The 60,948-nt window shown below is 38.5% G+C and overlaps 4 protein-coding genes and 1 pseudogene across 4 annotated transcripts; 1 reads left to right on the top strand and 4 right to left on the bottom strand.

The window, feature by feature from the left end:
• The first annotated feature begins 9,920 nt into the window (after window positions 1-9,920).
• On the top strand, window positions 9,921-10,564 carry LOC112192736 (auxin-induced protein 15A). Its single transcript, XM_024332596.2, has one exon. It carries the CDS (start codon window positions 9,969-9,971, stop codon window positions 10,326-10,328), a length of 360 nt encoding a protein of 119 aa, XP_024188364.1. The 5' UTR covers window positions 9,921-9,968; the 3' UTR covers window positions 10,329-10,564.
• Window positions 10,565-13,045: 2,481 nt separating this feature from the next.
• On the bottom strand, window positions 13,046-14,937 carry LOC112192735. The gene is given in 2 exon segments (XM_024332595.2): window positions 13,046-14,516; window positions 14,519-14,937. Coding segments are annotated over 2 exon segments (1,383 nt in total). The 5' UTR covers window positions 14,804-14,937; the 3' UTR covers window positions 13,046-13,418.
• A 1,488-nt stretch (window positions 14,938-16,425) lies between these two features.
• On the bottom strand, window positions 16,426-19,667 carry LOC112191820 (annotated as a pseudogene).
• A 375-nt stretch (window positions 19,668-20,042) lies between these two features.
• Window positions 20,043-23,073, bottom strand: LOC112191819 (adenosine kinase 2). Its single transcript, XM_024331243.2, has 12 exons — window positions 22,901-23,073; window positions 22,665-22,718; window positions 22,134-22,180; window positions 21,998-22,029; window positions 21,796-21,897; window positions 21,559-21,626; window positions 21,334-21,410; window positions 21,138-21,235; window positions 20,974-21,044; window positions 20,821-20,887; window positions 20,551-20,731; window positions 20,043-20,463 (listed from the first exon to the last, which is right to left on the bottom strand). Exons 1-12 carry the CDS (start codon window positions 22,981-22,983, stop codon window positions 20,321-20,323), a joined length of 1,023 nt encoding a protein of 340 aa, XP_024187011.1. The 5' UTR covers window positions 22,984-23,073; the 3' UTR covers window positions 20,043-20,320.
• A 472-nt stretch (window positions 23,074-23,545) lies between these two features.
• On the bottom strand, window positions 23,546-26,815 carry LOC112191818 (isocitrate dehydrogenase [NAD] catalytic subunit 5, mitochondrial). Its single transcript, XM_024331242.2, has 7 exons — window positions 26,576-26,815; window positions 25,730-26,050; window positions 25,488-25,649; window positions 25,320-25,394; window positions 24,927-25,036; window positions 24,737-24,809; window positions 23,546-24,108 (listed from the first exon to the last, which is right to left on the bottom strand). The coding sequence occupies exons 1-7, from the start codon at window positions 26,771-26,773 to the stop codon at window positions 23,917-23,919; spliced, it is 1,131 nt and encodes a 376-aa protein (XP_024187010.1). The 5' UTR covers window positions 26,774-26,815; the 3' UTR covers window positions 23,546-23,916.
• Between the last annotated feature and the right edge of the window lie 34,133 nt (window positions 26,816-60,948).

Genomic DNA, 60,948 nt, shown 5'->3' with positions numbered 1-60,948 from the left:
GAGACCTGTACATCATTTGAAGTGGGAGCTGTTCAGCACTCTCGTTCCTGTGCAGATCAGCCTGTTTGTACACCCTGAAACATCTTGTTCAGAACCTCTGATCAAAATACTTTCTGCATAAAAGTTGTTTATAAATGTTTCTTCTATTTGACCTCCAAATGTCAGCCTTATTGGAGTCGTTTTGAGACCTGTACACCATCCGAAGTGGGAGCTATCCAGCACGCTCATTCCTGTGCAGATCAGCCTGTTTGCACACCCTGAAACATCTTGTTCAGAACCTCTGATCAAAATACTTTCTGCATAAAAGTTGTTTATAAATGTTTCTTCTATTTGACCTCCAAATTTCAGCCTTATTGGAGTCGTTTTGAGACCTGTACACCATCCGAAGTGGGAGCTATCCAGCACGCTCATTCCTGCGCAGATCAGCCTGCTTGCACGCCAAGAAACGTCCTTTTCGGAACATATAATCAAAATCCTTTCTTCATAAAAGTTGTTCATCTATGTCTCATATATCTGATCTCCAAATTTCAGCCATGTTGGAGTCATTGTGAGACCTGTACACCATTTGAAGTGGGATCTGTTCAGAAGAGAATTTGCTCCGAATTTCAACAAGTAAGTTTTAAAGATTAAAGTTCCTGTTTTTGAGTTTGTATTCCTTTTCTCTTCTTTTCAGATACTTGTAATAAAAAAGAGGAATTATAGAAATTCACGCTAAACGAACTAAGAGCGTTAGTAATCTATGAACTAAGAGTGTTCATAATATTCGGACTAAGAGCGTCCGCAAGCATCAATTTATGGACTAAAAGTGGAATCGTGGGGATTCACGCTAAACGAACTAAGAGCGTTCGTAATCAATGAACTAAGAGTGTTCATAATAATCGGACTAAGAGCGTCCGCAGACATCATTGTTTTCATCTAATCCAAATATTCTTGGAAATTGATTTCTTGGTAGCATAGCTCAGAAATCTTATTATTTTAGTTTTCGTGGAAGTTTAAACTCCGAAACCAATATATCTTATCTTCCTATTTTTCAGGATGTCGAATGAACCTAGACTCGACTTTCCAACACTTGACTCAACAGGCTCGGAATACCATGACTGGGTAACCGACGTTGAGAACCATCTCACTACGAGAGGGATATTGCCCATAATACAGGCACCTGACCAGGGCCTTGTGTTCCAACGAACACCCACAAAGCATGTTGCTCAAGTAATTATCTTGATGTGACGCCATATGGATAAATCTCTCAGATTAGAGTACATGCCGATCAAGGATTCAAGAAACCTATGGGTAGCGCTAGAAGAGCGCTTTGGCAATATCCACAATGTGGACAACCTGCACCTCAAATGAAAGGAGGTAACCACAAATGACATGTGTCATCGATATGGATCAATTGAAGCATTGGTTCAAGCAATGCCATGCAAGTACCCAACTAGCTGCAAGCTACAAAGAGTATAGGCAATTGAGAGAGCAAGAAATCAATCTTGCTGAAGATAAAGATATCAATCTTGCTAAAGATGAAGATGGTGAAGATATCACTCTCACCACTGAGGACTTCAAAGCTGCAAATAAAGAGCACAAGGATGCCGCAGACTTTGATTAGAATAGTCCTTTTCTATTTTCCAATAAAACGACAAATGTGCCTTAGTCAACAAATGACAATTGTATTGACTCTTTCTCATGTGGCGTACCTAATGAAGTATGATGTCTAGGAAAGTAATTGAGATCGGGGTATTTAAGCGAGCCTCGCTCCACCAACATCTCTCTACTTCCCTGGTCATATTTCATTGGAATTACCAAACGGATTGGCAATTACAATTTGTATAAGTTTGATTTTATTTTGGAATAGATTTTGGAAACTTTGATGTAATCATTGGCTATTAATAAAGTGTTGCATTATTATTCAATGTCATGGACATGTGTTAAATTTCGAACTTTAAAGATATAAGAGCCAATGGTTTTCATGTGAAAACACATTGTAAGAATGGACAAGAGTTCCTTTGCATCGCCTCTAATAACTACGGACATAAATGAGTATTAGAGAAACTTATGTGTCACTTTAGTGGGTTGCATGCAACCACTATTCGAGTCATTGAATCAAACCATGTCATAAGAGATGATTTATGGGATTCTGACACATATAAGCTTTAGCAAGACCGTTTGGGATATCCAGGTCATGATATGATGTTCCGTATATTAAAGACTTCACGGACATCCATTCCTCAAAACGAAAAGAAGTACGAACCAAAGATATATTGGTCCAAAGACTCACTTCGTTTTGCAAAGCTTGCTTTTTAGCAAAGATAGGATCGAGACCATCCTATGCAAAGGACACTAAAGAAAATATACCATTCTTACAAAGAATCCAAGGTGATATTTATGGACATATTCAACCAACTTGCGGACGTTTGAATATCTCATGATATTGGTTGACAAGCAAACACACTAATCACGTGTTGTGCCATTGTCCATATATAAAAGCTACTTATGATATACTCATAGCACATATAATATGACAACGGGCTCACTCCCCGGATCATCCTATTTAGTCAAATGTATTTTGACTATGCTAGTGAGTATACATCGAAGATTTTCGATGGTTATTGCAAAGGGAGTGATGTTGGATATCACATTCCCATATACACACCTAAATGGTCTCGCGGAAATAACTACGATGGTAGTTAAGACATTGGCAATGCGCACCAATCTCCTTATATCCGCTTGGGGTGATGCAATATCGCATACAACTATGTTAATCCCTCTATGACCTACTGCCACTCAATGTATCCCTGCGTTACAGCTAGTGACTGGATACAAATATTTTGTACTTACGCACATTTGAGTGAGTCATTTATGTGCCAATGTGAGCCATTTATGTGCCAAATGCGCTGCCACCACGCCTATGGTAGGTCCTTAAAAACAAGTGAGTAACTTGGTTGGATTTGAGACTCCAACAAACGTCAGCCACTTAATGCCCTTGCCAGGCGATCTCCTTACCATTTGATTTACGGATGTCACTTTGATGAGACAGTCTTCCCATCGTTAGGGGGAGATAAGAACTCGAATGTTCAATAGGAACGACAGGAATTGTCGTGGTCTATCCCCACTATGTCTCATCTCGATCCCTATTAAAAGTGATGAGATCACACATTTACTGCAAAAATGCCTGCAAGGAAGGACGTCCCTACAAAGAGGACGTAGCGCCACCCTACACAGAGGTAGGCAAGGCGCCAACGCCACAGAAAGTGGCACTCTGGCGTTATAGGCCATGGCCCCAGCTAGAATGCGTGGGAAGCTCGTGGATTCGAATGAGACTTTGGCATCCTTGGATCATCGACACTCAACATCCGTCTCATGAGTATCTTCCAGATTATGGTTATCATTGGGGGACGCCTCAACGTCAGAACCTATTCCTGAGAATATAGAGCTCTATGAAATTACACTAGTGTACATGAGACATGGAAAAGAAACTCCATCATAATTGATGATATAGTTGCGCATGAGTTTGTTGAGACCGATGATATCGAACCACACTCCGTTGAAGCATGAATACCAACGTAGAGAAATTTAGCCTAAATGGAAAGATGAGATCCAGATTAAATGAAGAGGAAGGTTTTTGAGCCAGTGATGCCAACACCTCCTTACATAAAACCTATTGATTAATGGGTCTTCGTTAGAAAGCGTGTTGAGAAAACGAGATGGCAATCTCGCCTTATGGCGCAAGGCTTCTCACAAAAGGCACTGGAATTAACTACGATGAGACATATTCTCTCGTAATGGATGACATTACATCCACTACCCTGTCAGTTTGGTAGTTTCCAAAATAACTGAACATGCAGCTTATAAATGTGGTCACTACGTATCTCTATGGGGATGTAGATACGAAATATACATGAAAGTTCATAGTGAAACTTTATTTACCCAAATCAAGTGGCTCTAGGCCACGGAGAGTGTTTACAATAGAGTTGAAACGCTCACTAAAGTGACTACTTGATTAGGAAGGGATATGCCCGCGCGTTTCCATAACAAGTTTCGGATTCTATCGCGGTTTTCATGTTGGACATGATATTCATTAGAAGCCCTTAAATAGTTAAGGGAAACCGCTGAACACTTGAAATCCGAGTTTGAGATGAAGGATTTTTGGGGGGACACGATTAAGCCTCGGTTTTTGAACTTGAGCACCGTGTTGATAGATGCTTAGGCATTTTGACAAGGTCAAGCCTTCAAGCACCCCATGATCATTCGTAGTCTTGATCCTGAAAAGGATCCTTTTCGTCTGAATGGATGATCAGACAAAGATGTGCTAGAGAGGCTGAAATGCCTTACTCAAGTACAATAAAGCGCATTATTGTACTTAACTCAATACACAAGACTAGACATCTCACTTTGCCATGAACTTGTTAGCTAAAGGTATAGCTCTGCGCCAACGCGATACCATTAGATTGGTGTAAAAGATATCTTTCTATAACTTGAGATGTACGATCGATATGGGCTTATAGAAAGATGATGGATTCGGACCCATCACACACTAGAAACGCCGCCAAACGCTGACCTGCGTTTTCTATCTCTACCCCAAAACAACATCAGCGTTTTGGAAGGTTTTGCTGATATTGGGTATCTCTTGACCCATACAAAGGTCTTCCACCAAACTGGTAAAGTGTTCACCATGGGTAAGATCGCGATATCTTGGAGGTCTACAGAATAGACCTTAGTCGCTATATCTTCGAACAATGTAGAGATTATTTCTCTTCACGAAGAAGATCATGAATGTATATGGATTGAATCCATAGTTACGCATGTTCGAACAGTTGTGGTTAATTTGAAGTCTACCACAGATGAGCCTACAAGCATTTAGGATAATGCTGCTTATTTTGAACAAATGAAGCAAGGCTACATCCAAAGCGACAACACCAAGCATAAAATCAGCAATAACTGACTCTCCTCAAAAGATCAATCAGAGGGAGAGATGTCTACATATATGGTCTCGAAACGTGAAGAGTGTGTTGTGCTCTTTTTCCCTTTCGACCGAGGTAATTTTTGTCCCACTGGGTTTTTGTTACTCGGCAAGGTTTTTAATGAGGCAACAAGAGAAGTACCACGTTTGGGAGACACAATAAGGAGTCTTATCAACGAGAGTTGAAATCAGGGGGAGTATCCAGAAGCATACTCACTTAACCATCGTGTACTCTTTTTTCTCCTTCGACCAAGGTTGTTTTTTCCCACAGGGTTTTATTACTTGGCAAGGTTTTTAACGAGGCAATTTCGAAGTGCACGGCTTAGACAAATACTATCAACATGAAATATCCAAGGGGGAGTGTTGTAGTATATATGAAACATGTTGTATTGTTCATTGTATAAAATGTCTATGTCATGTATAAGATAGGTATTTTAGGTATAGTGACTTGTGAGTCAAGCTTTATGCCAATGGGGAACAAGTGTGGCAATCATCATCATCACAACCACAATGTGGAGCTGCAAATGGAGATGCCACAAAATGAGGCTACAAATGGAGATGCCACAAAATGAGGCTACAAATGAAGATGCCATCAAGTTGTATCATTATTTATTCCAAATGTATCCCTATAAATACCTCCTTTGAATGAAATGAAATACACACATTGCTCTCCATTCTCAGAATCAAATCTCTCTCACTCTCAAGTTAATTTATGTTCATTCCAAAGTTATTTTATGTTTGTCCTTAAACAGTTGTCTAATTATTACCAGAAACGCTTATTGTATTAGTACGCTTATAAAGTAAGTTTTTATTTTTATTTTTTTATCTGGTAGAATTAACCTCAAGTGTTGGTGATCAATTGAACTCATGACGAAAAAGAGAAGAAATGCAGTTGAAAGAAGGTTGTTGCATTCTTCCATCTTATTAATTTTATCAATGAAGTATCGCATATGCAATTATGCATGGTGAAGTCAGTAAAAAGAATCGAAGTCTTAGTGATAAATCATAGACTATGGAGTATAGATCATTGCAGCGGTAGACCAGCCTGTTGTTTGGTAGATCAATTCTCCATATTGAACCACTTACTATAAGAAGTTAGTCTATCATTCTGCACTATTACATCTGTACACTGACGTACTGAAGGAGATAAAAAAAGAAATATATAGTAAAGAAGGGGAAACAAGAGGCATTGCTTCTTTAGAGGAAGCATGGGGAGGAATTAATTGTAAGTTATGGGAGGCACTTGTTGAAGGTGAAGTTGGAAAAGGAAGGGCCAGGAGCAACAGCTAAGAAGAGCTGACGAATACACGTGCAGAGATTGAGAGATTCCAAAGAAATCATTGCTATGCAGAAATGGCTTGTTGGCTGCAAATGACTTTCTCGAGGTGTCACCAACTAACTTAGCTGCTTGTTTATTTACTTGTTTGGTTCTTCTTCTTCTTCTTCTTTGCTCGATCTCTAATTCTCTATCAATCTATTATCTATGCTACCGTATATCTTTGCAGCTTCTCACCCACCCGTGAGCTTAATTGGCCCAACGTCATGTGCTTTTCTATCTTTACCCTCTCTATGACCCATGCACCCCACACAAGAACCCACCATTTTAATTCTTTTGTTTCTAGATGATATACATCTCCATGTCGATCATGCATGTTATTACAAAGCAAGATAGAGATATGATCTTTTATGAAAATAGATGTTTAGGCTTGCCTTGTGACACGCCTCACATTCGTTCAAATATGTTGATGTTCCGCCCAATTTTGCATATATTCATCAAACAATAAGTTTGGAGTTTTACCAAAAGGTTTTGACATTAACACTGACCCTTAAACAGTTCCAGCATTAAGGTTAATGACATAGCCGCCTCCGATTAGCTTCATCGTGTTTTGACATAACTTCCTAAAATATGGAAAAGTAGAAACACCCGTTTAGGTTTCACAAAGTTGCACGTAACCATAATAACCTTATAATTAGCTTAATAGATGTGATTTTAAACCTCAACTTTTGTAGTCCTTAATTCCTTATCATCTGTCATGAAGATGATGTTTATCACTAACTCATTAACTTATCGGTACGTGGTACTTTGCCCTAATTCAGAAACCAGTACGTTACGTACTCAGCTTGATTATCTGCCACGAACTAAAGCTTCTGCATGCTGTTGCAAAGTCTTTAAATTACAGCAGTTGAAGAGTGAAATTAAAGAAAGAAGAAGTTGCTTTGATTCTTTTCTTTGAGAAAAATCAAACAAAAGAAACTACAGTTGGATCTTAAGAAGTATGAAGATGTTGATTGACATTTGACAGGAGGACTAGTCAATAGTCATAGATATTAATTGGCTTCCAGTCCCTCTCCATGTCTGCAGAACTGTTGGCAGTTTTACTCAAAACGAGTGAACTCTGGCTTTCAAACAACCTAGCACAGCCAACTTTGTCTTCGGGGGGATGAATCAGTGTGCTTGGCTCTCTCAGTCATATCTGAGCTCCAAATAAGCTTCAAGTTCAAACATCTGAACCCACCCTGAAACTGCACCATTCACTATCTCGATCTACTACTCTCCAGCTAATTAGTTATAGAATTGCAAACAAGGTTTAATAATTTGTCTTGTTTGATTTGTTCCCCTGAGCTGTTTGTAATGTACTCCACAAGAACTAGGAAGAGGATAATATGAAATTCACAAATGTGGGTGGCCCTAGAAAGTGCATGAACAATCTCTTTAACTCCTTTATCCATGCAAAAAGTTTGGCAATTGAAATCCACACTCTCCACTCTTTTTTTTTTAACAACTTAAATGTTGCAACTAGTTTTTCATGAGTCGAACTTACAACCTCTCATTTATGAAGAGGATACTATGCCACTAGCCAAACGGTACTTAGCCACTCTCCACTTCTTAATTTGTTGGTTTTCAAGGTGCAACGCGTACTTAATTTTGTTTTTTTTTTTCATGCGTAAAATTAGATAGAAAATTTCACCGGTAAAAATCTCTATTCCTAATTATCCACTTATTTATTAGTTTGTAAGGTGCAATGTTACGTAAATGTTTCTTCAAAAATAAAATAAGATAGAAGATTTTGCATTCAAAATCTCCAAAGCTCATTCTCCACTTATGTGTTGGTTTGTAAGGATGTGTTATATCTAAATGTTTCTTCACGCACAAAATAAGGTAGAAGGTCTCGCTTTCGTAATTCTCCACTTCTACTTTGGTTTGCAATTAAGGTGCAACGCTACGATATTTCTTCACACATTAAATAAGGTTGCGCATGGGAGAAGGTCCTAGCTATATTTAGTTATTTACATTTTCGGATCATACGTACCTTCCTTATCTTAAGTTTTTAGAGTCTAAAAGTTGCCTAACAAGGATAGCTTAATTCTTGAGGATTTAGATTAGTTGGCACTTGGCAGATCAGATATGAACAAATGGAAATTTTCAACTAGTCACTATCTAATCTCAACCATTTTTTTGTTTCCAAACCACCACCATACCTAACCCTCATTGAGCGATACTAAACATATGCATACAGATTGATTATCCATCTGTGATCGATATATATGTTAGAGAAAAACCTTGAGAACATTCATCTGGTAGGTGAGGAAATGCAGAATGCCAGAATGTTTCAACGATCGATGGGGAATGGGAATTTAAATTTGTTTTGCGCAAGATTCAAAAATGTCATGACCTCCATCCCTTTTGCTATATGCTTAGCCCATCTCCTGCTTTATTTTCACAAAGTCAGACTGCAAAGATACGCAAAACTTATCCCAAATCTCCTACTGCACAGAAACACCAGTACTAAGTAGTGGCGTAGTGCGGTACGGATTGTACATGCATGCTACAGATTATTATGGATAAACTTTCATAAGTGGGAGGTTTAAAAGTACTGTACAAAGGATTTGGTCAAGCCAAATATAAAAATCACCAACTTCATGTACGCAAACCTAAATCTGTATCTGTAAGTTTTCTCTGAGAAACTTGGAAACGTAACATGAATGGTGCAGATGCGGTTCTGTGCAGATTGAGATATATTAAATTGAGCAAGAAAATCATCGAGTAGTGCAAATAAGTGGGATCATACACTTTGTCCAAGAAAGCTTATCCCATACCTCGTTTCATATCTTATCTTTTCCATACTCCCAACCTGTGGGGTCTAAACTTCTTGAACTTCGAAATAATCACTCACTCATTATCATCATCATCATCAACTATTGACATCAAGCACCATCCTTTCTTTTGAAAAAGTGAGAGGAAATAAAGGCTGCTGCTAGTGTGACATGTTTATGGAGATACATGTTCGTACAATATCGTATGCATAAGAGTTGAAGGGTACTGCACGGTAATGGCTACAGCGCATAACATAGTTGTTGGGACCCGAGTTTCTCTGGTTCTCGGCTCTCTAAAATTGCACCGATATTTTTCTCTGTCTAGACCGAATTCACGTGTGAATTTTTATCTCAAAACGTGTTACAGTATCAACGTAACTTAAAAGATAATCAACTTAAGGTCGCTTATTCGGCTCAAGAGAGTTGTATTTGATCTGCATAATTCCTAAAACTATCATCTTGTATGCATCAATCTTGAAAAGGAACCATCTCAACTTCTCTCCATCCCTACAGAGGGGTGAAGCGTACAAGGAGGTAAAGTAAAAGCAGGCCCATAATTTTCGGCTCGCCCTTGAACATTGATAGAGTTCTCAACTTTTTATCCCAAAAATATTCCCTGTGCAACTTCAGGAGATTACTCACTTCACTTACTCAGTAATATGCAGTAACTTGTTCGATATGAGACGTTTTTACAAATTCTAACACTAAGTATTGACATAGGTCCATCTTTGGAAAGGAAATATCATCTCTCTTTGGCTTCTCTCTTAGCTGCCCTATTATGTCGACCATTTAATGCTCCAAACACTGCCTTCTCTTCCACACTATATATAGTCCTTTCACCATTGTACTTTGTACCAGCATCTCCATCTATTAATTCAAATTCTTTCTCCCCCTCTCTCTCTCTCTATACACAAACACGATGAAGGGGAAGTTTGCAAGGGTGTGCGCCAATAAGTTGAGGAAGATAGGTAATAAAGGGAGCACACCTTCTTCTTCCTCGTGCTGCGAGCAATGCTGTCAATGGGCTCTGTGGCCAAACTCCATGCATGAAGAAAACTCGATCCCAAAAGATGTCCCAAAGGGTCACTTGGTAGTTTATGTAGGTGACAACCACAAGAGGTTTGTAATCAAACTCACCTTGCTCAATCACCCACTCTTCAGGGCACTTCTGGATCAAGCTCGAGAAGAATACGATTTCAATGCTCACTCAAAACTCTACATACCCTGCGATGAGAACCTCTTCCTCGAAGTTGTTCGATGCGCTAAGCTCTCCAGATGAACAAGGAATTTCTGCGTATGAGAATTCAGTACTAAAGGAGAACACTAATGTTTGTATTTAATTGATTCATCATGAGGTCTGTGCTACAATAACAATGCAAGCATATTGCCTTATTTTGTTGTAACTATGTAGAGATGTAAAACATTAATATATTAATCTAGGGAACCTATGTAATTCAGTTCAAGAACAGTAAATTCTGTTCTGCTAATTACTTGTTCAGGGATTCTGTGTTTTTATCAGCTGAAAAAGACTACGGAACATAACTGGTCCAAACTACATTCATCAAAGCAAAACTTTGGATGCTCACTCACATTGGACCACAGCAGATCAGAACCCATCAAGTGAGACCATTGCCAGTTATAATTGGCCAAAAATCTCAATTTCATCATGGCAAGAGCAGTCAGAACAGATAGATTGGAGTGAGAGTACAAATGTGGCCAATGCCTCGTGCTTGGCCAGTTGTATGTATTTCACCAAAAACTTTAAGAAAAGAAAAATACAGTAACAAATGAAGAACTTATTAATGATCTGGTAATTTTCATTGAAACCATGTAAACTCAAGTTGTATATATGCCACAGATCCATAATTTTAAAGCTCACAAAACAATATAGATGGCAGAAGCAATAGTAGCAAATTAAAGCAATAAGGACTCGAAGGTATGAGAATTATGCCTTCTGAAGATTATCGTATCTTTAAGTTCTTATATATCACCAGCTTCCTACATCTCTTACGCTAGTGTTTCAGACTTTCAGATCTCCAACTTTACCATTCATTAAACTTTTTATTTAGCAGTACTTGTATTTCAAAACCTTCATTTTCATCTAAGTAACTGTCAAATGCCAAAAAAAAAAACAAAATAATAAAATGAAAGAAAAAAAAAAAAAAAACCCGTCATCTATCTATCAAATCACAAACTTAGTTGGTGCCTATGTAAAGAGCGGTAGTTTTATTGGTTTGTGGATATAAGTATGGGCAGCTTAACGAACTTCCCTGCACACAGAGTATGTTATCATCGGCAGTCTGGGATCTGCAGACCCTATGACCAGATAAGGCATGGCTTTGAATATCTAGATTTCAACCAAAAATTTAGAGGAAAAAACAGGATGAAACTATATCAATGGGAGGAGGTACTGGCATCAGTTATTTATGTCAATGTAAGCAATGGAACTATATCAGTGATAATTGACAGGGATAAGCAGATAGACAGGGACGGCTTTGGAGACTACAGCTCAAAGCAACTCTACTCCATAGTCCATATTCATAACCAACATAACTCTCTGACTTTCAATTGAACAGGATGCTGGAAAACAATTCCACATGACCAAAGCTACCATGTCCACAATGAACCAAATTTACGTTGTGAGACCAGACATGACATGCTATGGACCAAGAATAGATAGGATTGTACTGAAAGCTGGCTAAATGTTAGTCTCGTTCAGCAGACTACCAACTTGGCTTCTTCCAAAGAAATTCAATACTACTCATCCTTTGATGAAAAAATGGCAAAGACCACAAAAGCATATAGATTCAGCACCAAACTTTTTCTACAAAAACTGTTCACCACCATTTAGCACTAGACTCTCAGCTGTTTAACTTGATCATTTGCGGTTTTTGAGCAACTCTAACCACATTTGCATAGCCTTGCGTTTGCAAGAACAAAATGCCACACGACCTCACTGTGAAAAAAGTTTGGGGGTGATACAATGAATTTGTCACCAACTTCAAGGGTCCTGAATCCACAGTACCCATCAGAACAAAAGACAAGAAAAATTCATTTCTCATTTCCAAATAATGAATGTGGCCTAGCAATGTAATCCACAAAACTATTGAAGTTTTCAGAATATCATTCCAGAACATCCACAAAATCACAAATCCTCACAGACAAATGAGCACCGTGGCAACTCAAATATCCACTCATGCGTGATAGTCTTCTTCAGAATATCATTCCAGAACATCCACAAAATCACAAATCCTCACAGACAAATGAGCACTGTGGGAACTCAAATATCCACTCATTCGTGATAGTCTTCTTCAGAATATCATTCCAGAACATCCACAAAGTCACAAATCCTCACAGACAAATGAGCACTGTGGGAACTCAAATATCCACTCATGCGTGATAGTCTTCTTCAGAATATCATTCCAGAACATCCACAAAGTCACAAACCCTAACAGACAGAAAAGCACCACTGGAACTCAAATATCCACTCATGTGTGACAGTCTTCTAATGTGGCCACTCAAGTTTATTGCAGGAGAAATTCTCACTCCAAACAAATTTCACAAATGAAACCATGCATGTTAAAATGCTAATTAAGGTCAGCTGAGCACTCAATAAACTAACAATTGGCTCCTCCAAGATAAAATTAATCCATATTGCAATCTCCTGATACAGAACTTGTACAAGTTGCCTCACCAGTCACCACATATGCTGGGAAAACCATATCAGGAGTATATGACAAAAGCCTTTGGTACATTACTATGGTTGTTATAGCATAATAACCCTGCATTCTTATATCTGGCCAACATTGTCTAAAGAATGCACAGCTATATACTCTCCGAGTGGTTATCAATTTTATCATCTCATTTATTTTACTGTCAGATAAACATTAGTACATAGTACATACCTACTTTCCCTCATAAGGTAAACTCAGGTGCATCGAGAAATCCTCTAAAACATGCATAAACAATATAAAAGAGAAACCAATTAAAAACAGGTTCCTGTAAAACACAAATGATTGAAAAAATGAAGGTTTGATTACTACAATGATCTAAATTCTTACAATGACCACTCGGGTATGTTACATCATGACCATCACATGTAATGCAGGGAATTGAAACAATGAATGCAACATCATTTACACATGAAGGATCCTTGTGCAAGAAATACACAAGTAGTATATTGCCTCGTGGTAAAGTAGATACAACAACACTGTCTAGCAACCACACCAAACAATGGCAGTGCTGAACATCAGGAAATCCTAAACAGGAACACACAGAGCACTGAATAATTACCAGTAATGTCGTGTTTACAATTGAAGCCTGCCGGAGCAAGTGTCGGCCAATTAATGCCAGGTATCATCAAAGGCCCTCAATGAAGTGCTCCAATTCTATCCCCCTGTGAGCTAGCATCCCTACACCTCGCCCTTGCTGCAAAGTAAAATATCAACCAAGCCACCAAAAAGTAGACTTCCATGGTCGACTGAAAGACCTTGGCAAAGGATCTTCCAAAAACACGAGTGAGGCCCCATTTTACAGACGTCCCACAAAATATAAGCTCCAAGCACTTTATTTGCAGAGCTTGGCTGAACATGGATCCCACCAACTGCAACCCCTCCTTAACAATCTCCTTCCCACTCTTCCTAGAATCGACTATCGCAATCCAAGCATCCACGGCAAAGACAAACGCCACAATCGTATCCACAAATATCCACATCAACAGAAACCCGGAAATCTCCTTCTCGAAACCTCGAATCCAGGGAGGCATAACAGAGAAAGGCATCAACTTTAACCTAATGAAGAGCTTAAAAAAAGAGTACTGGTCCTCAATCTCACCGAAATACCACAATCCTAGAAGCTGAGTGAGCGCGTCTCTCACGGCCCACCTCATCAAAATGAAGCCAGACAATCTCTTGACTCCCAATCTAGACCCATCCCAAACTAAACCAATAAACGAATTAAACCTCCCAATCAGATCATTAACAACCGTGGTGAACACAATGCCGAGAACCCAAGAATACGTAACAAGAAACCCTAGAATGACCCAGCCATATGCAGCAGATAAGAAACTCACAAGGAAGAACAGGGCCGCCACGTCGCGTTGACCCAGCTCCAATCCCTTGATGAAGAATTGCAAATCCACAATCCGATCCATTTCTGAAGTTTCCGAATTGCCTTTCTCTTCTTCCTCTTCTTCTTCCTCCTCATTATCGCCGCCGTCTCTGTGTGTCGCTTTCTCATTGGAGATGGTGAATTGGTCGGCCTTGAAGGAGAGGCCGGAGCGGGCCATGTCGGAAACCCTAGTCCCATTAAACCCTAATTTGGAGGTGAAGTGAGAGAAGATGAAGATTGGGGCTTTGCGGGTGGAGCCGAAGAGGGCGCGGGAGTCGTCGTCGTCTTCGCCGGAGAAGAAGTCCTCGTCGAGGGTTCCGACGCGGGTGAGCTGGAGGAAGGGGCGGTGGCGGCGGCGGAGGGTGACCGGAGAGGGCTGGGGGATCGGGAGGAGGTGGGGTTGGCGGCGAGGTCGAGGCGGGAGAGGAGGGACTTGAGGGAAGGGTCGCGGTCGATGAAGGCGGTGAGGAGGTGGGTCCCGTTCTCGACGACGGTGCGGAAGGAGAAGATGAGGAGGGAGAGGAAGAGGAAGGTGAGGAGGTTGGAGAAGAAGGAGGCCGAGGCTTGCCGGAGGAGCTGCGGCGTGCTCCTGAGGTGGTGGAGCCGCGGGTGGTGCTGGTGCTGGTGGTGGTGGTGATCGCTCATGTCGCGTTTCGTACCGTCAGAAACGTTTGTTTCTTTTTTCTTTTTGGGTTTTTCTGGTTCGGGTTTTTTTTGTTTTGGGACTTTCGATGTGCGTACTGCGTGAGAGAGAGAGAGGCGAGTGTGTGTTTTGCAGTAGCGTGGGATGGTTTCGCGGATGGTGCTCTGGCGCGTGAGTATCACCCCGGGTAGTCGGATCGGGTCACATCTTTAATTCTTTAAAGAATTAGGCCCCATTTTAAGATAATTTAAACTATTAAAAAGCTGTTTATTTCGCTGTTGAGGTGTCGTTTTTAAAAAAACTGGTAAAATGCTGTTTTAATCCACTATAACTCGTTCAATATTTTGGTCACTTAATTTTCAAATATATCACTTTGGTCACTCAACTATTACTCTTTCAATCATTTTAGTTGGTCACTAAAGGGGTATTTTATCTTACTTTAATCACTTCTCCCAATTATTTCAATTCAGAATTCTCAATTTTTCATAATTGGTAGGATAAAAATATCATTAATATTATGGCAAATAATTTTTTTTTAGTGAAAAAAATTAATGAAGTGACTAAAGTGAATAACAGAATTAAAATTGAGTGACCAAAGTGTCAAATAGATAAAAGTTCAGTGACCATTTGTGATATTTTCTCTTATTAAATTTAGGCCAAATTTGGCACGGCATAATCTGCTTAAATAATAAGTTACGTAGCAAAAGCTATTTGGTGAAATTTAAAATAAAATAAAAACAGTATATTTTAAAAATTTTACTATCAAATTAATTACTGCTTATAAAAGTTGGTAATAAACGGTGGCTTTCATAAGCTAAAAGCTATGACTTTTTAATTAATCTCAGCTGTCCCAAAACGAGGCCTTGCTGAAACTTGGAGGAGTTGCGGTTGGGAATTGCTACCCAATAGTTACAGGCTTGGAGTGCCACCGATTTTTTTCTTGTAGCTTTCCCTCTTCGATGACTTCAGATCTTTCCCAAATTTTTGTAGGTAATGGTAACCTTGGTTTTTCGTTGTCCAAGATGTTAGGCTTTCTTACATCGGTGTGGATCTCTTGGGACGTGGCAACGAACGCACAAGAATGACAAGATCAGTGTGCACTGTACAAGCTGGCCTTTATCTGAGATTAAAATAACTAATCTAAATGCAATTGTGCAATCACAGCAAGAAGAATACAATTCTCACTCCACCCATACCAGCAATTCGATCTGATCTTATGATGTAACATACAGTATATTCTCAAGAGATTGACATGATTATTTGGATGACGAAAGATCTGAGGACCATTATAATTTATATGTAGGTATGTGCCAATTATATGACATTATAATATGGTAAATTTCTTACCTATGTGATATTTCCGAAGATAACAAAGACTTGTGTCACTGGTTCAAGTAACCCAGGTTTTCTTACGTCCCGAGTATTACTTTTATAAATATTAGTAGAGATCTCAAATTTAAATCTCCCTTCCTCAATTAAGAATGTGTAAAATCGAATAAGAAACTGTTTAGGCTCCGATAGGCTCAAAGAGGGTAACAGATCAGCTGACAAATGCTGCAAGGTGCATTTCATTTTTGTATATTGAACAAACAGAACAGCCACTGCCTGTCACTTTTGTTTAGAATTTGAAGAAAAGGACTGTATGTCAGTTCTATTTTGAATCTGGAATGAAAGATCCAACCAAATATGAATGATTGGAACCAAAACTACATTTGGTTTGATACCATTACCTACATCTGAGACCGGTCAATGGTTCTGCTGGCCAGACTACATTTGGTTTGATACAAAAACTACTTGAAAAGAGAGACAGAAAAATAGCAGTAGAGTTCTCAGCAATCAAAACTTCAAATATAGCATAGGTAGGAAGAACAAAAGGAATCATGGCTCAGTTAAAATCGGGCTTCTCTGGGTAGGTGCAGCCAGACCTTTGGATGATCACACTTGCAGCATAACAACCGGCTCTCACGCACTCTTCAGTGGGTTTCTCTTGAACTAACTGTGATAGAAAGCCACCAACAAACGCATCCCCTAGACCCGAAAAATAACATCAAGAAAATGAACAAACAATTTTGCTGTATTAACTCATTGTGATACATACATATATATCAGATATGTATCACTATCACTGCATATAAGAGATACCTGCTCCAATGGTATCAACAATCTTTTCTTTGGGCAACAATATCACTGGGAACTTCTTCACTTTCCCATCCTCAGCGACGACTACAGGATCTGCACCTTGAGTTATGACAGTAATCCTCTTGTGTGCTCCTGATGCTTTTGGCCACTGGGAGATCTTTAGAGCTATTTCTTCAACATCATCAGTCTGGTGAATCGAAGCAATCGATCAACGTACGTTAAAATATGAATGATATCGATAATACATTAATTGGTAACTTCTATCTAGTACTAGAGCATCCATTTACCTCCCAGCCGTGAACTTTTGAGAATGTTCTTGCTTCTGTCTCATTTCCAAAAACATAGTCCACATACCTACATTTCAAAACAGGCATCAGCGTGTGCAGATTACTTGATTACTATGTCAAAGAGGAAGGAAATATGCTTACGGCAAAGCTTTCTCCTGAGCATCCTTGAAAAACTCACAGATAAATGTAGCAGAAAGGTTCATGCCGAAAATCTGCAATTAAATGGAAGTGTCGAGACTATTAGGAACTGATTGAAACAAACTTTTAATGAGATGATGTCATTTCAAATACCTTGTTATTATTGGCTGCATGTTCAGCAACAAGCTGTATGGATTCTGGCGATACAGTTACGAAAAAACCAGCAATATACAAGTATTTGGCCTTCTCAACTGCGTGCCCAAACACGATTCGATCACAGAGATATCACTTCAGAGGAATGAATCACTAGAAATTGAAATCAAAACCTGAAACAAAAGGCTGAAAGGGTACCCACCTAATGCCCAATTTTCTGGTCTTTTCAAATGCTCAAATTTGTAGCAGCTGACAAATTGGCAACAAGTGACCTACATGTACACACAGCAAATTGGCAGTATAATCTGAAACTTTGTATGGTGAAACACTTCTATGAACACGTGGAGTACAACTAGCTAGCAAATTGAAGGGAATAATCTGAAAATTTTTAAACAAGCTTGAACTTAAGCTCACCTTTCATCACCCACAATACAAATAGCACAAGTTCCTGTTGGTGCAGACTCATCCTCATAAAAGTGAACCTGTTTTAGAAAAGGAACCAGCAGTAAGGGGAATAATATACATATCTGTGTGTGTGTGTTGAAGGTGCAAATTTGGAGGAAAACTAAGATTACTTGCTGCAATTTATAAGAGGACAAGAGTTCCAAAAGTTAAAGTCTTTGTTCGTTTACATAACTACACATAAGGAATAAGAGACCTACATTAACACGAGCTAGTTTTGAGTTCCTCTTCATTTCATCCCCATACTTGTCCTTCCCTATGCTACCCATATAACTTGTTGCACCGGGTACTTGAAGCATCCACTGCAAAAAGTAAAAGGAAATTAGTTTACGGTGATCATCACAATTAAAGAATCATATAAATGATCAGATTACTTGAGTATCTCAAGAAAAAAAATCATTAAGTACCTGGGCAACTCGAATGGACTTGTTAGTAGCACCTGCAACAATGAAAAGTTTCATTCTTTGTAGTCATCATATTTAGTAACTTAAGCTATCCACATTTTAAAAAAATTAGGAAACCACAGTAACAACATTGAAACCCAAAACCAAGTGTAATCCATGTTTTACCTCCAGCAATGTACTCCACGTTAGGGTTGGAAGAAAGTTCCTCATATCTGAGATATCGATGTATATGTGGTTCACATTTTATCCAGTAAAAAGCATATAAAAAAAATAAATGAATAAACTGCTTAGCAATCAGTCAAGTTTGTAACAGAAGTTTAATTTTCCACGTGGCATACCCAAAGTGGATAGTTTTTTTTAGACTAAATTGCTTACATGGGTAGGTGCTTGTCCTCTGCAAGAATCGCATTGTTGAGTTGGAGATCATATCTATTACACAAAAACAAACACTATCATTATGCCTCTGTTCAGTTTCATGACACCAAATTTCTGAGAATACCTATACATTTCTCTGCAGCTAAACCAGAAAACAAAGCGTAAGCAATATATCATACAGTTTGTGGGTTAAGAATCAGCTTCAGAGAGTTTAGTTTGAGCTAAAGGGAGTAGGGAAAATATATACAACTTACTTTTTCAAGAAGTCTTCATCGACAATGGCGGAGATGTCAAGAAGGGGGTTGCCCATCCCCAACAGGATTCCTTCGGAGGCCATTTGCAGAAGCTGAGGAGCGAGTAGATAGGGATTCGTAGAGTGATCGATTGACAGAGAGAGAGGATGGGTTTAAGCAAGAAGACAGTAGCAAGATTCAGATAAGATCTGCTGAAGCTATATGTCTCTGCTTTTATAGGTAGAGAATGTGGTTGAAGTGAACCATTGAAGCGTTTCTGCAGTAAAATCTGCAAGTATTTTTCATCTCTGTGAAAGAAACCACCGACGGACACCCTGCTTCCCTAGTTCCCTAGATAATACTGCAGATGTGGTCACTCATACCTACACTAATAATGAAACTAAAGTTGCATTGATAAGTACACCCCTAACTGAATAAGTAGGCTCACCCACTTAGATTTAACGAATTCTGATAATGTACTCAATGATCCATACGGTATATTTTTTAGACTAACTTGAGGCACATTTATTTACTGGGAATGAGAGGGGGATCATAATTCGCAGTGAAATTCAATTAGCTACAGAGGGAAGGATCATTCTCATAAAGGTCTTGATTAACTGCATTAAGTTCAAATTGGACTGCAAATGATCTTTCATCGCACGTTTTCTGAGAATAAACAGTTTTTTTGCAGGTACAATTTTCTGTTTTGAATGTCTCGGGCTTTTGTTGCTGGACTTGCGAAAGGTGATATAAACTGAATTAGAAACCATTGTTTAGGTTTTCATAGGAAATATTGGCTCGATGCAGCAAGCAGCAACCAAACAGATGATAACGACACAACACGAATGTAAAATGCTAAAGGTATATTTCACATTTTTGGCATGTCATCTTTTCGTAAACTGAGCAAACAAGAACAGCTACCGTATTTCACATCTGTTATGATTTTGAACAGAAAAAGTGTATTACAATTCTATAACAAAATTCAAATGACAGATGAGTGTTATACGACCAGATATATTTATGATTGGAACCAATTGAGTCAGAAAGAGATTTGTTCAATGCTTCTCCTGGTAAGATATCAAGCAAAACTGCATTTAATTTTCTACCAATAGAATACAGTACATATAATTTTATCCCATCTTCGAAGAAAGGGATGGAGGGATCAAATCCCACATTCTAATAACCGGGTTTAGTGGGCTATTCGTGCATGCATCCACTAAACGACCAATACTTGATAAGCAAATACGTAGAGAAAAATAGCAATAGACTTCTCAATAATCAAAATTTCAAATAAAGCATAGGAAGTAGAGAACAAAAGGAGTCATGGCTCAGTTAAAGTCAGGCTTCTCTGGGTAGGTGCAGCCAGACCTCTGGATGATCACATTTGCAGCATAACAACCAGCTTTCACGCAATCTTCAATGGGTTTCTCTTGAACTAACTGAGATAGAAAACCTCCAACAAATGCATCCCCTACACAGAATAACAAAAAAAATTAACAAGAAGTTTATTTTTGGAAGTGTTCGCTGTTTTAACAAATTCCAATAGCAAAGGGCATACCTGCTCCATTGGTATCAACAAGCTTTTCTTTTGGCAACAGTATCACCGGGAACTTCTTCACTTTCCCATCCTCAGCAACAACCACAGGATCTGCCCCCTGAGTAATAACAGTAATCCTCTTGCGTGCTCCTACTTTCGGCCACTCAGAGATCTTAAGAGCTATTTGCTCAACATCATCAGTCTGGTAATTCAAACAAGGTAGGTCAACAATATGAATGAAAGCCATCAATCCGGTAATATCAGGTACTCTAGTAATAGAGTGATCATTACCTCCCAGCCGTGAACTTTTGAGAAGGTTCTTGCTTCTGTCTCATTTCCAAAAACATAATCCATATACCTAATTTACAAAAAGCATGCACTACATCAGCATATTCATAATACTTGATTTATTCCAAAAGAAAAGGAGAAATACAAAATGCTTACGGCAAAGCTTTCTCCTGGACATCCTTGAAAAACTCACAGATAAAGGGGGCAGAAAGGTTCATGCTGAAAACCTGCAGATAAATGCAATTGTCAAAACTGTTTCTTGCAGAGGAATTAACAGCAGCCAATAAGATGGAATTTTGAAGGTATGACATGTCAAATACCTTGTTATTTGCAGCTGCATGTTCAGCAACCAGCTGAATGGATTCTGGAGATACAGTTAAGAAAAAACCAGCAATATAGAAGTACTTGGCCTTCTCAACTGCTCAAACAGGATTGACAAAGAAAACAGTTCAGTAAAATGCATTATTAAAGAAATGAAATTAGAAAGCTAAAACACTTGGCTGAACGGGTACCCACCCAATGCCCAGTTTTCTGGTCTTTTCAAATGCTCAACTTTGTAGCAGTTAGCAGCTGCCAAATTGGCAATAAGTGACCTACATTTACATACCCACAACCGGTTGTCAGTTCACCGCGCTGAAAGTTCTGAGGTTATCTTTTATGGTTGTATGAAGAATAGAGTACAACTAGTAATTTGGCAGGAAAAATTTGAAATTTTTTAAACAAGCTTGAACTGAAGCTCACCTTTCACCACCCACTACGCAAACACCACAAGTACCTGTTGGTGCAGACTCATCCTCGTAATAGTGGACCTGTTTTAGAAAGGAATTAGTAGTGAGGGGAGATATAAGTTGGAGCAAATCTGGAGGAAAACTAAAATTACTTGTTGCTAGTTATAAAACCACATGAGTTCCAAAAGTTCCTGTCTTTGTTCGTATACATATTTACACATTATATAAAGGTAACGAAGAATAAACTCACATTAACACCAGCAAGCCTTGAATTCTTCTTCATCTCTTCCCCATACTTATCCTTTCCTATGCTGCCCATATAACTTGTTGCACTGGGTACTTGAAGCATCCACTGCAGAAAGTAAAGAGAAATTAGTTGAATCATAACAATTACAGAAGTTTATAAATGATCGGATTACTTAAGAATCACAAAAAAACAATCTATTAAGTACCTGGGCAACTCGAATGGAGTTTTGAGTAGCACCTGCAATAATGAAAAGGTTCATTCTTAGTCATGATAAATAGTAACTTAAGCTATCCAAAATAACTACATTGAAATACAAAAACCAATTGTAATCCATGCTTTACCTCCAGCAATGTACTCCACGTTCGGGTTAGAAGCAAGTTCCTCATACCTGAGATATACATCCATGTTTGGTTAAGATTTCATCCCATATCATCAACAAAAGAAAATGCTCCACGATCAGACAATTAAGGTTTCATACAAAAGAGTGGTGTATTAAAGCTTCTAACATATATAGTTGTAGATAATAGACTATATGTGTTTTCACTTTTAAGACCTGTTATATGAACTGAGACGGGCATGACCATATATATGCACCCTGTTTTGAGTTATATCTCTCCGATAAAGTAGGTACTGAAGCTATCTTTAACTCCTTAGTAGCATAGTTTATTTTCATATTTGTACCTCAAACTAGCAACAGTACACATTAAAATCCCAACGAGTCATGTCAATGTAGTGAAATCAAAACACAATCTGTCACACTCTCTCATTGAAATCGGCAAATTAAGCGAAACACAACGAACCACAATTTTCCAACTAGATTCATATCAATGCTACAAGATACCACATTACATACACAAAGCAAAGTTCCTTACATGGGAAGGTGCTTGTCCTCTGCGAGAATCGCATTGTTGAGCTGGAGATCATATCTGTTTACACAAAATCAAAAACACTCGTTAGGCCGCAAATCACAGTCCCATGACACTGAGCTACACAGCTAAATCAGAAAACGAAAGGCTGAGCAATAGAGCAAACAGGTGGGGTGGTGAGATTAAGCTTTGTAGATCTGAGTTTGAGATAAAGAAAGTAGGGGAGAATATAAATGAGTTACTTGTTCAAGAAGTCTTGGTCGACGACGGCGGAGATGTCGAGGAGTGGGTTGCCCATCCCCAGCAGAATTCCTTCAGACGCCATTTGCACAAGCTGAGAGCTGAGTAGAGAGGAAGATAGGGGTTTAAGAGGGAGGAAGACAATAGCGAGATTCAGATCAGATCTGCTGAAGCGAAATGGGGTGTGGTTTTATAGGTATAGTAGTGGCTCTCTCGCTATTTCACCAAACCCACTGGGGCACTTGGGAATTGGAAAAGCCTCTACCCACTTTTTGGGTTTTTTCAATTTTCTTGGGGTCATTTTGTTTTGTTTTTTTTTTTTTAAAAAAATTCTTATTGTTTTTCTTTGAAAGAATAAAAATAATATCTGCCAGATTTTTGAGTTTTCCACCGACATATTTGACCCAAAAAACAAAAAGCCTCTCCCTAGATAATGATATCGCAGACGATTATTACAGTCTCATTAATACAAGAACAATTCTCAAGTTCTTCTCAAAAAAAAAAAAAAAGAACAATTCTCAAGTGTTTTAACAGATCTAATTACAAGGGGCATAAGATATTGGTTATTTTAAATAATCAACTCCGACAACATAGAAATTACAAGTTTAACATTCAAAGCACTAACAGGGGGATCAAAGAATATGAACAGTTTTAAGCGTCATGTCCAAAATTATTTGGACTGCAGCATTGTCCATACAACTTTAACAGACTGAAGCCTTCAGGCAAAATAACACAGGAAACAACGACTCCCGTGAACACAATATCATATGCTTATTGTCAAATACAATGCATGGAAAGTCATGTATATTCAAGGTAGCAGTGTCAACACTTTTGTCCCTCAAAGAACCAAACACGTCCATGGCTAGATGAATCTCTTTATAGTCATCAATTTGATGTGAACTTATTCCCCATCAAAACAACAGAAATATGAGAAAATTTTGAAGCGTGGCTCCACAAGGAGTCACAACAAATAATAGGTTAACTACAATGCAAAAACCAAAATCCTAGCAATATCCTTTCAGAGATGATCACAAATCGCTTGTGTAAAGTCAGTAGTTGTTGATTTGCCACCAAGGTCAGCAGTACGGTACTTGCCCTCTGCAATTGTCTTCAGGATCGCATCCTGGATCCGATCAGCTTTATCATGGAGCTCCAAATGGCGAAGCATGGTAACAGCACTCAAAAGCAGAGCAGTTGGATTTGCCAAATTCTGTAAACATTCAACCACAATAAAGATGACTTGGGAGCAAACATATTATTACATACAAAAGCTATTTTGTAAACAAAGGAGAGCGTTAAAAAGCATTAACAAAATGAACAAATATATACCTAGTCTGATAAGGCTTTCATTATCTAGTTGCAAACATAATAATATGTACTCAATGTCTGATAAGGCTTTAATTATCTAGTTGCTAGCTACAGCACTACAAACAGGTTAACTCCAAAAGAACAGTACCATGAGGACCAAATTTCAGAGCTTACTTCCAAGCCACCCACAGGTTAGAAGGGTCAAACACCACTAGAGGACTCAAAAAGATCACAGGCTTTCAGAACGTTGTCAAGTAGAAAACAATTTTGCAACCAAGGATAGCCACATTTCTATAATAATCTCCACAAAAAAAAATCCTCCATTCATTAGCCACGTTAACTTTTAATTTAGCGTACTAGGCTGCTTCATTCTGGTTCACCAGAATGACCTTAAACATATGAATGTGATTAACATATGTTAGACCTCTTGAGGACAAAACATCAAACTTTACCAAATACTACTAACAATGGGATCCATGACTGTGCTCAGTAGTAGGAGATTGAACTTCACAAGGTTCAAGAATGTTCACCTTTCCAGCAATATCAGGTGCCGATCCATGTACAGCTTCAGCAAGGGCAATACCTCCCTCACCAATATTGCAGCTGCAAGGGAAAGGCAACAATGTAAGAGAATCCATATATTTAGATGGGAATGAATCCATATACTCACACACATTATATATGTGTGTGTGTGTGTGTGTGTGTGTGTGTGTGTCATACCTTGGTGTTAAGCCCAAACCCCCTATCAACCCAGCGCAAAGGTCACTAATAATATCACCATAGAGGTTAGGCATCACTAGCACATCAAAAAGTGCTGGATTCTTCACAAGCTGCATAAGGTAAAACAATTAATTAGTGCGGCCTCAGTTTTATCTAAACCCAAAAAAAAAATCCCATAATACACACATAAAGTAAAGTTGCTAACAAGGTGCAAGACATGACATAATTAGTCCCTAGATTCATAATTCTGTAGCTTTTATTTTAATTCAATTTACCCTCACCTGACTTCTTCTTTTTTTGTAGTGTTTGATTCTTTTGTTACCCTCAAATTTCACGTTCACATAAGCAGTTCTATTCATATTCCCAACAGGTTATAAAGAAATTTATTCATACCATCATACAGCAATTATCAATGACAACTTCCTCATACTTTATATCAGGGTACTTCTCTGCAACTTCGCGGCAACACTGAAAGCAAAGACCAAACCAGTTTTAACATGAGGATACTTGGGAAAACAATAAGTAAAAATAATTTTTCATATACATTAACAATTGGTGAACCTTGAGAAAAAGACCGTCGGTTTTCTGCATTATATTTGCTTTGTGTATTGCAGACACTCTTTCTCTTCCATGGGCCTTGGCATAATGAAAAGCATACTCGGCCACCCTCAAGCTAGCTTGACGGGTAATGATCTTGAGGCTTTCAACAACACCTCTCACCACCTACCATTAAAACAAGGAATTCAATCAAACAAATTTAAACAGAATATCAACAGTCATCTGCTTGTTCTTTAACAACTTACTTGATGTTCAAGTCCACTGTATTCCCCCTCGGTATTCTCACGGATAGTGATAAGATCCACATCATCATATCGAGTCTTATAGCCAGGAAGGCTGTAACAAGGTCTGACATTTGCATACAAATTCAGTTCTTTCCTCAGTGTAAGATTCAATGAACGATGACCCTTCCCAATTGGTGTGGCCATCGGCCCTTTCAAGCCCACCTTATTCCTTCGTACCGACTCTAAACTTTCCCATGTCAGAAAACTCTGAGTCCTGGGATCTATTTGCTCCCCAACATAGTGCTCTTCCCATTCAATTGGGACTTCAGCTTCTCTGAATATCTGCATCAAAACAATTGCAAACTCCATCAGCACTTGAAACCACAACAAAGTAATCCATATTCCGTGAATACTAACATCCCACATCCATTCGTTACTTCAATTATGACATTGCATTACGCATCCGAGCACCTAATGTTTACCATCTAGTTTATTAACAATGCTAAATTGCACGGTCATGATTTAGCAACTTCTCATCCACGTTCAAGAAAATAAAATTTCAGAGAAACAAACAGCGCCTTGCACTGTTTCACAAGGAATCAAATCATCCAATTGTGAACAGTAAAACACTAAACAACAGAAATACCCGATCAGGGAATAGATTATCCTAATAAGAACCTAATATCCAATAAAGAATCTAAATTCAAAACCCTAAATTCAAGTTCATGAGTGCGCGAGTGAGTGTATAACACTAACTTTACACAGATGCGTACACAAACATATAATCATACACAACTCCGATGCAAAATAAACCAGGCGCAAATGGAAATTGGAGAGCAGAAAGTGAATAAGGATCGAAGAGGGGACCTGTTTGACGGACTCGGCGATCTCGGGGCCGATACCGTCGCCGGGGAAGAGGGTGGCAGTGATCGGAGTGGAAGTAGATGAGAAAACCCTAGCTGCCGGAGACGACGATGAGAGCAAGGTCGGGGAAGGATTCACGGCGCCGGAGAGAAAGTGGGTGGAGCGGCTTCCGATTACGCGCCTCAATAGCTGGGAAGCCATGACTGCTTTGTTTGGCGATCGAAAAGAATAAGTCGTAACCTTCGATTTATAAGACAAGCTAGTGGGATGCTTTGACCCGACAAAAAAAATTGGAGATTAATAATAAATACTAATGACATGGAATATTGGCAACTTTTATTTTTATTTTTTATTTTCTTTTAGAAACCATAATCGACCGAACAAAATGCACTGTTATAAGAATTACAAAGATCATGATAAAATGAGTTCCGAATTATAGAGGTCATATAACAAAATGAGTAGAGAAGATCTACCGTCTAGAAGATCTTAGTGTGGGTGATATTACTAACATTGGTATAAAAGACATTAAGATCCGATATGCACACTCGGTGACAGCAAGCTCATTCTTCTCTCTGGTTCTTCTCATCACAAGAATTGAGATGATTGTCATGATGCTGCAAAAGGCTAAATTTTGAGTCTTCATAACTCTTTACTGGGTCGTCCAGTTTGAGTGCATGATATACAGTTTTGAAACTTGCAACGAATAAAACTAGGAAGAATGACAAGCTCGTTGGCTCTTAACTTCTTGACAACCAATATGTCCGTAAATTGGTTTTTCATCTTCTGTGTATTGAGTGAAACTTAAATATATAGAAAGAGGCAATAAGGTCAAGAGCATTAAGCTAGTATATTTCATGCCCAAAGGACATCGGACTTAGAAGGAATGGATTATGGAAGTTCTTGCCAATGAGGGTTGGCTGGGATGGCACAACACTTGCTTGAGTGGAACACTCACCCAAGTTTAAATCCTAACATCCACAAGTCTCTCATCGGTAGGTTGTTGAGTATTGGAGTCTTATGGGATCCATGTGACGCTAGTGAAAGTCTCAGTTTACAGAGAGTCTGGGTCATCACGAGGCCTGACTATCAAATGTCTGCGAGCTTTCAAGGTGGAAAACATTGGGCCAGCGAAATCTGAATGCTCTCATGTGGTAATCAATGCTGAACCCATATGTTAGTTAGGTTTCTAAGGGCCACAAATGGTTCATAATATTTCTAGACTAGTGGGCTGGCTCCCCCTTCCAAATACCTGTGTTAAAAAAAAAAAAAAGTTCTTACCATATTAAGCGTGCAGAGGGGCAAACAAAATGTTGAATTTTGGGTCTTCATAACTTTTTATTGAGGCATTCTTTTTTAGCCTTTGATATACCGTATCAAACTTACGACGAGAGAGCTAGGGAGAGACAAGCTAGTTTCCACTAATCTTGAATTTTGGCTCTCAACATCTTGAAGACCAATTGTTTTGTAAACTTTTCTTCTAGATTCTCTAAATTGAGTAAAACCTAAAAAATTGAAATTGGCTAATAAAAAGTAAACACATGCATAACGATTCTTCATCATGTCAAGAGCTTAAGGACGATACATTCCGTGTCCAAAAAGAACACCAGGAAGGAAAGTTACGGACGATAAAATTTTTATCATATTTACAAGCGCAGAGAGAGATGTCAAAATGCCAAATTTTGCTCAAACTCCCGGTTCAACTTATAATATAATGTCTCCACTTCTAGTGGCTGCATGCTTTTACAACGAAGTAAATAATTTTGATCAACTCCGTTTACTCAAATTCCATAAAAGAAGTCCATTGGTTCTTAGTTACTTATTCCACTGGAAATCCCAGTTTTATAAATTTTACTTCATGTTCTTGTCAGGCACGGACATAGGGGTGGGCTGAGGTGTGCTGCAGCACACCCCAGTATTTTGAGGAAAAAAAAATGATTATACCCCAACATATCTTCCCTTAAAAAAAAAAGAAAAAAAAAAAGAGTCAAACACATATATGTATCTGACCATATTTCTTGAATGTCTCTTGCCTCGAAAACGGGTGTTGGCACCAGTATAATTAATGTATGCAAATCTCTCATTTTCTTCTCTTTTCTCCCCTTTTCTGTCCTCTCCTCCTCACCTCTGCCCACTGCTCAGTTCTACGTTTCTCAACTTCTCAAGCTCAGACAGTAAGACTCTCCTCTCTCTAGTCTCTACCAAGTCACTCTATCTCCTCTCCTCAACAATCTGCTCTCATCTCTCGACCTTGTTCAGGTATTACACTTTAACTTCTCTTTTATAATGAATTTTTTTTTACGAAATTAGAATGTAATTTAGGTTAGAATTTGGGTATTTCTAGATTTCTTGATGTAATTAATCAAATCTATTGATTCCTAGAAAAAGATATTGAATTTCTATTATTAATACCCAAATGCCCAATTGCCCATGATAGTGGCAATTTCTTTATTGTGTTTAGAGGTGGCAAACGGGCCACTAAGCACGAGCACAGCACGGGCCTGGCAGGCTTGAAAGCGGCCCGGCATGACCCAAGCCAGTTAGTGGCCCTGCAGGACCCGAGCACGTTAGAATAACGAGTCGGGCTGGGCCTAAGAATATTGGCCCATTGGCTCGGCCCGGCCCGAGCACGACATATGGTGGGCCGGCCCGTTACAAACACAAAATTTCATTTTGTTTTTAAAAATATTAAAATACTACAATGATGAGATTTGAATATGAGACATTTTTATTTAAAATCTCATGACAATTCCACCAATGCTTTCTTTTATATTGTCAAAATAATGAAACAAAACATTATATCCTTGTTTTGACATAAGTATTTTTTCTAAATATTAAATTTATGTTTATTAATAGGGTCTTTTCCCGTATACCCGAAAAGCCTTGGTATTTTCCCAACTGCCCAACACTTTGGTATTACACTATTGTTGAAAAACAAAGACTATCAGGGATGGTTTTTCTAGACAAATGCCATTTGTATCCTATGTTGACCTTGAATTCTTCTACAATTCTACTCAACAAAAGGAACAGAAATTAAAACATTAAAAACAAAAACAAGACTAGCCTTCAACATGCCACATTTCGCCTAACGACTCACTGTCTAAGCGGCTACTCACAGGGTGGAATCACTGCTGTTTGTCCTAATTTTTTCTGTTTTTAAAACTAATTCTTTCAGATGAACAGTAAAGCTTTAGAACCTTTGATTTCCATCGGATGCATGCATTGAATAGTTAAACCATGACTGACTATGATGCTTATGAAATGTAAAGATAATGACATTTATGCTTATAGAAATTATGCTGACGATAAAGTTAAAGAAGTGGGTGAACATCCATCTGAATTTATTTATTCAAATATCCATACAACTTTGAACAGTCAGAGCCTCATTCTTAGGTAAACAGCAAAAACTGTTTAGCTATCCATAAGAATGAGACCAGTTACTTACTTGTAATGGAAGCTCACTACTTCACACCTAGACAGGAAGGGAAGCACACTGCTATTCTACTATTTTATTATCAGAGGATTTTTCTGATCTAAACTTTCAATGCATTCTAAGAGAAGCTAAAGCTCCTTATATAGAGAGCGGAACTCAAACTAGAATTCAAAACATAAAATGTACAGAACAACTCCGTGACTTCTGCTTTTCTGAGTGCTCCTGCTGGTGGAGGTCGGCCAGGGAAAAGCAAAAGGTGAGAAGTGAAATGTTTTTCACTTATTCTTTTCTTTTTTGAAAAGGAAAAAGCAAAAGTAGCTTTAGAAAAGTCTACAGTTGCTATTTTGGTGCTGATTCTTCACCTGTAGCTTCACATGTTCTCGTCCGTTTCAGAATGGTGGCCAAAGACAAAGGAGTTGTTGTCGATCTGCCTGGGCCATGCGAGTTGTTGTTGCATTATCCTCGACGTCTGTATCAACATACATTTTGTAGTGGTTGTCATTTTCAAGCTTTTCCACCCAGTGCATGCATGCCATTGTCGAGTCTATCTCTTTTCTGGTTAGAGATAGGAATAGGTCACTGCTGACTACGTCAGGATGATCGTAAGCAGTGATGATTGTCTTTTCTCCTGCTGCCAGGAAGGTATTGTTGACATCTTCAGAGATGATCTTTTTGATGTAGTCAAGAGCCATGGCCTTCATCCAAGGGATGCTAGAATTTGGTTGGCCATTGTATGCTACACAGGCTGGTTCAAGATATCTTCTTTGAATAATTCTCACATAATGATATGGAGGAATATATTCAACTTCACCGTTCGTCTTCTGAATCCATTCTGGAGGAGTGGATCTGAACTTCAGACGAAGCATACAGTCTTTTCTTCTGATATTCTTGACTGTGTTGACAATAATAGGCGGCAAGGCTCTTAGATAATCATTAGTTTTAGTCCGCAGATTATGGACAAAACCATTTTCAACAAGCCAAAGCTTGTGTTCTTGAGGATGTTCACTCTTAACATTTACCAGGTATCTTCCAACATATGGTCCTGAGACAATGAAGAGGGTTGGAGGAACTAGGTTTTCAGGATTGTGCCTTCCTATCAGATTATGGAATTCATACCAGTCTGATTCATTGAGTGCCATGATAGGGACCCTAGCACTTTCTGGACTTTCAAGGAAGGATAGTTTTTCTTTCCGTACAGCACTCTGCTGTGTATGAAGCTCTTCACCTTGTGGTTTACCATTTTCGTAGAGTTCTTCAGCTAATGCGAAAAGTGCTGGGAACATCAAACCACTGCTTATTTCTTGAAAGGCAAATAAGAGATTATCCAGGATTGCCTTTTGGTGATAAGCTAGTCTCCTGCCAGTTCTGAACACAAGAGTATCAAAAGTTCTTAATTCATAATTAAAAACATTTATAACTCCACTTGGAGTTGGTCTGCTTTTTGGCAAAGCAGCAGCCATCAACTGTCTTAAGGTGCCTTTACCGTCTGCCTTTTGAGACGGGCTAGCCAATCATTTACCCTGGGATTGATCAGTTGTGGCCAAGCCTTTTGAGCTCAGCAGAAACCTTTTAAGGATTTTCTCCTTGGTTTCTTTTGGATCCTCTTCAGGTTCCTGTTCATTCCTAGTCCTTCTGCTTCTGGGATTACGACCTTCGTCGTCTTCTCTTTGGCTGAACATTGCCAGTTCTCTGGTCAATGCGTCTGGAAGATAGTTCTTGTTTCATGCAATTAATTCAACAGTATAATCATATTGGTTAAGAAATAATTGCCAGTTCGCTAATCTTCCTCTATCAGCAGCTTTGTCAAGTTTAAAATTTTTAAAATTCTTTACTCTAGCACAATCGGTGCGGACAGTAAAGGTTTTTCCAAGATAAGCTGGAGAATTTAAAATCGTTTTCTTGACAGCTAACATTTCTTTTTCCCCTGTGGGATAATTCAGTTCTGCAGGGCTGAACTTGCCACTACAAAATTTGCAGATCTTTTCAATGTTAGTTCCAGGCGCTCTCGCCAGAACAACACCGGACCAGTAATTATCGCTCGCATCTGTCTGGAGGATAATTTCATCATTCTCTTCTGGTTGATGGAGAGGAGGGAGGTTTTTGCAGAGATTTTTTATCTGCTTCACGATCTTTTCATCATCTTCTGTGAAGTTCCATTTTCTTTTGGAACTTGTCTTAGGAGATAACATTGCTGTTAACCCTGAGATTCTAGGGATGAAATCTCTCCCATAATTTATGACACCAAGGAATCTCTCTAGACTCTTAGCATCAGGAATTCTGTCTGGGAACTTCCAGATCTTTTCAAGGATGTGAGGTTGGAGCTTTATGACTCCATTCTTGATGTTTATCCCTAGGAAATCAACTTCATCAAGAATAAAGAAGATTTTCTTCTCACTTAGGATAATTCCATGCTGAACTATCAGCTTTACTACCTCATGGAGGTGTTTCATGTGTTATTCTCTATTTTTGGAGAAGACCAGGATGTCATCTATGTAGACGACGCAGAACTTCGCTACATGCTTGAAGATGTTGTCCATCTTTCTTTGGAAGATTGAGGGAGCTTGCTTTAGACCAAAAGTCATTAACAGCCACTCGTAATGACCTTGTGGTGTTCCAAATGCAGTGAGAGGGATACTCTCAGGATGCATCTTGACCTGCCAGAAACCCGACTTTGCATCGAATTTCGAAAAGACTTTGGCTCCTCTGAGCTGGTTGATCAGTACTCTGACTTGAGCGATCTGATATCCGTCTTTGACAGTCTTCTTATTGACATCTCTGTAGTCAATAACCATTCTAGCTTTGCCTCATAGATTTTCTGCATGATTTCTCACATAGAATGCTGGAGCATGATGAGGGCTAGTGGAAGGTTGGATTAATCTCTTTTTCAGGAGTTCTTCAATATCACTTCTGAATTCTTTTTGATCTTCCTCTTTGTACTGAGGAATGGCTTTGACATGGCAGATAGCGTTCATGTCATGCAATCTCAATTCACAGACCACTGGGTCTTTTTCCCAAAACTTCTGCGGGTTTGTATCCACATTTTGCTCTAGCAGTTTCTTGATTTTTTCAAGACTGGGAATTTGCTGCGACTCAAGCTTGTTCTGAAAGTGCTTGAGGTTGTGCTCATGGATGAAACTAGCTTCTTCATCTTCACTAGTTCCTTCTTTTGCTTCTTCTTCAGAAGATTCTTCAACAAGCAGTTCTTCTTGTTGTTTGATTTGGAGTATGGTCTCAAATTTGGGTTTGTAGGGAGTAAGATCACCACGATTTGGTTGCGATCTCTGATACTGTGTAGTAAAACCGGGACCTACCACACTTTTTGCTCGTGTGAGTCGGTCTGCCCAGAACACCCGTTCTCCTTTCCTGAAGCCGATTGCTTCTTCATCCTGAATGAATCGTTGTTGGAGAATAAAATCATTTCCCAACAAGAAATCATATCCTTGGCCTTCAGATTGCCAAACATTCTGGATGATAAATGTTCCTCCACCGATGGTGATATGAACATTTTTTGCTACTTTCTTCATGGTGAGAAGGCTTCCATCAAATGTAACACCAGTAGCTGACTGTTTCTTGTCTTCGTTCCAGAGTTCATCTAGAATTGCAAATCTCTTTGCAACAGTAAATCCTGATCCATTATCTACAAAAGCATGTAGATGATATTTCCTGTAATCAGGGAACTTGAGTCCAATCTCTATGTAGTTGCTGTACCTACTTGTAGAGACGACTTTCGATTGGTGAAACTCATTTTCTTGAGCTTGTTCCTTTGGAATGAATGGTTTACATTCTTCTGGAACATTTTCCTGAGTGGGTGATTCAGCTAAACTAGCTGATTTTGTATCATCCCAGTCTGTAGGAATTATCTCATTGATCTCTGGATCATTGAACCATGACAGAGGGTCATATCTGACTTTATAATCAAACTTGCCGGATGGTTGGCCAAGTAGATCCCATGTGTCAGTAACCTCCTGTCGTTCTAAGAGATGAACAGTCTCTGGTGGTTTCACCAGTTCTTCATTTTTTGGTGGTATTTCAACCAGTTCAATATCTTCATCGATGTTTTCTTCACCGATGATTTCTTCCTTTATTTATGAGGAAGATGGTTCCACAGTTGTTTCTTGGAACATAGTTGTTTCAACTCTTTTTGCTTGTTCCATGGTTTCCTGGAACAGAGTTTCAACTTCCTTCGCCTTTTTCTCAGCGAAATACTCTTCATATTCTTGCTCAATTAATTGGCTGACAAGACCATTCTTGGTTTTTCTTCTTGCTTCAGCTATGAAGCATTCTTTGTGATAGGTCTTCTTAGACTCTTCACAAAACATAGGGAGACCATTCTTTTCGTGACATAAGCAGTAGTCACAAACGAATGAACCAGGGTTCACCTGATAAGAAGACATGAAGGATTCTGTCTTGCTTTCTTCCCAATTTTTGATTCTCAAAACATTCATTTGTCTGAATTCGAAGTACTCTACTTCAGAATCGATCTCAGACTCTTCTGATGAAGTTTCTTCTTCTTCGGACCAGGCAGAGTAGACTGTCCTGTCGTCTTCTTCATCATCAGAATAGGCTATTTCGCAGCCTTTCATGTTTGCTACCTCTACTATTTGCTCATATTCTTTAAAGAGAGCATTAGTAGATCTTTTACCCTTTTTCGGGCATTCATTGGCATAGTTCCCTTCAGCTTTACATAACCAACATCTGCAAGCTTTCTTGCTTGGTTGTTTATGCTGATGAGAATTCTTCTTTTTCTTAAAGAATTTCTTTTTTGGATCTTCATCCTGTTGTTTCTTGAAATTGGAACTTTTCTTGAATTTCCAATTCTTCTTCTGATTACTCTTTTTGAATTTTTTAGAGTAATATTTTTCTTTTTTCTTCTTTCTGTGAAATCTGGAGTCATGGCATCCCCAGTTTGTGGGCATATCTAGTATTCCATAACAGAAATTTTCAACTCATTTGAGTTGCTTCTTGGCCATCTTAGCTCTAAGATTTGCTTTGCATTGCTCCTTCAGTAATTGTCGGATTCTGTCGGCAATTCCTCCAACTGAAAATCTTTCAATTGGTTTCTCAGCTATGCTTTCTCTTACAGCTGTTCTCCATGGTTCAGGGAGCTTTATGTGCAACAGATTAACTAGATCAGTATTCTCTAGTTCACCAATTGTACAGTAATATTCCTGAAACTCATTCAGGTATTCTTCGAAATACCTCATGTCGCAGATTTTGAGAGCATGAATATTCGATTTTGCCGTTTCTTTGGCTTTCTCACTCAGATTTGAGAGATCTCCACAGAATTGATCGTACAGGGTACTGCAAAATCATACGGAGACTTTGAATTTTTGATTTCTTCAAGCCAGTCTCTTCCTCTGGCAGTTTCTTTGAATGATAGGTAGTACTTTTTTGCCACTCCAGTAAGAGTTGTTTCATAGTACACCTGCAAATCTGGTGCTTCAAATTTGTCAAGGGTGAGTGCAGAAGCCATCATCAGGCTATCTACCCATTGGTCAATGGTTTTTCTTTTATCTAGACTCTTGTCTAGATTCAACCAGATTCCATAGTTGGTGATAGGAACTCTTGGTAGATTGTCCTCGGGGACGAATCTTTGAGAATTTCTTTCTCCTTTTTTACCCGTGGGGGCTTTCTGAACTGGGAGTTTTATTTCCCTTGTTTCTTTTTTTATGAAAGTTCTGGAGCTTCCTCCATCTTCCATTTCAATATCTTGATAAGGAATGACTTTTCTTGTCTTTCTGCATTGAATTCTTTCATTTCCTCGATTAGTTTTTCTAATCGTTCAAGACTTTTACAATTCTCAGCTTCTTCATAAAGATCATAGAGCCTCTCAGCTCTGAGCATATGGACTGGTCTGAGTAGATCAGCTTCCAGATCCTCTTCTGATATTGGTTCTTCAATAGTGGGTTTTGTACCACTGACACCTGTTTCTCTGGTGCTGTAGCTTCTTCTCAGAAGACTGCTGTTTATCCTGATATTTTCAGGACAGACATCACTTTTCCTGTGATCTTCAAAGTTGAGGCTGATTTCTCTAGTTCGTCTACTCTCGTAGATCTTCGCTTTTGCTCTTTCCGGTAGCTTTTTTGGACAGGATAATTTCCATTCAAGAGGGAAAGTTACTTCATTCCAAGCAACCTTGTGAATCTGTTGTGAATGGTTCTTCTGGCTGGTGAGGAATCCAGTAGTGAGACCAGGGATGTTGGAAATCCTTGTCTTTGGTTCTACTGTGGTGCTCATCAGTTTGTAGTATACTCTGTACACTATTGCCAATTCTTGCATATCACTTTTCATTGATATGCCATCTGTCTTGACTCTCAGTCTGAGACAGTGGGCTGCATCCTTCAAGCTGGTAGAGAAGTTGGGGAAGCAGTTGAAATATGCTACCTGGTTGCATAGTGATGCTTCTAGAGTTCCCAACAGACTAGCTTGGAAGTCTGTCAATCTGTTGTCTTGCAGGACACATAGGACTGAACAGTTGATGCCTTCTCTTGCCAATAGTTTTATGCCGACTTGGACTGCTCCAATGTGCATAAATTGATACTGCTTTGCTTGTGCTCTGGCAACTTCAGCAGGGGTGATCATCAAGAGATCTGTTTCTCCTGTTGTTGAGCGGGTTGTGAATTCCAGTACTTTGAAGTGATGGCTATCCATCAGGTCAAATGTTCCCCGTCTGTAGATCTGTTTGAAATCTAGCTTTGGAATTGAGGAGTTTTTTACCTCATGCTCGATTTCATTGTATTCAAATTCTTCAGAATTTAGGAGTTGAACTCCTTTCTTTTTTCCAAAGATGCTTAACATCTTCATTTCTCTTTTTTCTGTATTCTCCGGGTTTTCATACCGGATACTAGTCTGACTAGTAGATGGTTCCAGAAAAATCATGTTTGGAACACGATTTGTGTCTGGTTTTTCTAATGGTTTGAATATATTAGTCTTCTTTTTTACTGTAGGCAATTTCTTGTCCTTAAGTATAGAATCCAGCGTTTTTTGCTGTTCTTTGATTTTTCTACTGACACTCGTCAGTTTTTCTTCTTCCGTTTTTGGAAGTTCCTTGATATAATCCAGTTTGTTTTCCAATCTTTCCAATTGGTGGATTATAGCAGGTAGTTTTTCTAGATGATTTGACATCTAGATAATTCTAGTAAGAGCTTCTGATATTTCTCATCAGAAGACTTCAGTAGAGAATTTATTTTCTCTAATAACAATTCTGACATTGTCCCCATTAAGGAGGGGTTCTCCTTGAGCTATTTTACAGGCTTTGATACCAGTGATGTGCGGATATAACCAATGCTCAAATAATTCAGAGGTTTTTGTTCCTCTTCCAGAACATATAGGAGATTTTCTATCTCTTCTTCTATTTTATAGATTCTAGTCTGAAGTCTATAAATAATATCCCAGTAATTGAGAGATTCTCTATCAAGGCTATCCCGATAGGTTTTTAATTTTCTCAGATTTTCTCTCTCTTTATGCATTTCTTTAGTAGTGTGTTTGCATATAGCTACTAACTCAAGTCTGTCTACAATTGAAATTATGAATAGTAAATTGTACTGTTTACCTTTCGAATTAGAGGATGACTGTCAGCTTCATATATATATTCAAATGAAACAAACTCTGATGGGCCCACTGATAGGAGCATTTTAATGCGGTATTTTAATAGTTAATTCCTCACATTTTGCTTAGTTAATTCCTTAACGAATCGATTTTTAACTCAATTTCTATTTTTTAGGTACATTGGAGTAGATGATGATGAAATGAGCTGTTTAGCCCTGAAATAAGCATTTTGGCCTGAGAAAGCGTGTCTTGGAGAAATTGAGCCAATGAGAAAGCAAGCTAAACAAGAAATGAGGAGTGGCAGACTAACCATCCGAACTTCAAATGAGTTGAAACTTTCCAGATTCATTCTAGAAAGCCCAAGGATCATTTCTTATGAAGAGTGCCAGAGCAAACTATGAGTGGAAGGCCTTCAAACAATCAGCCCAATTTTCTACAGAAGCAAAACTAGAAAACTGGACCTGTAAGAGGTCCAGCAGCATTTCCGGCCCAACCACATGGCAATACATTCTGAAATTTTACCACAGTAATCTACATTCATGGGGGAATATTTGTTATGAAGAAGTCTTGGGCAGAATCTAAACTTTCGGTGGAGATAAAATTGAAGTAAATGAGTAGGAAATCCATCATCATCATCACCCAAAAACATTCCATGTTTTAGGGTGTAATCATCATGTTTTCTCCATCATTTCTCACACTAATCCACCATCATCATCATCACCCAAAAACATTCCATGTTTTAGGGTGTAATCATCATGTTTTCTCCATCATTACTCACACTAATTTACTCCATCTTTTCCAATTTCACTCTTCTTTCTCTTCCCTATATAAACACCTTCTCCTCTCACTCTAAAACATATTCCTTTATCCATCTCATCTTCTTTGTCTCACCATTTCCTCTCCATTTTCCTTAGTCACCATTTCCTACACATATTCCTTCATCCATCTCATCTTCTTTGTCTCTCCATTTCCTTTCCATTTTTCTCTCCATTCTCTAGTTTTAAGTTTCTGCATTTTTAAGCAAAGAGAAGAAGAGAAGAAGAAGCCATGAAGCCTCCTAGCCGTCATCATCCACCTTGTGCCGTGATAGTGAAGTCTTGCTTTAAAGATTCAAGATCAACGTCTCAAGCTCTTCATCATCCACTCCCTTCATGGTGTAATTCTATCTTTTTCCTTATAATTTCTTTTGGTTTTCTTTGTTTAGATTTGTAGAACTATGAATTCTAGTTAACAAATAATGTTAAGGGCAAAGTTTAAAGCCCGTTTATATGTTTTGAGATAAAGTTGTGATTTCTATATGCTGATTTTTATGTTGCTTATGTGGGTTTGTTTAATTAAATTTGCATGATAGAAAACTTTTGTATTTTAATCTTATGTGGTTGCAAACACTTAGGGTTTTGATATAATTGGTGCTAGGTTTAAGAACATGAAATCGACTTTTCGTTTTGTGTAAACTTGAATCAAAGTAGTAAAGGTTTTGTGCAAAGACCGAATTTAATTAAAGAGGATTGCAATTAGGTGGACTTTTCCATACTAAGTTGTACACTTGAGTTGATAGCCTTTCTCTATGTCTAATGCGTTGAACATGTCATGATTGACTAGCTAGCTTTCTAGGGCTTGATTGCATGTTTGATATGATTAATCTAAGTGCTTTCGCTTAGGTTAATTAGCATTGAAAAGTAAAATATGGGAAATCATTTGCTTTCGAATGTTTCACATGATCAACTCATCTCTCATGACATTTAAAATCAACTATAGGAATTGTAATTGGATTTCTTGCATATGGATGTGGTTTTGATCATTGTTCCTTGCGATCCACCCTTGTATATATGTTTTTACATTTTCTTTATTTTATTTATCTTAATTTTCAATTCTATAATTCTTAAACCCCCCTCCCTTTTTATTTTGTTACTTGTATATATTTCTATTCTTTATTTTATTTTTGTAAATAATACTTTATTATTTTAATTCTTTATTTGTTTATACAATTGTATATATTTATATTCTTTATTTTATTTTTGTAAATAATACTTTTCTTTATTTGTTTGACAATGACAGGTGTACCCTCAATCCCCGGAATAGAACGATCCCTATTTACCATATACTAACGATGACATTTTACAGGGTTAAATTATGCGCTTGCTTTGAGCGCGTCAATTTTTGGCGCCGTTGCCGGGGATTGAAAAATCACTTGCTAAATTGTATCATTTATTGTATATATTTGTTGTATATAAATTGTTTGAAACTTAGTTTAAATTAACTAGGATATTATTTATTTTATTGAACACGAATTTTAATTGTAGGTTGTAAATTGAGAGGAATAGGTGAAGTCTCTTTTATTAATATTGGCCTAAACCCCTTATTGGTACCTAGCTCAGGTCCCTTAAGGTTGAGGGCGACCTTTATTAACACTTGTTGAACTGTCTTCACACTTATGACCTTTCTCATCTTAGTAAGAAAGCCTATGTGAAATGGTGTCTAGGAAGGGGACAACGTTCATAACGAGTTTTTGATTCCAGAAGTGCTTGCAAATGGGCATAAACCACAATGTGGGAGTAGCTCATGCCAAAATGGATTTTTCCTCTCGTGTTTGCCCTCCCCCACCTGGCCATTTCAGTAAGGTTGCCCAAACGATTTGAAAGGGAGTTTGTGTCTAGGCGACTATACTTGGGCCGCACGTCCACTTGATTTACCGCTTGGAATTTGATTCGATATCAATAATGTTTATAATAAAAGAAATACTTGTGAATACTCTATACGTGTAAATTATTTTGTTGTTTCACACTTTAAACTTGTAAAAATACTTTTCACGTTTTATACTCACTTGAGTACTTAACTTGTGTCTTATGTACAATATACTTGTTAATTATACTTGTAGTTTGTAATTAATAGTTATACTTGTTTTTATTTTGTATTTCTTTGTTAATTATAGTTACTAACTTTATTTAATGTAGGTACCGTCTGGCTGCAAGACGTAAAATACAAGCGCTACTTGGGAGGCAACCCAATTCAGAATATAATCAGATTTGCTTTCTCTTTCCCTATTTCTTTTTATTTTTCAATTTTTCTCTATTGTTTTTATTTTAGGATTTGTTTTCGTAAATGTCTTCTATCTATGCTTACTTATTTCATTGCATGCTTTTAATTGATTACATTGAAGATAATGCAATATTTAAGTGTGGGGGAAGGGATTTATATATTTGTCTTCATTTTGAGTCCTATATATATTTGTCTTTTATTTTTGAGTCCTTTATATAAAATATATATATATATATATATATAAATTATATAAAAAAAACTGCATTCATTCAGTCTTATTAAATTCAGCTATTTACAAAAAAAAATAAAAATAAAAATAATAATAATAATAATAATTTTACACTATACTAAGCTATGTCTGTATCTCCGTAGGAGTTGAGGCTGAGCTCAAGGGAAATGCGAGAGCCACCGCCATAACCGCTACCTCCCTCGGAAGTAGTCTTCATGTTGCCAAAGATGTCCTCACCATGCATGGGGAATAGTGGAAGGGTTTCAATCTCCTGGTGATCTTCTCCTCGTTGTTCCATAATCGATCCATCAACACCATAGCCGACACGTAACCCAAAATTTAGATAAATGGATCTGTCAGTACTAGTAGAACCAGTAGAACCAAAGTTCAGATCAATGGACCTACCATCATCAGTAGAACTAGTGGATCCAAAATTGAGATCGAGAGATCCACCAACCCGAACGTTCCGAAATTCCCTCAACTTCTGCCTCTCACGAGCCTTGAGGTTCTGGAACCAAAAGAAGACGTTCTTGTTCTCGATCTGCCCATACGGTTTCAGATGGAGACAGATCCCTTGAATCTACTCTGGAGTTGGGTTCTTAAGCGCCCTGTCGTAGTAAAGCTCCTGGAGGATTCTTAGTTGATCTGGTGTGGGAGTCCACCGGTTATTGGTCGGCCTGATAGGCGTGTTGGCACTACTCCCGGCTGCTTGGATGCTTCCTCCCTCCTCGGTTGGTTGCTGGGCTTGTAATTCCATTTGTTGCTGGGTTTGTAACTCCATTAGTTGCAGAGTTTGTGGTTCCATGTTGATGAAGAAAGGATTTGAGTTTCGAAAGAAAGGCTGAAGGGTTGAGAGAGAAAGGCTGGAACTCGGAACAATTTTCTTTTGGAGTGAACAGTCGCTCCCTCAGAATGCACCTATTTATAGAACGAGTGAGCAGATCTCCACCGTTGGATGGACGATCTATGAGATTAAATCTACGCGTTGGATTAAAGTCACCCGAAAACACGGAAAAGCTGTTGGCGCGTGGAGGACACGTGGGGGAACCAAACGAATCTCGAGGAGCTGTGACAGACAAGCTACAGCCGAAAGCAGGTTTAATTGCCGTGAATCAAGGAAAAGAAAGGACGCGTGGGGGAATCAAACGAATCTCGAGGATCCGTGACAGACAAGCTATAGCCGAAAGCATGCCATAAATCCAGGAAAAGAAAGGAATATTTACACGTGGGGGAGTTTCTTGGGCCGTGAACTGTCATAACTCTTCTCCTTTCCGGAGAAGCTTTGTTAAAACCGTGTGCCTGTTGAGATTTCTACCCTATTTTGTGCTTTACATATACATCCTTTTTTGTCTCCTCCAGATTTTACTAAGGTTTGTCTAAGCGTGCAGTTTCAAATTCCTTCTACTTCCTCATGGCTCGAACCAAGGTAACCCCTCGCAGGGGCGTAAATCAACGCCGTGTTCTCTCTTTGGAGGAAGAAGGTCGTCAAGCGGCCACTAGAGCTGGGCTTACTCGTCCATGGGACCATCGTCCTATCCGTGAGCGTACCCGCAGTCCCCCTCCTATGCCTCGTCGCTCTCATAGACTGCATCCCAGAGAGTCTTCTTCCTCACCAGCTGCTCGTGCTCCTCGGCCTATGGCCACCCTGGAAAGCTTGTCGGATTCGATTGATGATTTGCGTTCCTCTCTCCGCGATGGTATTATGGTGACATATTGGAGAGTCAATTGCATGATCGATTACATCTCTGAGATGAACTGCTCTTTGATCCGCTGTCACACTGCAATAAACAAGCTTGCTCAGGAAGTCAATAACTTGCAGAGTTATCCTCCTGGGTTTCCTCGCAAGGACACTACTGCATTACACCATGAGGACCCTCCTCAGGAAGCTGAAACCAGCAAGAGGGCTGCCACTCGCCCGCATACCGCTCCTCCAAAGGAGTAAATGGAGGTACACGTCTAGGCTGAAAGACTTTAAACATTAAGCGCTGCATGGGAGGCAACCCATTTCAACTGTAGCTGTGGAGGAGACATCAAACGCAGATTTGCTTTCTTGAACTCTTCCTTCTATTTTATTTTCTTGAATTTTAAGTTGTTTTAGGTTTCGTAGTGTTCACTTTCTCTTCTATGCTTGATTCATGCTTTGCATGATTTATATTTGTTTATACATTGAGGACAATGCATGAATTAAGTATGGGGGAAGGATTATTGCTTTATTGTGTTTTTAGTAGTTAGTATATAAAAAAAAAAAAAAGTTGATGTTGGATTGTGTTTTTATTGTGTTTTTAGTTGATGTTGTGATACACTAAGGTATATTGGATTAAACATAGTCTTGAAAAAGGGTAGCTGTTTCAGTCTCATTGCACATCGAGACTCCCTGTTCCCGTACCTAAGTGTTGAAATTAATTAAATTGTAAAAAAAAAAAAATGTTGGTTTTAGAGTGTTTTTGTGTGTTTGAGTCTTAGGATGCTCCTAACGTCTAGGATGAACATGTCTCTGAATTCATGGCTGAAGGTTTTCACAATCGAAATAGGACTTAATTGAATTATGTGGTTAATCAACATTGTGATGCTTGTATGAAGATTTGAGATAGGATTGTAACTTGGTTTATTAAGCATGCTAGGATTAAGTCTGATTCATTTGACCCTAAGTGAGCTGTTGAGCTAAAATACTTTCTTTTTGAGTGCTTACTGATAAATTCAGAATTTCATGGCTGTATTTGCAAAACCTCATCATTCTTTGGAAATCCAATGATAATGTGCCATAGATTTTAATGGACTAGAGAGTACTAGAACTCGGCTGTTGTGACTGTCAAAACTTGTATGCCATAATATGCACTGATCCTGGATAGGATAGAAGGCATTAGGGTAACCACCATAGCCAAACAAGCATGTGTCCCCAATTGTGCCCGTCGTGGGACTCCTTAGAATGAACCCCTTTGAGCCTACGTTGAAAACCTTTGTTTCATCACCCTCACTACCCTACCATGAGCTTAGTACAGGATATCTCTACCCTTGTCTTAAGGACTTAGTAGAGCATGACATAGTATGTAGGGGTGACGATGAAAGACAAGTGTGGGGTGGGGAAAATCCAAGGAAAAAAAAAAATTTGCCTTGAAAAAAAGAAAGAAAGAAAGAAAGAAAAGCGGCAAAAGAGAAGAAAAATTGAAAAGAAAACTCTTGGGAAAATGTTGAAGTGTGGTTTTGGACTTGCAAATTTGTAGAAGGCTCAAAGTTGAAAATTATGCCTTTGTCCATTCCCATGTTGGTTAGAGTGAAGGTTTGGCCCAAAACAATGATATTTGGTCTACAAAAATGATGACATAAGGTGGTCCTTATATGCTCTGCTAGGTCCTTAGGATTTTTGTATCCTTAATCTTCATTTCGAAAACCCTAGCTTAGCCCCATTACAACCTGTTTTTAGTGCTGACTTGATCCTTGAGATGGGCAGTCTTTGGTTAGTGGAGTCAGTTACGCAGTCGAGCTTATGGTTTAGGTCTATTTGTGCACTTAATCATTTCATGAGGTCTTTAAAAATTCTTCACAAAATGTGTTTATTGATGAAATATGCAAGCTGTTTGTTGCCTTACAATTTGTTCTCTTGCATATACTTGAGTGTGAAGCTTTTAAGCATAGCCATTTCTGAGAGAAAAATCGAGAGTATGCCCTGTGAGTTTGGATTGGACTTGTTCGAAACATGCTATCATTCACTGTATAACTTAAGTTCTCCATATCTTGCTTAGTCATATGAATGTCGCAGGTTTATTAACCATGGAATTATCTTTGTGATTTTGATTAAGTATTTAACGTGAAAGCCATGAGTTTGGAGTCTCTGAGACAACAGTTAGGAGCAATAGAGTCATTTACTTGCTTTTTGTCAAGTCTTTGTTCTGTTTTGGATTTTTTTTTGTTTTGTTTTGCTAAGGGACTAGCAAAAGCTAAGTGTGGGGGAATTTGATAGGAGCATTTTAATGCGGTATTTTAATAGTTAATTCCTCACATTTTGCTTAGTTAATTCCTTAACGAATCGATTTTTAACTTAATTTCTATTTTTTAGGTACATTGGAGTAGATGATGATGAAATGAGCTGTTTAGCCCTGAAATAAGCATTTTGGCCTGAGAAAGCGTGTCTTGGAGAAATTGAGCCAATGAGAAAGCGAGCTAAACAAGAAATGAGGAGTGGCAGACTAACCATCCGAACTTCAAATGAGTTGAAACTTTCCAGATTCATTCTAGAAAGCCCAAGGATCATTTCTTATGAAGAGTGCCAGAGCAAACTATGAGTGGAAGGCCCTCAAACAATCAGCCCAATTTTCTACAGAAGCAAAACTGGAAAACTGGACCTGTAAGAGGTCCAGCAGCATTTCCGGCCCAACCACATGGCAATACATTCTGAAATTTTACCACAGTAATCTACATTCATGGGGGAATATTTGTTATGAAGAAGTCTTGGGCAGAATCTAAACTTTCGGTGGAGATAAAATTGAAGTAAATGAGTAGGAAATCCATCATCATCATCACCCAAAAACATTCCATGTTTTAGGGTGTAATCATCATGTTTTCTCCATCATTTCTCACACTAATCCACCATCATCATCATCACCCAAAAACATTCCATGTTTTAGGGTGTAATCATCATGTTTTCTCCATCATTACTCACACTAATTTACTCCATCTTTTCCAATTTCACTCTTCTTTCTCTTCCCTATATAAACACCTTCTCCTCTCACTCTAAAACATATTCCTTCATCCATCTCATCTTTGTCTCACCGTTTCCTCTCCATTTTCCTTAGTCACCATTTCCTACACATCTTCCTTCATCCATCTCATCTTCTTTGTCTCTCCATTTCCTTTCCATTTTTCTCTCCATTCTCTAGTTTTAAGTTTCTGCATTTTTAAGCAAAGAGAAGAAGAGAAGAAGAAGCCATGAAGCCTCCTAGCCGTCATCATCCACCTTGTGCCGTGATAGTGAAGTCTTGCTTTAAAGATTCAAGATCAAAGTCTCAAGCTCTTCATCATCCACTCCCTTCATGGTGTAATTCTATCTTTTTCCTTGTAATTTCTTTTGGTTTTCTTTGTTTAGATTTGTAGAACTATGAATTCTAGTTAACAAATAATGTTAAGGGCAAAGTTTAAAGCCCGTTTATATGTTTTGAGATAAAGTTGTGATTTCTATATGTTGATTTTTATGTTGCTTATGTGGGTTTGTTTAATTAAATTTGCATGATAGAAAACTTTTGTATTTTAATCTTATGTGGTTGCAAACACTTAGGGTTTTGATATAATTGGTGCTAGGTTTAAGAACATGAAATCGACTTTTCGTTTTTTGTAAACTTGAATCAAAGTAGTAAAGGTTTTGTGCAAAGACCGAATTTAATTAAAGAGGATTGCAATTAGGTGGACTTTTCCATACTAAGTTGTACACTTGAGTTGATAGCCTTTCTCTATGTCTAATGCGTTGAACATGTCATGATTGACTAGCTAGCTTTCTAGGGCTTGATTGCATGTTTGATAGGATTAATCTAGGTGCTTTCTCTTAGGTTAATTAGCATTGAAAAGTAAAATATGGGAAATCATTTGCTTTCGAATGTTTCACATGATCAACTCCTCTCTCATGACATTTAAAATCAACTATAGGAATTGTAATTGGATTTCTTGCATATGGATGTGGTTTTGATCATTGTTCCTTGCGATCCACCCTTGTATATATGTTTTTACATTTTCTTTATTTTATTTATCTTAATTTTCAATTCTATAATTCTTAAACCCCCTCCCTTTTTATTTTGTTACTTGTATATATTTCTATTCTTTATTTTATTTTTGTAAATAATACTTTATTATTTTAATTCTTTATTTGTTTATACAATTGTATATATTTATATTCTTTATTTTATTTTTGTAAATAATACTTTTCTTTATTTGTTTGACAATGACAGGTGTACCCTCAATCCCCGGAATAGAACGATCCCTATTTACCATATACTAACGATGACATTTTACAGGGTTAAATTATGCGCTTGCTTTGAGCGCGTCACCCACCACGTTTCTAAAACAACATATATAGTATAGTAAACTTATGAAAGAGACATATGCAGATGCAGACTCTAACAAACCAAGACGTTAAAGAAAAAGGAATAAAGGGTACTAATGGTAAGGATTTTGAAAAGATGGGTAGGTAGGAAAGAAAGGGAGAAAAGGTTGTGTAAGAGGGAACAAAAATAATACACTGGGGTGTATGAGAAGTATTTTCCCGGATTTGGGGTGTATGAGCATTAACCCTTATTAATAAAGACTGATCTCATAATAATACAACTATAGAATGAAGGAAAGAATAATAGATACTAAATCTTTATTATATTAATAAAGATTAATCTCACAATAATATACTAAAAACAATATATTTTGAGTTTTTTTTTCTTTCTTTCTTATAGTGGAATATAAAAAATTATTAGAAATCTAATTTTAAAAAACTAAGATTAAGAAAAACGTTGTAGAAGTTAATTTATTTTAATTTTCTAAATAGTTAAATAAAATTAATTTTTATTTGTTCAAATTAAGATTTTAAAATCGTGCTTTATAGTGGGTAGGCATGAGCACGGCCCGTTATTGACCCGGCACGAAATGGGCTCTGGCCATGGGCCGGGCCGGGCTTAATGTTTAAGTAAATAGGCCGGCACGAGCCCGGCACAATAATAAATGGGCCGGCCCAAGCACCGCACGAAGCACGACTAGGCCCTCCTAAAATGGGCTGGGCCGGCCCGTTTGCCACCTCTAATTGTGTTGATTGTTTGAGAGTTGAGTTTATTATAATTTTGATTGGGTGTTTTTTAGCTTTTGAGTAAGTTAAATTTATTTTCCCTTGTGGTGGGGAGGGATGTGGTGGCTTGGTGGGGTGACAAAATGCATTTTGTGGATGAAATTTTGATAAGTGCTATGTAATTGAGATATTCCATCAAAACAAAATAGATTCTGCCAAGTCATAATGAGACAACGGGTGCATAATTAATTTGAAACGAATGTTGTGCTCATCATGATTCTTTGTTGCTATAGGAGAACAGGAAGGAAGGTGCATGCTAAAGACAAGCATCATATATAGTCCGAAGGGTTCAGTCGACTTTGCTCTGCTAGGGTTTCTCTTCCCTAGCCGTGCAATTGATCGAGCTTGAAAAGCAGATGGCGGCGGTGTCTCCTTCATCAGAGGAGGTCATGGTGAGTCTGGTTGGTGGAGAGGATGCTGTCCACGATTCATTTTTCTATCTCAGTGGCCGACTTCTGTCCAAGAAAGCGGTGGTGCTTCCATCGTTCTCGGCTGCGATCTCCAATATTTGGGGAGTGAAGGAGAGAGTTTTGATCCGACAGGAGGAGGAGGACATCTTTGTCTTCCAATTTAAGGAGATGGAGGTGAAGAATTGAGTACTCTCTGGGGGCCCTTGGTTCTATAACAACTCCATGTTGTTGTTGGCAGACTATGCAAAATCTCTGCCCTCGATACGGCGCCACTGCATCTCCTTGAGGTGTGGGTGGCTGTGAAAGGGTTACGGATTGTGATGCGAAATGAGAAAGCTCTTACCCTAATCGGACGGGCTTTGGGGGACTTCGTGCGGGTTGACCAAGGAGCGGTACTGAGAAATGATCCTATCCAGAGGATCCGTGTGATTCAAGATGTCCGCCGAAGGATTTGGTCGCGACAGATGTTTGAGTTTTCACCGGTTGTTTCGGTGACGGTGGAGTTGCAATATGAGAAATGCCATGCGCTGTGTGTGGCTTGTAGTTTCTTCAGCCATGGGGGTGGTTCTTGTGACAGGAGGCTGGCGGAGGAGGTGCCCTTGTTGGCAATGCCGGGCCAAGGTGACTTGAACCGTGGTCTAGACTCTGCACCCGGATCAGAAGTGTCTGTGGCGGTGGTTGTGGAGCCGGAGGTGCTCTTTAAGGCTCCGACGGAGCTGGGTTTTGTGACGGTGGGGGCTGGAGTGGCTGTGGTAGCCATCGGGGGCTGGAAGCAATGCAGCTGCAGTTCCGAAAAAACCGGCGGGAAACCCTAATTTTGAATTAGGGTTGACCGTAGGGTTGACTAGGATGCAATCTGGGCTACAGTCTTTTGGGCCGGAGGAGGGGTCTGATGGGCTTTAAGTTGGGCTTGCTGGTGGGAAAAGCCCAAAATTGGGTTTGGGTGTGAGAAAGAAGGTGTTTAAACCTAGTTTGGCATTTATACCTCTGGAATTTCACCTTGGTGAGTTGGTGGAGGTTCCAATTTCGATGGGGACAACTCAAAAGAAGAAGGGTCGTCCGTATGTATGCTGAGCAAAACATATATTATCTCCAAAAGCGGAAGGTAATAATGCAGGTGTGGATTTATGCTCCAGCTCGAATGAGAATGAGCTATTTCTTGGTTAATTGTTCTTGCTAGGGGTTAGAGCCTGTGTGAGGATGTTTAAGTTTCTATGAGTCTTCTATGACATTTCTAGTTCCTTCCTTGTACCACAATTGCGTGATTAACAAGGGAGGGTTAGTTGAATGATTTCTTTCCCTAGGAGGCGAAGCTTGGTCATTCTTGGATAGGCTCGCTTAATTGTGAGCTTCCCAATGACGTTAATTAGTTTGCTTTAGCTTGGATAGGTTTTCCCGGATTTTCTTGCCGGAATTCTTATGTAAGTTTGTAAGCTATGGCCTATTGGCTGTTGATTATTGAATAAAAATCAACTTCTATTAAAAAAAGAAAAAGATTCTGCCAAATTTTTTAGAATAATTTTTCTTGCTAGCATAAGATAAATTTAGCCCACCTCAAATTTAATTCCTTGTTCCGTGCCTAGGTCTTGTGCTGGATTAAATTATTTACTGTACCCATGGCGTCTAGAATCCAACTCATGCAAGCATAAAGATCGAACGATTCAAGCCCCATCTTTTGTCCCTTCTATTTTAATTTTGTTAACTGTGATCTTCCTAACTCGGGTATTAAACTATTAATGGATAGTCGTTGAAGCCAAATCTCATCATTAATTCCAAATTTCTTGTTGGCAAGAGAAACCTCAATTAAACTACGCGTACTCTTCGATTTCTCTTTGCTGTCTTGTTTTGACACCCAGCTCGAGCTTTCCACGGTACCGACCAAACTTCCCTATTTTGCTTGAAGACCAAACTTCCTTGTCTTGTTAGGTCCGTTTATTTAGCAAATAGGCTACTCCTTATCACTCTTCCAGTCATGCATAGCAAGTCTAAAATTTTAAAATTTGTTCTATTGTTCCTGTGATTTACTTCCAAATCCTACATGGATTGTGGAATCAATAGTTTGCCAATAAAATGTAGTGGGGGGTTAATTACATGTTCATCCTGCAATTAAACCAGCACTACTCCAGATAATCAAGTTCCTAGACATCGGAGTAAAACAATTAGGAAAATATTAGCAGTCCTCGGGAGTGGAAAGTTCTATGTTTCTTTGGACGAAAGCCTATTTATAGTAGCCTGAGCGATTTCCCTTTTTTTTTTTTTTTTTGGTTTTTACTGATTCGGATGAGCACACAATAACAATCTTTCGCACATAGCAAGTCAAAAAAGTTAATAAAAAAAAGAGATTTTTTGGTTTGAGAGGAAGACAATGTTAGAACTTATATTATTTTTTAACATCTTAGGCTTCCCCTTGGTGTGTTGTGTGTCCTCCCTCAAGTCCTACTTTGTGCAGGAGCGACTTTTTCTTCTGGATTGAAAAAGTTTCCAATATGTAGCATGTTAGAAAAATAGAGACGGATTCATAAAATCAAGTAAAAAGATTAGAAAATTACATATAAGTAACAGACTAAAGATGTAAACACAAAAAATCAACTTTAAAAAAAATTATACAAATAAGGACACGAGCCTAGGCTCAAAAACCAAATAAAGCAGGTCTGGCTCTGAATTTTAATGGAAATTGACCAAAATGTTCAGTTTGATGAATAATTTACGTGCATGCCACTGAGTGAATCCATTACCCAACCACCAATACAGAAACACGAAAACCCAGAGCTTAAATGTTACCCAATCATGGCGACCATTAGCGAAGCCCAAGGCCAAGCCCAGCCACTGCACCCCGCCGTCCTCGAAGCTCGGCCACCTTTCTGACTCCTTCAAGCTCGAGCACCAGTTCCTCTGAGTCCCCTTCGAGCACTACAAGAAGATGATCCGAGCCAACCACTGCATCGCCGAGAAAGAGATGCCCGCCGGCTCGATGATTCTCCCATGTTCGGCAAGCAGGTTTCGTTTCTCTCTCTCTTTGAATTTGCTTTTATTTTCCGAGCTTGAGCTACTTTGTTCTGCTGCATTTCTTTGATTGCTTTGGTTTGCCAGTTTATGTGATCTGTTAGTTGAATTAGAATGTAGTGATGTGAGTACTATATGCCAATTCAAGTTGCATATAGTATTGGTTGCTCGTAGTTTCTGATTTGGAAGACAGAGTGAAATCTTATTAGTAATATATCGAATTTCATACCGATTGCCAACTGCTTTTAGATTAGTTCGATGGTCGGCATTTTGTAGAAGAAGTTGAAGTTTTGCATTCAAAAACATGTTCATGTTAATCACTTAATCGGATGGTGATGGTGTATATTATACCCTAACTTTAACAATATGCTTCTGTTCTGCGCAAAGTTATTATGATTCACTCTCTATATCAATGTAGAAATTGTTAAATAGTGTCCCCCCTCATCACATTTACTTCGTGACACATGTGATCGATGAAGTTACACTGTAATGGTGTTTGGGATGATTGTTGTATTGGGATCCTCACTTATCTACATTTTTGTTCAATTTGGATTGTGATTTGTATAGGTACTCTTGATTATTATAACAACTGCTGCATTCCTTTACTGAGCATTGTGATACTGAACTGGGGGAGAGATGGCAGAGGTATCATTATTACTATCTATCTGGGTATTATTTACTTATTTTTCTTGTCCAGATGTACTGATGGGGGTGCAGTAGCAGGATTAGGCGATGATGAGTGCAGTAACAGAACACCAATACAAGTGCAGTAGCCAAACTGGACGAGTATTAGTGCAACGAGTGCAGTAGCAGGATTGGACGAGTGCAATAGAATGATTAGACGATGATGAGTGGAGTAGCAGAACATGAGTACAAGTATAGTAGCAGAACTGGATGAGTATGAGTGCAGCGAGTGCAGTAGTAGGATTGGACAAGTGCAGTAGTAGGATTTGAACAAAAAAGAGCTTGGATTAAAGAAAATAAAGGGATTTGAAGTCAAAAGAAGTAGTTAAGGGTAAAAAGGTAAATTAACTCATGACATGTGACAAGTGGAGAGCAGATTGTCCTTATTTGTAAGATTTATTCCTTATAAAGGGATTAGAAGTCAAAGGAAGTAATTAAGGGTATAAAATTAAATTAACTCATGACATGTGGTAAGTGGAGAGCAAATTGTCATTATTTGTAAGATTTAGTCCTTATATGTTTAATTCAATCTTTAAATGATGTATTTGTTAAGTAATTTTTTGTTAATAACTTATATGTAATTTGTTATAATTAGAGACTCTTTCTGACTTGAATTTTGAAAGACTCTGATTGTATTTATTTGGTCTAGTATGGGAACTAGGTGTATATTGTTTCATCCTTTCTCATTAATTATTATTTCCCTTTCTCTTTGTTTCGCTTCTTCCACCTCTTTTTCTACAACTATCCTATACAAAGTAGGATTTGCAAGTTATTTGAACTCAATCTTTTTATAACAAATTACATATAAGTTTTTAACAAAATATGACTTAACAAATACATCCTTTAAAGATTGAATTAAATATATAATGACTAAATCTTACAAATAAGGACAATTTACTCTCCACTTGCCACATGTCATGAGTTAATTTACTTTTATACCCTTAATTACTTCTTTTGACTTCTAATCCCTTTATAAGGAATAAATCTTACAAATAAGGACAATTTGTTCTCCACTTGCCACATGTCATGAATTAATTTATCTTTTTACCCTTAACTAATTCTTTTGACTTCAAATCCCTTTATTTTCTTTAATCCAAGCTCTTTTTTGTTCAAATCCTGCTACTGCACTTGTACAATCCTGCTACTGCACTCATATTCGCCCAGTTATGCTACTATACTTGTACTCATGTTCTGCTACTGCACTCGTCATCGTCTAATCTTGCTATTGCACTCTTCTAATCCTGCTACTGCACTCGCTGCACTCATACTCGTCCAATTCTGCTACTACACTTGTACTCGTGTTCTGCTACTGCACTCGTACTCGTGTTCTGCTACTGCACTCATACTCGTGTTCTGCTACTGCACTCGTCATCGTCTAATCCTGCTACTGCACTCGTTGTATACTTGTCTAGTTCTGCTACTCGTGTTCTGCTACTGCACTCGTCATCATCTAATCCTGCTACTACACTCATATTCGTTCAGTTCTGCTACTGCACTTTTACTCGTGTTCTGCTACTGCACCCCCATCAGTACATCTGGATAAGAAAAATAAGTAAATAACACCCAGATAGATAGTAATAATGATACCTCTGCCATCTCTCTCCCAGTTCAGTATCAAAATGCTCAGTAAAAGAATGCAGCAGTTGTTATAATAATCAAGAGTATATATTCAAATCACAATCCAAATTGAACAAAAATGTAGGTAAGTGAGGATCCCAATACAACAATCACCCCAAACACCATTACAGTGTAACTTCATCGATCACATGTGTCACGAAGTAAATGTGATGAGGGGGGACACTATTTAACAATTTCTACATTGATATAGAGAGTGAGTCATAATAACTTTGCGCAGAACAGAAGCATATTGTTATAGTTGGGGTATAATATACACCATCACCATCTGATTAAGTGATTAACACGAACATGTTTTTGAATGCAAAACTTCAACTTTTTCTACAGAATGCCGACCATCGAACTAATCTAAAAGCAATTGGTAATCGGTATGAAATTCGATATATTACTAATAAGATTTCACTCTGTCTTCCAAATCAGAAACTACGAGCAACCAATACTCTATGCAACTTAAATTGGCATATAGTACTCACATCACTACATTCTAATCCAACTAACAGATTAGATAAACTGGCAAACCAAAGTAATCGAAGAAATGCAGCAGAACAGAGTATCTCAAGCTCGGAAAACAAAAGTAAATTTAGAGAGAGAGAGAGAGAAACAGAACCTGTTTACTGAACATGGGAGAATCATCGAGCTGGTGGGCATCTCTTTCTCGGCGACCCAGTGGTTGGCTCGGATCATCTTCTTGTAGTGCTCGAAGGGAACTCAGAGGAACTGGTGCTTGAGCTTGAAGGAGTCGGAGCGGTGGCCGAGCTTCGAGGACGGCGAGGTACTGTGGCTGGGTTTCGCTAATGGTCGCCATGATTGGGTAACATTTAAGCTCTGGGTTTTCGTGTTTCTGTATTGGCGGTTGGGTAATGGATTCACTTAGTGGCATGCACGTAAATTTTTCATCAAACTGAACATTTTGATCAATTTCCATTAAAATTCAGAGCCAGACCTGCTTAATTTGGTTTTTGGGCCTAGGCACTTGTCCTTATTTGTATAAATCTTTTTGAAAGTTGGTTTTTTGTGTTTACATCTTTGTTCTATTACTTATATGTAATTTTCTTTATAATGGAAAAAATCGTTGAGAGTTGGAAAAATGCCATATGAATCTAGCTTTTGCCATATTCCCCAGTGCTGCCCATCTTTTCTCTTGCCATAATATTCCCTATTACCATTCCTTTCCCAAGCGGTCCATAGAGAGAGAAATTAATCCATACATGCTCTCTACCATCTTTATAAGTCCATGACATTTTGAAGATGCGACGACGTACGTCTACTGTCTTGGACATCTTGATCATATACGATATAAGGATATCCAATCAAAATCCTAACCTCAGTATCAACTTCAATTCTTGCAAGGCACCCTTTAATTAAATAACAACTTACTGCTCTTTTGTTGATCTCAAAATCAGTTTAAAGGTAAAGAAATGTCCTCAAAGCCATACAAATCCCAAAAATGCAAGAACAAGCAAACAAAATAAAGTCTCATTTCGCCACCACGAGTCAAATGATGTTAAAGTTTTTAAACTGGTTGTATCTATGTACTTCACAATCTGGGATGGCGTTAGTCATTGCTGCACAGGTTTTACAACCGAAACACGAACTTGTTAACGAGGTTCAACAAAGAACTTTGCCTACGTCCCCGGGCTGCTTGGGATTCACTATAGAAGAAGAATACATTAACAAGAATACAAGAGTCTCTCACAAGAAGTTCTCACCAACTCTTAAGACCTCACTTGTTCTCTATGTTTAATGCTTCAAAGACTTGATCTACTACTACAACCTATGCCCCTATGTATAGATATCTAACCAGACCCTATAAGACATTGGAAATCTATTCCCAATAGACATAGAAACCATTACCAAGTAGGTTTATGTAAGCAGGTAGGAAACAATCAAAACTCATCTTTGATCAAGGATTAACAAATCCTTATCCTATGTGGAATTGGATCCACACACCTAACAATTTTCCACTTGGAGCCGATTACGCCAGTAGCTAACATTCTTCAATACTCTTCAATCATAGCCAACAAAAAACCCATTATCACAACCAACATCTCCTTCTTCAAACTTTAAGACCAACTGAAACCAAGCACAGCTTCAATTTACTTATTGACACAGACTTAGTCAACATATCAGCAGGATTCTCACTTCCTTGAATCTTCAACAATTGCAGCACTTCATTCTCCACGAGTTCTCGTATGTAGTGATACTTCATAGGAATGTGTTTAGTCTTTGAATGAAAAAGCAGGGTTCTTTGCCAAGTGAATTGCACTTTGACTATCACTGTGAAATGTACAATTCTCTTGCTTTTTACCCAATTCCTCCAACAGACCCTTTAGCCACACCATCTCCTCAGGTGGGAGATGATTCAATGGTACTGATGGTCCACGGTTAATTAAATAAGCAGCAGGATTAACCGCATCAGCCCAAAACATGTCTGGCAATCCTGCGTGTATCCTCATAGTCCTTGCGCACTCATTCAGAGTCATATTCATTCGTTCAGCTACTCCATTCTGCTGTGGAGTTCCGGGAATTGTCTTATCCATCCTAATCCCATTCTCTGCACAATACTCTTTGAAATCATTACCACAGTATTCACCTCCATTATCCGACCTCAGACATTTGATCTTTGACCCAGTCTCATTCTCTACGATCGCCTTCCACTTCTTGAAAGTATCAAATACTTCCCATTTATTTTTCAAGAAATAAACTCATACTTTCCTTGGGGAGTCATCAATATAAGTCACATAGTACTTTGAGCCACCTAACGAAAGCGACGGTGCAGGTCCCCACATGTCAGTATGAACCAACTCTAGTTTTGTATCTTTTGGTGCCTTGCCACCCTTTGAGAAACTAACAACCTTTTGCTTCCCAAATATGCAGTCTTCACAAAGCCTAATCTCCACTGAGTTCACACCATGTAGTTTTTACCCTTCGACTGAAGCATGCCCATACCTTTTTCACTTATGTGCCTAAGTCTACGATGCTTGCCATAAGTATGCATCTTCATTTTTCTCAACGATCGCAGTGCCTTCATTGTTCTTAATAATAGCAACAATATTCAAGGTCATATAAAGTGTCTCTGTCTTGATTCCATGAGCTAACACCATAGCTCCTTTACACACCTTCCACATACCTTTCTCAAAGGTAGTGCGACATCCTTCATCATCCAACTGACCCACAGAGATCAAATTCCTCTTCAACTGTGATATGTGTCTAACATTGGTCAAGGTCCATGTTCCACCATTTGTCAGCGAAATCTTCACATCACCCCTTCCCACAATCTCGAAGGCTCCACCTTCAGCAAGAAACATTTTGCCAAAATTACCACGTCGGTAATTCACCATGAGCTCTTGTTGTGAAATTAAGTGAAATGACGCTCCAGAGTCTATGATCTATGACTCCAATAGTGCTTCAGTAACGCTTAGTACAAGTGCATCAGAATCAAACTCTGTTGTGTTTGTCATCTTCATTGTCTCCTTCCACTGGTTACAGTCTTTCTTGACATGTCCAGATTTCCCACAATGCCAACACCCATCGGACCACTTTCCTGACTTGGACACCCTTCGGCTTTTTCCAGGTGCCCTAGACTTGGACCTTCCACGATTGTTGTTTGAGTTCTTGTTGAACGTTCTACATATTTTTTCTATAGAGAGCGCAAAACTTGAAGGATCTTCAAGGTTATTTTGTCTTCGCGTCTCTTCATTCAGAAGAATGTCACGCACATCATTAAACTTCAACTTCTTCGTAGTCCCAACTCCACTACAAATCGAGTTCACAATCACATCCCAATCTGAAGGCATGGAAGTCAACAACACCAAAGCTTTGATGTGTTCGTCGAATTTAACATCCATCGATGCTAGTTGCTCGATAATATCACAAACTATCTTAACTTGCTGGCGAACAGATATACCCTTACCCATCTTCAAAGTGAACAGCCGCCTCATCAAATACAACTGTTGAACGGCATTTGGCTTCTCAAACATGTTGGACAAACTATCCATCATCCCCTTCAACGTAGTCTTCTTGATAACAAATTGTCGTACATCATTCGAAAGCAATAGTCGAACGGCTCCAAGGGCCATCCTATCAATCTTAACAAATTCTTCCTCCTTCATATCTTTTGGGAGCTTGCCCTCTAAAGTCTTAGCAAGCTTCTTCATATTCAAGTAGTCCTCGATTTGTGACCTCCATAGGCTAAAGTCATTATCGTCGAACTTATCGACCCTCTTCTTAACGTCTTCTATGCTCATTGTTTCCACTCTAGAACCTGGCTCTGGCTTTTATGTCCTGTGAGAATCCATGGCATTTGAGCTATAGTTTCTTGTGAGTTGTAATGGTGGGCGGAACGTACCATTGTCAACTCCAAGCAATGCTGCTGCTCTGACTCTCACTTCCTCCATGCTTGGATTCATCCCTCTAGTTATGTCGTTGTTCATTTTGTAATTTCAATTTCTAACTTGACAAGTGATTAATGAAAAAGTAGTTTTTTTTTAATTGAGAATATATTGTGTCATTTGGCTGTAGAATTGGAATTTTTTCCATCTAATAATTTTGAGTGTTCTATTTGATTTATTTTAGACACTCAATATCAAAACTATTTAAAATAAATGTTCTTGAATTTATTCTCTCTTCCAATATGATGCTGCGTTTTGTTTTTGACATCGTTGAAAAAGCATGAAATTCTCAATATCAATGCAACTTAATTACTTGAATACAGAAGCAAATTTTATACTTACTTGATCAAAACTACAAAATTGATCCCAAAAAGATAAAATAATTTTTTTTTTTAAAAAGCTAAAGAGCACTCCTAAAATATGAAAGTTAAACTAAAGGCCTATAATTTTAAAGCGATTATGATTAGATGGATATGCAATAATTAGACATTAGTACAAAGTTGTACTTCATTAGTAGTCTTGCCAAAGAGGTCTTCATCTTTTGGTGTAGTTCTGTAATATATTGCATAAATTATCAATTGAACTGCTCCAAAAATTGCATTAATCGAGACCGTTGCTAATCAAAATGAAGTAGTCTACTTTTCCAATAAGAGCATATGATGTCCAGCAACAACCATTTAGGAAGTTGGCCACTAGGAGAGTGAATGACATATATTTCACACTCTTAGTTTTAATGACATCTCTTAGGTTGAACAAAGGAGAGAGCCATACATGAGGACATTGAAAAAATCACAGATCACACCAACTATGACGGCTCTCAAACGTCGATTGATTGCCATCTTATGCTCAGGTATTGCCAACATAGTTGCAGCGGCCAAAGCCCCAAATAAAATAAGTTCACATATAAAGTATGTAGCAACCCGCTTTCATCCTTTTAGTGCAGCATAATAGAAGACTATGATTAGATATATGAGCTCTATAAATAGTCCAATTCCATTAATAGTGACAATTAAAATGCTGTTTGGATTAACGAATGGCAATCCGTAGTAACACCAGAACAAACAGTTCAACACTGTTGTAAGGTAAGGTTTTGAATCGAAAGCTTCCACATCTTTTTTCCTTCATATTTGTATGAATGTAGGAATTGGGGAGAGGAAAAGGCCACCATAGATGACATTCCCAACCACACAAACCACGAACCTAGCATTTGTATGCACCATCTTTGCTAGGAAAATGACAAATAAAATATATATATATGTGACTGAAAATAAGAAATATATCGAGTATTGATCGAATGAATGAAGATATTGTAGCCACCCTCTCCCTATTTATAAAAAACATCTTTTAACCTTGTCGGGCACTGAAAAGGTTTCCAATTCTTTAGCATATTAGAGAAGTAGAGTCTTTAAAATAAATAAAAAAGAAGTAGAGAAGGATTTGTAAAACTAGATTGAGTTCAGACTTGCAAATCCTACTTTGTGTAGGAGGGAATTTTATAAAAAAAAATAACAATAATAAATAAATAAATTTAAAAATTGTTCAAGTAAATCTCTATTTGTGTGTCTGGCCCAAACCCTATGTTACTTAACCTAGTGGTAATAAGGTTTAATTAGATAATCTCGGAGAATTTTAGAGATTCATATTCAATGTATGAGTACCTTTCCTTATATGATTCGGATTCTATGCATTGTAATCCTCTATATAAAGAGGCCTCTATTATCAATGAAAACACACAGCAATTCTCTCTCAAACATCGTTTTCCTAAAATACGTTATCAGCACGAAGCCCTAACCCTGAAACTCTAAAATCCCACCCAGGAACTAAGATCCAAGAAAGAAGAAAAAAAAATAGGAGGAAGAAAGCATCTGCCCCGGCCCACGTTAGCAAAAGGAAGAAGAAGAAAAAGGGGACGTGGCCCCACCATCAGAAGAGAGAAGAAAAAAAAAGAAAAAAAAGAAAAAAGGGAGGAACGTCAGAAGAAGAAAGAAAGAAGAAAACAAAGGCACTACTAGAGAGAAGAAATGAAAGAAGCGGACCCAGAGAGAAGAAAAGAGAAAGAAAGAAAAAAAAAAGAGGGAGACTGAGCCGCCCACTGGGCCGCTGACGTCAGCAGGCCCAACTCTGGTCAGCCCACAGGTCAACTCCAGTCACCAGGTCAACCTCCGGCGACCGGCGACTTTTCCGGCCAGATTTCCAGTCTTTTTTCAGGTCAAATTTCCCAGCGACCTATTTCGAGGTAATTTTTACTAAAATTTCCCGTTTTTGAAGTTTTTATTTCTTTTCTCTTCTTTTTCTCGGGGACTTGCAACCTCCCTTCTTCTACCCCCATTTCTTCATCATAGGGGAGACCAAATTAAGCCAAACTGTGGGGGTTCGTGCTCACTCCAAGCTTAGAGCTTGTTGAGATCTCCAAACTTAGAGTTTGTAGAGAATTTATGATCGACCACTTACATCATTGTTTCATCTAAATGGAAAGATGCGATCCATGTTAAGTTGAATTCTCTAACGAAGAGGAAGGTTTTTGAGCCAATGATGCCAACACCTCCTAACATAAAATCTGTTGACTAATGAGTCTTCGTTAGAAAGCGTGATGAGAAAAAGAGATGGCAATCTCGCCTTATGGCGCAAGGCTTCTCACAAAACGCCCTAGAATCGACTACAATGAGTCATATTCTCTCGTAATGGATGTCATTGCACTCCACTATCCTGTCAGTTTGGTAGTTTCCGAATAACTGAACATACAGCTTACGAATGTGGTCACTACATATCTCTATAGGGATCTAGATACGGAATATACATGAAGGTTCATAGTGAACTTCATTTACCCAAGTCAAGACATCAAGTGGCTTCAGACCACGGAGCGCGTTTGCAATAAGGTTGAAACGCTCACTAAGATAATTACTTGATTGGGAAGGGATATGCCCACGCGTTTCCATAACAAGTTTCTGATTCTATCGCGGTTCATGTTGGACATGATCTTCATTAGAAGCCCTTAAAGAGTTAAGGGAAACAGCTGAACACTTAAAATCCGAGTTTGAGATGAAGGATTTTGGGAGAACACGATTATGTCTCAGTTTGAAACTTGAGCATCGTGTTGATAGATGCTTAGGCATCTTGATAAGGTCAAACCCTCAAGCACCCCTATGATCATCTGTAGTCTTGATCCTCAAAAGGATCCTTTTTGTCCGAATGA

Source organism: Rosa chinensis, chromosome 3 (assembly GCF_002994745.2).
Source record: "Rosa chinensis cultivar Old Blush chromosome 3, RchiOBHm-V2, whole genome shotgun sequence".
Taxonomy (NCBI): Eukaryota; Viridiplantae; Streptophyta; class Magnoliopsida; order Rosales; family Rosaceae; genus Rosa; species Rosa chinensis.
The sequence above is the reverse complement of the archived record's forward strand: the minus strand, read 5'-3'. Positions and strand labels throughout refer to the sequence as shown.

Excerpts from the sequence above, each read along its gene's own strand:
- LOC112192736 (XM_024332596.2), top strand. The coding sequence starts at position 9,969 with ATGAAGGGGAAGTTTGCAAGGGTGTGCGCCAATAAGTTGAGGAAGATA.
- LOC112191819 (XM_024331243.2), bottom strand. The coding sequence starts at position 22,983 with ATGGCGTCTGAAGGAATTCTGCTGGGGATGGGCAACCCACTCCTCGAC. Across the intron at positions 22,719-22,900 it reads GACCAAGACTTCTTGAACAA|ATATGATCTCCAGCTCAACA; the intron begins GTAACTCATTTA and ends TTGTGTAAACAG. Across the intron at positions 22,181-22,664 it reads GAGGACAAGCACCTTCCCAT|GTATGAGGAACTTGCTTCTA; the intron begins GTAAGGAACTTT and ends TGTATATCTCAG.
- LOC112191818 (XM_024331242.2), bottom strand. The coding sequence starts at position 26,773 with ATGGCTTCCCAGCTATTGAGGCGCGTAATCGGAAGCCGCTCCACCCAC. Across the intron at positions 24,810-24,926 it reads GGTTTGGGCTTAACACCAAG|CTGCAATATTGGTGAGGGAG; the intron begins GTATGACACACA and ends TTTCCCTTGCAG. Across the intron at positions 24,109-24,736 it reads CACCTGATATTGCTGGAAAG|AATTTGGCAAATCCAACTGC; the intron begins GTGAACATTCTT and ends GAATGTTTACAG.